Source organism: Dipodomys merriami, unplaced genomic scaffold (genome assembly GCF_024711535.1).
Source record: "Dipodomys merriami isolate MVZ:Mamm:240054 unplaced genomic scaffold, mDipMer1.0.p SCAF_102, whole genome shotgun sequence".
NCBI classification, from domain to species: Eukaryota; Metazoa; Chordata; class Mammalia; order Rodentia; family Heteromyidae; genus Dipodomys; species Dipodomys merriami.
The window spans coordinates 4140687-4212775 of record NW_027202294.1 but is presented as its reverse complement, the minus strand read 5'-3'; the positions used below and the strand labels follow the sequence as shown (position 1 = coordinate 4212775).

At 43.1% G+C, this 72089-nt stretch overlaps 1 protein-coding gene and 1 long non-coding RNA gene across 2 annotated transcripts; one reads left to right on the top strand and one right to left on the bottom strand.

Moving 5' to 3' along the window:
* Window positions 1-21370: 21370 nt before the first annotated feature.
* Window positions 21371-26075, bottom strand: LOC138808970 (uncharacterized). The gene is made up of 3 exons (XR_011366650.1): window positions 25894-26075; window positions 22565-22746; window positions 21371-21944 (listed from the first exon to the last, which is right to left on the bottom strand). It is a non-coding gene; the product is annotated as an uncharacterized lncRNA (long non-coding RNA).
* Window positions 26076-26761: 686 nt separating this feature from the next.
* On the top strand, window positions 26762-47806 carry LOC138807743 (acyl-CoA desaturase 1-like). Its single transcript, XM_069993524.1, has 6 exons — window positions 26762-26776; window positions 27551-27827; window positions 31316-31446; window positions 33145-33350; window positions 35046-35278; window positions 47428-47806. Exons 1-6 carry the CDS (start codon window positions 26762-26764, stop codon window positions 47625-47627), a joined length of 1062 nt encoding a protein of 353 aa, XP_069849625.1. The 3' UTR covers window positions 47628-47806.
* Window positions 47807-72089: the final 24283 nt, after the last annotated feature.

The following is a 72089-nucleotide window of genomic DNA, read 5'->3' as shown; positions in this document are numbered from 1 at the left end:
CCTGGGTCACAGAAGAAATTAAAGAAAGAAATTTAAAAGTTCCTACAATTCAATGAAAATGAACACACATCACAAAGAAACCTGTGGGATAGGGCAAAAGCAGTCCTGAGAGGCAAATTTCTTGCACTCAGTGCCCACATCAAGAAAACAGAGACAGACCAAGTAAACTATCTCATGATGCAACTAACACTGCTAAAGAAACAAGAAAAAGTTGAACTTAAATTTGCTAGATGAAGTGAGATAACTAAATAAGAGCTAAAATTAACGAGATAGAGACTAAACAAAACTATAAATAAAAATAATAAAATAAAAAGCTGGATTAAAAAATCAATAAAATTGATGGACCTCTGGCAAGTTTAACAAAAACAGAAGAGAGGAGACCCAAGACATCCAAACAATTATAAAGAAGTATTTCCAGACTCTATACTCGCTAAGGAAGGAAAACCTAGCAGAAATGGATGAATTTTCTAGAGAAATACAAATTGCCCAAACTGAACCAAGAGGAAATAAATTCACAAATAAGCCAATAACTTACAATGATATACAGGAAGCAATCAGAAATCTTCCAGCAAGGAAAAGCCCAGGATTGGATGGATTCACTATAAGACTTTTAAAAAGGAACTAATACCCATACTCCTCAAGCACTTTGGTAAAATAGAAGCAGAGGAAGCAATCCCAAACTCATTCTATGAAGCCAATAACACACTCATCCCCAAACCAGGCAAAGACCCAACAAAAAAGGAGAACTACAAACCAATCTCCTTGATGAACACAGTTGCAAAGCTCCTCAATAAAATTTTAGACAACAGAATCCAGACACACATCAAAAAATTTATACATTACGGTCATGTAGGCTTCAGTGTTGGTTGAGCATAAATAAATCAATAAATGTAATCCATCATATCAACAGATCCAAGTTCAAGAACCACATGATTATTTCATTGATGTGTAAAAGGCTTTTGATAAAATACAATGCTCATTCATGTTAAAAGCTCTGGAGAAAATAAGAATAGAAGGAACATTCCTTAAAACAATAAAAGCCTTATATGACAGACCAATAGCCAATATTATTCTTCATGGGGAAAGTCTACAACAAATTCCCCTAAAGACAGGAACAAGGCAAGGATGCCCACTCTCTCCACTCCTCTTCAATATAGTTCTGGAATCCTTAGCGAGAGCTATAAGGCAAGAAAAAGACAAAGGGATCCACATAGAGGAGGAAGAAGTTAAATGATTCCTTTTTGCAGGTGACATAATTTTATATCTTAACAATCCAAAAAGCTCCACCTTCAAGCTCTTAGAGCTTATAAACCACTTCTGCAAAGTACCAGGCTACAAAATTAACCCACAAAAATCAGTCACCTTTCTGTACACCAACAAGGTACAAGCAGAAAGGGTAATCAAGGAAACAATCCCATTCACAATAACCTAAAACAAAAACACCTAGGAATTAACCTAACCAAAGATGTAAAGGATCTATTTAATGAAAACTATAAAAGCTTTAAATAAGAAATCACAGAGGAGACCAGGATATGGAAAGACCTCCTATGTTCTTGGATAGGAAGAAATAATATAGTGAAAATGCCCATAGTACCAAAATTGATATATAAATTCAATGCAATTCCCATTAAAATCCCAATGATGTACTTTACTGAAATAGAGAAAACAGTCCAAAAATTCATATGGAACAACAAAAGACCTAGAAGAGCCAAAGCAATTCTAGACAAAAGAAAGAATGAAGAAAGAATCACGATATTGGATTTCAAGCTCCACTATAGAGACATAATAACAAAGATAGCTTGGTATTGACACAAGAACAGACCCAAAGACCAATGGAATAGATTAGAAGACCAGAAAAAAAAACCTGCATATGTACAGTCAGTTGATATTTGACAAAGGAGCCAAAGACATATAGTGAAAGAAGCATAGTCTCTTCAACTATTGGTGCTGAGAAAACTAGGCAGCCACATGCAGAAAACTAAAAGTGGACCCCAGCCTATCACCATGCACTAACATCAACTCAAATTGGATTAAAGACCTTAACATCAAACCTGATATTCTGAAACTACTGCAGGACAGAGTAGGAGAGACACTGGAACTCATAGGCACAGGCAGGAACTTCTTGAACAGAGTCCCAGAGTCACAACAAATTGGAGAGAGACTCAACAAATGGGACTACCTTAAAATAAAAAAGTTTCTGCACAGCTAAAGAAATAGCAACCAAACTAGAAAGATAGCCAACTAATTGGGAAAAAATATTTACCAGCAATATATCAGACAAGGGCCTGATACCCATTATATACAAGGAACTCAAGAAACTAACCCCTCACAAATCTAACAAACCAATCATTAAATGGGCAAGGGAGCTAAGGAGAGACTTCTCAGAAGAAGAGATAAAAATAGCAAAGAAACACATGAGAAAATGTTCATCGTCCCTGGCTGTAAAGGAAATGCAAATAAAAACAACCCTGAGATACCACCTTACCCCAGTCAGAATGGCCCACAACCTAAAGTCATCCAATGACATTGCTGGAGGGGATGTGGAGAATGAGTAATCCTACAGTATTGCTGTTTGGAATGTACACTAATACAACCACTTTGGAAAGCAGTCTGGAGGTACCTCAGAAAGCTATAGACCTGCCCTATGACCCAGCCATACCACTCCTAGGCATCAACCCTGAGCAACAGGAACCAGGATACAAGGACACATGCACCTGCATGTTCATTGCAGCACTGTTCACAATAGCCAAGATATGGAAACAACCCAGATGCCCCACAACAGATGAGTTGATCCAAAAATTGTGGTACCTATATTATGCAAGCCTTAGGAAGGACAAAATAATGGCATTTGCAGGGAAATGGATGGAACTAGAGAAAATCACTTTGAGCGAGGTAAGCCAAGACCAAAGAGACAAATGGATATTAAAGACTTCCCCTTAATTTGTTGTATCATTGCTAAATGACTCCATGTTCTTGACCACATATATGGTATATGTGTGGGTGCATCTGAGGGAAGCTAGGAGGAGGACACAGAATCAGAGGGAAATGGAGAGGAGCCCATCAGCTGCACTGGACATAGATGAAAACTCAAAGGCAGTGATGGGAGGGAGGGAATGAGAGGGAAAGAAGGAGCAGCTCCCACTAAGCAAAAGGAAAGATGTGTAAATATCAACTGATGTGGAAGAAATAGGTATATTGTCAAAGCTCATAGACTCACAAACTTGATAGATGATGATAATGACAATTTGCCTTGTAAAGGTTAAAATGTGATTGTGACTTTAACCAAGTATACTACTCCACAATACAGTGAAATATGTGAAATGTATCTAATCACCTAATCTCAATAGAAATAATCTCAATGGAAAAAAATAAGTAAAGGCAAAAAGTGATGGGAGTGTGGCTCAAGTGATAAAGCACCTGCCCAGCAACACAATAACAAGCACCTAAAGAACTCATATATACAAACAAACGGTGACCCAATATCAATATACAACATTGAATTGTAGCCAGGAGCAGTGGCTCACACTTAGAATCTTGACTAAATGAGAGGTACAGATTGGGAAGATTATATTTGAGATCAAGCCAGGTCAAAGTAAATAAAAAAGAAAAGAAAATAGGGCTGGGAAGGCGGCTCAGTGTTAGAGTGCTTGCCTTGCATGCATGAGGCCCTGGGTTCGATTCCTCAGCACCACATAAGCAGAAAAGGCTGGAAGCGGCACTGTGGCTTAAGTGGTAGAGCACTAGCCTTGAGCTGAAGAGCTGAGGGACAGCGTTCCAGGCCTAGAGTTCAAGCTCCACGACCAATCAAAAAAAAAAAGAAAAAAGAAAAGAAAAGAAAAGAAAAATTTAAGTAGGCCCAATATCAATGAAAAAAATAGCTGCACATACCAGTACATGCCTATTATCTGAGCTACATAGGGGGGCATAAACTAGGAAGGATGCAGTTCAGGCTGGCCTCAGAAAGAAACATGACACCTACCTTGAAAAATAACTAAAATACAGAGGGCTGGGAGTGTGGTTCAAGTGGTAGAACCCCTACATACTAGATGCAAGGCCTTGGGTTCATCACCTACTACTGCCAAAATAAATCAGTTGTATTTCTCTTAACTAACAATGAGTAATATGAAATTTTGAGTGGGAAATGTAAGTTTTCAGTTTTACGGATGGAAGAATCCAGTGAAAATGTCATTTCTTCAGTCAGGCATTGCGTATTGCAGGCTGAGGATGCATCATGTCCCTGTGGCATCAGCAGATGCTGTTACTGTTCAAACCTCATTCATGAAGAGACAGAGGGAGAAGCAGTGAGAGAATGGGTAGTGGAGGTGTGGTCTGGTGATAGAACTGTAGCCCTATCTCCTGATATCCTGGGTGTGGAATAGAGGACAAAGTAGCTGAACCAGAATATCTAAATACCTAAGTACATGTGGTGATATCCAGTTATATTGCTCGTGTGACTCTCTTCTATGCGTGGCAATAGTAGGAAGCTGAACTTGTTTCCAGTTAACCTACACAGTTAACCTTTGTTCTCAAGAACCTAACTTACTTCCCCTGGTTGACTCATCTTAACTTCCAACCACACCTTCTCATGAGGCCCTGCTCAGACCATTGATCATCTGATCTTTCCTCTTTACTTTTCAATCATAGCTACCTTTCTAGAGCTCTGAGCTCCTTAAAGCAGCTTTCCCTGTTGGAAATGTCTCCCTTCACCTAAATTGTCTGTTCTTAGTAAAATGGAAAGATTTCCTGTGTTTAAAGGTTTGTCTCTGGTGAAAAAAACATGATGTCACAGTGAGTGGGAGTACTATTCTGTAACCTAGTTAACTTTCTTTCTTTCTTTCTTTCTTTTTTTTTTTTTGGTCAGTTGTGGGGCCTAAACTCTGGGCCTGGGCTCTGTTCTTCAGCTCTTCAGCGCAGGGCTAGTGCTCTACCATTTGAGCCACAAAGCCACTTCCAGCTTTTTCTGGTTATGTGGTGCTGAGGAATCAAACCCAGGGCCTCATGCATGTGAGGCAAGCACTCTACCACTGAGCCACCTTCCCAGCCAAACTTAGCTTTCTATGTGGTAGATTTTTGTACAACAAATTTGGGGCAAATGACGCAGGCAATAATCATAGAGCACAAGTTGCTGACACTATCCTAGAATTGCTGGGGACAGAAAGAACCCTCCTTCTTGGAGTACTGAGATCTATTCCTCCTCCCTGTCCTCCCCAAGTTTCTATACCTAGGACACAGAAGGTCACAAAAGGGTGGCCTATGCTGTGTTGACTCATGGCTGTTCTGGGTCCAGGAAAGACCCTGCTGAGAAAGGTAGAACAGATTCTCTCACAGAACCATCTCTATGGCAGAAGTGAGTAACCAGGCTATAGCAACATTTGTTTACAATTAGAGGAACTCAGCGAACAATTAGAAGAAATGTGAGGAATGTGAAAGACAGCAGAAGGCTACCCAGGATTGCTCATGGCTCTATTTCTATTTCTGCATTAGAGAATTCTGGATGGCAGCCTCTCCTTTCAGTTAGTTTCATATATATATAAACATACTTGCACACATAGATACATATTTTTCCATACATATATATATATACATATGTACATGTATATAAGGAAAAACAAATTTATTTGCCATTTTAGTCAAAAATAGGGAATGAGATCATCTCAAACCATTTCTACCTTACTCAGTATAGTGTCACGTGTGGGATGGAGAAACAAAAGCCTGGAGATAGTCTTTCTTCCTACATCAGGGCTCCTGCAGGTAACCCTTCTTCACACAACAGTTGATTTCCTGGGGCAGTCTAATGTGGAGCCCCTGTTACATGGTGAGAACCAACTGCTCTCCTGTTCTACAGGTTACACAGAAATAAAATCATACAATGTGCTCCCTCTGTCTCTGATTTCTTTCTCTTATATTGTTTTGGGGCACTCATGAACCCTGCAGCCCAACTCACTATTTTGTTTTGTTATTTGCTCATTTAGATCTCATTGTATGTGTAACTCATCATCAACTTACCCAATCATGAATTGATGTTCACTTGAGTTGTCTCCACCTTTTGGTGAGTGTGAATATTAACCTTGTGCACAAAACAATTAAGTACCAGCTTTGAATTCATTTGGCTGCATAACTGGAGAGATATTGTTTGGTAAAATGTTTCTGCTGTGAATGGACTTATTGTCTTTTAATAAAATAAGAAAAGGGTTTTTTTTGGGGGGGGGCGGGGCAGCCATGGGGCTTGAACTCTGGGCTTGGGCTCTGTCCCTCAGCTATTCAGCTCAAGGCTAGAGCTCTATCTCTTGAGCCACAATGCCACTCGATTTTTTTGGTGGTTTTATTGGTGATAAGAGACTCACAGGTTCCCCTGCTTGGGCTGGCTTTGAACCATGATCCTCCGATCTCAGCCTTCTGAGTAGCTAGGAATACAGGAATGAGCCTTCAGTACCCAGTTTATTTTTGCTTTTGTTTTAACATGTATGATAGTCCTGGAGCTTGAATTCATGGCCTGTGCACTGCCCCTTAGCTTTTTGCTTAAAGTAGCACTCTATCACTTGAACTACAGCTCCATTTGTACCTTTTTGCTGGATAATTGGAGGTAAGTGTTTCACAGACTTTACTGCCCTGGCTGGCTTGGAACCATGATCCTCAGATCTCTGTAGATAGGCATAAGCTACTAGCATCCAGTTATAAGGGGAGTTTTTAAAATTTCACAGAACAAAAAAAAATCTTCAGTTAGAATGTGTTTAAAACTGGTGTGTAGGGCTGGGAAGGTGGCTCAGTGGTAGAGCGCTTGCCTTGCACGCATGAGGCCCTGGGTTTGATTCCTCAGCACCACATAAGCAAAAAGAAAAAAAAGCCGGAAGGGGCTCTGTGGCTCAAGTGGTAGAGCGCTAGCCTTGAGCTGAAGAGCTGAGGGACAGCGCCCAGGCCCAGAGTTCAGGCCCCACACCGGACCCAACAACAAAAAACAAAAAATTGGTGTGTACAGATACTAAGAGTTTTGGAGTGTCCTTGATCCGCTCATCTAACTTTCCACTCTGTCATCTTTATGACAGTGACTGTTCTTGTAGTGAAGAGATGGCCATGGCCCAAGCATCCAAAAGGCCTTTAGAAGGTAGAGTTGGTCAATCTGTGTGTGTGTGTGTGTGTGTGTGTGTGTGTGTGTGTGTAATACAGTCATATTCATGTTTTAATCCTAGGAGTTTGGAGAATAAGGCAAGATCAAGAGTTCCAGGCTAATCTGGGCTACAGGGTGAGTTTGAGGCCAACCTAAGCTACATAGCAAGATCTCATTTTGAAAACTAACTAACAACAAATGCTGACGTTGTGCTACTAGGTCAGCCACATAGCAAAGAATTTACTGTTAGTCTCCTCAGTCTGGTTGAGAACAGAGAGTGTGCTGAATGCCCCCTGTGTTTCCAGAAAGGCCATTCTAGCTGACCAGTACATGTAGCTCACATTGCAAAGCTTTCATGAGAAAGATGAGAAACAGGAGGAGTGTGATGACCCGCTCAATAGAACATAAAATGTAAAATTAGAAGCAGAACAAAATGATTGATTATTAAAAATTATTAAGAATAGGGCCAAACTTGAAAGTCAGGATCTCCCTGTAGAAAAAAAACCTCCAGACTAGTCATTAAAAGAAAGAATTCCAAAGATAAAGGCTTGAAGTAAATTTGTGAGTTAAACACCGTGTTATTGGAATTCAGTAAATGACAGTGAAACACAGAAAGAGCCAGCAAACCTGAACAATGGCTTGATTTGGGCTGTGGTAAATAAGAAATTTGGGGAAGGTGGCTCAGTGGTAGAGTGCTTGCCTTGCATGCATGAGGCCCTGGGTTTGATTCCTCAACACCACATAAGCAGAAAAACCCAGAAGTGGCACTGTGGCTCAGTGGTAGAGCAGTTGCCTTGAGGTGAAGAGCTGAGGGACAGTGCCCAGGCCCAAACTTTAAGCCCCACGTCCAACCAGAAAAAAAAGAATATGAAGAACGCAAAAAAATCATATATATATTGCCGGGCGCTGGTGGCTCACGCCTGTAATCCTAGCTACTCAGGAGGCTGAGATCTGAGGATCGCGGTTCAAAGCCAGCCCGGGCAGGAGAGACCGTGAGACTCCTATCTCCAATAAACCACCAGAAAACCGGAAGTGGCGCTGTAGCTCAAGTGGTAGAGCGCTCGCCTTGAGCTGAAGAGCTGAGGGACAGCGCCCAGGCCCAGAGTTCAAGCCCCACGGTCGACAAAAAAAAAAAAAAAAATTGCTACAGCAATTATAGTCAGGCTCAAGAGGAGCTGCAACTGCTACAGCAACATATTCAAAATTTCCAGTTAAAAAGAGTAAATCCTGAATCTCCAGTATGTAAGAGAATAGCTCTTTCTAGTTATCTGGAACATCTGGGATGTCATTATCAAAAAGGTAAGGTCTTTTAATTTGTAAAACATACACAATGGATTGTGCCAAAAATTGTTAAAAGCTATCCTATTTTAAAAGCACCTCTTTACTGATGGGAACAAAAAGGGAAAGGCTTATTGTTACAGTAATAGTGAACTCCCTTTTTAACAGTCTGCACAGCAGACTGCTTGCAGTCATCCAACTGCTCAAGGATAAGCCTACTTCTTTTTTTATTATTGTTGTTGGTCTTGGTGCTTGAACTCTGGGCTTGGGCTCTGTGCCTCAGTTCTTCAGCTCAAGGGGAGTGCTTTACCACTTGAGGCACAGCACCATTTCCCATTTTCTGGTGGTTAATTGGAGATCAAGAGTCTCAGGTATGCTACTGCCCACGCTGGCTTTGAACCGCCATCCTCAAATCTCAGCCTCCTGAGTCAGCCTCCTAGGATTACAGGGGTAAGCCACTGGCACCCTGTGAGCCTGCTTCATTTGCTCTCATTAGACTTCATTCTCAATTGTCATGTCCTTTGTCCTAGGGAAGAGATTTTGTTGATTGGCTAATTTTTCCTTTACTCATTCAAGCTACAGATTGACACAATTTAACACATGACAATGCTTGTGCTTTGCAGACAAAGTTTTGTGTAACTCACACACAGGCTCAATCCATTATTGCAGCCTGTCTTACTTCTGCTGCCCTTACTCAGCTCTCATTTTCTCCTAGAACCAAGCCCAGAGGTTTAAATCCCAATGATATATGACAAACAATCTATCCTTTGGACCATTAAATTTTATACATGTCACTTTGTGAATAGTGGCCTTCTCTGGCTTTATTTGGGCTATGCCTTTATCTGGAGAAACCTCTAGTATAGTCACCCATCTTCTTTCCTGCTTCGCTGCTATGGGTGTCCCCTTTACTATTAAAACAGACAATGCTCCTGCCTATATTACTATTAAATTGTAAACTGACCTCAATAAGTGGCTTATTAAACTCAGTAACCTTACACTCCAGTCCCAATTAAATAAAAAAAAGGGGGAGATAGATGTAGGTTACTGGACCCCCCAAAGAACTGTTAGCAATGGCATTATATATTCTTAATTTTGAAAATTTGAATTTTCCATCCAATACTTCAGCAGCAGATAAACATTCAAAGGATCTGAAAAAATTACAATCTTCATGTCAGTCTATATGGTGGAAAAATAACACAGATAATAACTGGAAACCCAGAACTGTAAAAGTATGGAGCTGTGCTTGTGCTTGTGTGTCCACAGGTTCTTCAGACATCTGGCCGCCAGTTTGCAAACTGGCAAGAAGGAAGAGAAGATCACCCAACACCTAGAAACCTCTGGAGGAATCCATCAAGATGAAAAATTAAAAATTAGAGTTACATTTTATAATTGCTAACTGCTGGTTTTGCTTCTGTAAACTTGCTTGCGCTAGCACTAACCTGCTCCCTTTCTGGAAATAAGGAATTGAGTAAAGAGTCTTGGAGCCCAGATGCCGGCCTGGGACAAGGTCTGTGGTCATAAATAAAGAACAAACAAGTAAATTCCCCAAGTGGTCAAATGGGACCCAAGAATGGAACCCAAGAATGGGACCCAAGATAAGGACCACCTGGCAAGTCCAGCAAACTAGGCCAAATGTTAATCAATCACAAGCCTGTAACTAGGGGGTGAACGCTCCCCCTAGACTTGCCCTGAGCCAACTGTTTTACAAAGAGTGTTATAAACTTCCCCGAATAGTAAAAATGATTGCTGGAGTGTATAGTGACTTCTAAATGGGCCAATCCCAGGGACACCTGGTGTTATATGCTAATCTTGTGGTTTTTGCCTTTAAGAATGCCTGTAACCGCGGTTTGGGGCTCTCTCCTGTGCCAAGGCAGAGAGAAGCAAACGCTGAATAAACTCCTCTTGCTTGTTGCATCTACTGGTTTGGAGTCTTGGTCTCTGGGGCGCCCTCCCATAGACGAAAGTATCCCAGGAGTCTGGGGTCTTTCAAAGAGAATGAGGATAACTCAAGGCACCCGGAGAACAGCCAGAACCAGAACGGTGACCATTCCTACCTGGCAACAGATGAAACTTTCTCAAGAAGTTGAGAGACACTTAAAGGACAATGGGCAGTCCCATGGTTTCCCTTATTTGCAATATCTAGTATAGGTATGAGTCAAGCGGAAAAGGTCAGATAATATGATGTTAGGAAAATGAACCCTTAAATATGTATTTTAATGTTTTCGTTTCTTTCATGCATGTGTTTCTAACGCATTTATAAGATTATTTCTTTGTTGCTTTGTATGTCCCTCCCCCACAGTGTAACCCCTGCTTTCACTATATTTGATGTCAGTATAACATGTGGAGGAGATGGGGACAAACAAGTCGTTTAAGGATTCAGGTAGACCTGTTGCAACAATGAGAAGTACAAAATGTCATGTCAAAACCAACTTTACAATGTCGGTGTGGGGGGGGAGGGGGGTATAATTGGGTGGGGGGAGGGGGGAGGCTGGGAAGGGAGGTGAAGGGTAAACAAAGGAGGAGGCTGCAATGCTTGGTAAGAAATGTATGCATTATCCTGCCCATGTAATTGTAGCCCCTCTGTACAGTATGTTCTCAAATAAAATAAAATTAAATTTAAAAAAAAAAGGACAATGGGCAGGAAATTAGTGCAATGTCTTTAATGATGGCACTTATTCATACCTCTAGTGCCTCCTACACAGTACAAGCCTATGCTTGGCAGGTGCCAATGCTGGGTAAACTGTTGTACTTAAATTGTACCATGAAATGTAATAACCCATAAATGGGACCTGGGCAATCTCGGCCACATGATGGATGGTAGGGTCTGGCATCTTGTCTTCATGGTGGGAAAAGGTAAAGCCCCCATCTCTCAGGTGATGGGTGTGCCTGAATCCCTGGAGGCAAGAATGGGCACTTTGCTGACAGGTTATGAGACCTGTCAGTCCAGTGCCTGGGAGGTTATGAGACCTGTCATCCAGTGCCTGGGACTGGCAGTTTCCTGTGACCCTGCTCCCTGACCTGGCCCTAATTGGGCCTGGACCAGCTCAGGTGCCTTTGCACCATGCCACAGGTCTTCGTGTTCATGTCCTTTCCCCTGGCTCTTCTCTGGTCAATATGGCATCCCAATTCACCTCCATTGGAGTCCATCAAATAGTCACTAGCTTTTTAATATAAACTCTAAGATTTGATGATGAGGCTAGGCTTCAATTATAAAATGAAGAAACAGGGGAATCAGAAAGAGAGAGAGAGAGAGAGAGAGAGAGAGAGAGAGAGACAGAGACAGAGACAGAGACAGAGACAGAGACAGAGACAGAGACAGAGGCAGACAGACAGACAGACAGACAGACAGACAGACAGACAGACAGAGAGAACTTGTAGTAGAATCTAGTGTTAACACCAGGGCTCTGATGGAACAGTCTCTCCTGCTTCCCTCCCTGCAACAGTCAAGGGGTGGCAGCAAGACTCTGACTGCACCTCCATCCACAGGGGGCCACGGCTATTTCCTGAAAGAAAAGCCCACCAGCTAGTTCGGAGAGCTGGGCACTCTCAGTCTGGTCATCAGCTTTATTCTGTTACTCTTATCCTCTGGGTACCTGGAAAGCCTCCTGACTGGCCCTGCCACCCTAACCCACTAGGATTGGTCATTCAAGAGTCTTGTTCTGACCAATCCTAAGGCCTCCTCTATTGAGAGCTCTTCTCCCTTCCCTAAGCTCCTACTTCATATAATGTAGTATGTCTATATTTGTGCCCAGCAGATACTGGCTAGCATAATTTGCTATTGTGCTTTGTCCCATTTCTCTTAGAAACCTGCGAATTCCCCAGGGTGACAGCAGAACATTCTCTATTCCCCTAATATGAGGGAGTATTGGCCTTCCAGGGGCCACAGAGGAGGCTTAACAACAGTCAATCCCCGGGGGGCACATTGGCACAGAGGGACTGTATGGGAGAAACAGACTCCTGGTTGGGAAACACTCTTAGGCCATGGCCAGCTGTCACTGGATCTTGCAACCAGGTTGTAGTCAGTACAAGTCATGTTCAGTGCAAAGCAAGAATGATAGCAGTGCACATGAGGTAACTGTATGATGGGGGAAGGCTGTAGGTCACAGCAAGGTAGGTTGAGGGGAAACAGATAAAGGGAGAAAGAAGAAAGAATGACCAGAGGAAGCAGGAATGGGTTAGATGTACTTCTTGTATTTGAGGGAGAGACAAAGGCACTGGTTCAGGACTCTGTGAGGCAGCTAGCAGCCCCTCTGGGTATTCTTAGCCAGTAGGACTAGACTACCACAAAGGCAGAGACTGGACACATCCCTCCTATCTCCCACATTGGCCTGGAAGCTGCGTCAGAGCAAGGAATTCCTTTCTGATCATCAATTTATCATTGGAGGCTCAGGTCTGGTGTCAGCCTATTCTCTTCCATGTCTGTGTAAACTCAGGTATGGGGGTGATGCCCACTCTGAAGATGGTTACCTGGAGGACTCCACTTGTGGGTGGGTGGTAAGGGAGGACAGAGAGGCAGAGAGAGAGAGAGAGAGAGAGAGAGAGAGAGAGAGAGAGAGAGAGAGAGAGAGAGAGAGAGAGAGAGAGAGAGAGAGAGAGAGAGAGAGAGAGAGAGAGACTATAATCTAGATAGAGCCATCCTCCAGAGTCAAGCCACCACAGAATGTTCAGGCTGTGTTTGATCCCTAAGACTTTGACTCCATGGCTCAGTTTCCCAGGCTATCACCACTTGTCATACACCCTGCCTGTCACACTCTGCCCTGTTACATGAAGTGTCACAGTCACACTCATGCTCTGATCTTCAGGACTGCACCATATGCTCAAGATAGCCATAGTCAAGGCCTCTCCTCTAGCCACATACCTGTGCCTGTGCACAGGCCTGAGTTCTTTCTCACTCTGCATGTTTCTCTTTCTCTCTGTGTCTCTGTTTGTCTTTCCCTTTTTCTTTCTCTCTGTGTTGGATACAGGATACACAAGAGGGAAGGGTTGGAGTAAAAGGGAGGTCAGGCACATTCTGTGTATAGTATGGACAGATACATGTGGGAAACCTAGAGAACTGGCCTGGCAACTGCATTGGCCTCTTCTCCAACATGGGCCACACAGTGAAGATGGCCAGCGCCTTCCCTCAGGGAGGAACACCATGGAACCAAGGCACCATGGCGGGTGGACCATGGCTTTCCCATTCTTCCTGTGTAACCGTCCCACTGCCCAACCTTCACCATGTTCCCAGGGAATCTCTAGGGTTGGACCTGGCCCTCACTGGGGCTCTAGGTCTTCTCTCTTGTCCACAAAGGAATCTCCCTAGTATTATCTGAGGCCGAGGAGTGCCAGGGAGAGAGCAAGCAGCCTGTGGGAATGAAGCCTAGAAGAAAAGTGTGGGAGAAAGAACATAGAGGTGGTATTAGAGAGAAGAGATTGCACTGAGCCAGAGGAAATGTGTAGAGGTGACACCATTCTTTGGCCAACTATATGCGAGAGATGACAGAATTTTCTCAGGGCAAGAACAGAGGTAGGGTAAGTGTTTGTAACATCCTTAGGCCCTGGTTAATTCCTGCCTGCCTCCACATTCTCTTATCTCCCTTCTATCACTCTCCTTGCTGGTGAGAGATGATTTGACAGCCAGCTGTTCTCACCTTGCCCTTGTTGGCAGTGGATAAAAGGTGTGTGGGCTATGTAGGACATTGGTTACTCCTCAGCTTAGAGAGATACATACATAAAGATCTGGCCTATAGTGCCGAGTGAAGGGCTCTGAGTACAGCACCTAGTTGTGGTACACCAGCAGGCTCTGGAGAAGCCATCTTCTGTCCTGGCAGTACCACGCTCCAGTCTGCAGCCTCAGTCCTGGGAAAGTCTTCTCAGTATCTGAAACCAAAATGCCTGTGCCCTTGCTGCAAGAGAAGGTAAGCTTCCAAAAGTGGCTCTGTAGCCATGTTTGCAGCTCAGTTTGGGCTTGTAGCAAAGTAGTTGTTGGGTAAGAGAGTTGAGAACATCTTGGAAGACTCAGTCATCTCTTTAGTGTTGTATTGCTTTCCAGGATTTGGGGACAGAAACTCTAATTTCAGAATGTATGAGTACATATCTGGTTATTATTGACATAAATTGGGAGTAGAGGATGCTTCATTTTAACAAGTCCATGTATGCAGACAATCCTTCTTCTCATTCTTTTCTTTTCTTTTTTTTTTTTTTTTTTGCAAGCTGGACTTGAACCCAGGGCCTGGGTACTATCCCCGTGCCTTTGTGCTTGATGCCACTTGAGCCACAGCTCTACTTCCAACTTTTTGGTGGTTAATTAGAGATGAGTCTCACAGATTTTCCTATACAGGCTGGCTTCTAAGTGGAATCCTCAGAGCTCAGTATCCTGAGCAATAAGGATCACAAGTGTGAGCCAGCAGCACTTGGCTCAATTTTCAAATATCATAACTACAAAACTATAGGTCGAATTGACTTTGATTGGTCCCTGAATTGGGGTTCTTCCATTCCTTAAAACAGAAATTAAAGCTTCATTTGAGCAACTGCATAATCCTGAGTTTCATAAGGTAGGAATAAGAAACAATTTTTAAGAATAACCTGATTGAATGGAACCACAATAAACGTAGGTATACAGGTAGTACTTTGTACAGTGATTTCATTTCTTTTGTATATATACCCAGAATGGAGATAAGCTGGATCCTATGGTAGTTACTTTTTTCAGATTATGTGGATGAATGTCTCCATACCATTTCCCATAGACACTGTACTAACATACTTTCCTATCAACATCATGATAGAGCTCATTGTTCTCTGTATTCTCCTTAGTATTTTTTTTGGTTGATATGTTGATTGATAATTTTATTATTTTTGGATCATAGCTAATATTACTGGGATGAAAAGGAATCTCGATGTAGTTTTGATTTGCTTCACCCCAATAGGTCAATACATTGAGAACTTTTTCATATATTTATTGGTCATTTGTACTTTTGAAAAAGTGTTCATTTACATCATGTGACCAATTTTATTGGATTATTTATTCTTTTGTTGTTAACGTTTTTGGGCTTCTTATATATACTAGCTATTAATTCTCTGAAAGATGAATAAATGGAAAATATTTCTTATTCTGTGGGATGTTTAATTACTTTGTAAACTCTTTCCTCTGCTGTATAGAATATTTTATTTTATTTATTCATTTATTATTTATTTTTATTGTAAAGGTGATATACAGAGGGGTTACAGTTACATAAATCAGGTTGTGAGTACATTTTTTTTCTTTTTTGTCTGATTATCAGAATTCTTTTTTATTGCCAAGGTGATGGACAGAGGAGTTACAATTACAAAAGTAAGGTAATAAGTACATTTTTCATCAAATTTATTTACCTTCCCGGGTGGATAGAATATAATTCAGGAAACTTTGCCTAGACCAATATCTTGAAGTATGTCCTTATGTTTACTTCTAATGAACCAGCACCGGGCTATTTCTCACTTTCTATAAAAATCAACACAGGACAGCCACAGGTGGCCCACACCTGTAATCCTATCTCAGGAGGCTGAGATTGGAGAATCACAGTTCAAAGCCAACCTGGCCAGGAAAAGTCTGATCTCCAATTAACCACAAGAAAACCAGAAGTGGTACTATGGCTCAAAGTGGTAGAGTGCTAGCTTTGAGTGAAAAAGCTCAGGCACAGATCCCAGGACCTGAGTTCAAGCTTCATGAATGACAGAGAAAACAAATTAAACCAAAAAAATAAAGAGAGAGAGAGAGATTGGAATGTATCTTCAGTCTTACACATGGGGATATTCAGGTCTTTCAAAATGGTTTCTTGAAGAATTTTTCTTTTCTCAAAGCTATGCTTTTGACTGTCGATATGTGAGCTTCTTTCCAGGTCTTCTAGTCTATCCAATTCATCTAATGTTTACATGGCTCTATAGCATATTTTAATTAGCTCTTTCTTGCTCTTGCTATGAGATGCTTATCTCCAACAAACTACCAAAAAGCAGGAAGTGGAGCTGTGGCTCTATGGATAGAACACTTACCTTGAACAAAAAAAAAACTAAGGGATAGCACCCAGGCCCTGAGTTCAAGGCCCAGCACTAACAACAACAACTATAACAAAACAAAAAGAGGTAAATGTAGCTGTTCTCAACCTAAGTTGCACCCTTTCGGGTTTTGAACAGCAGATCTTCTTGTCAAGCTTAATAGAGGGGAGGAATAAGGTAGGCTGAGGAGAAGTAGGGAATTCCCAGAATGGGAGTACATCGTCTCCAAAATACAGCCTATTTCCATTTTCTGTTCCACAGAGTGTGTTTGTTATCATTATATAGAGTTTTCAGGTGTGTTATTGCCTCAGATACGAGATAGAAATGATAATAATGACAATAATAAATATTATGATAATACTACCAATAAGGACAGATAGTGACCATCCTTACTTATGTTGGTTAAAATTAGTTTGGGCAAGTTCTTGATTTTCTGTTTGAGTGGTCACATGATGTCCTGTTGAAAGGCAGCTCTTCTGTTTCAGAAGCTTTTTGTTACCATACAGTTGATTGATCAAGGTCCTTTTGCCTCAGTATTATTGCATAAGTTTAGGGCAAAAGCCCAGGCTCCCAGGGTTCCAACAGAGTATATATACCATGACACCTACCCAAAATACCAGTCAGAGTCAGTACTAGAAAAAGGCAGAGAAAGGCAAGGGCAAAGAAAGGATTTTTAATCAATGTATCAACACTGGGAAGAACAGATAAAGGGCTTCAGTGGTACAAATATACTGACAGTACTTCACAGATTTTATAGGAGAGGAAGACAAAGGCGATGTTTGTGTTGTACACAGCTAACAGAGAGGATAATCATAATTAGATTAGTGGTGGGATGCATCTCTATCTTAATTTTGATTCTGCCCAGGGTTCTGGAGAAGCTAGTGTCACTGGAGAAGAGCAATCTTGATGCCATAAGCTGGTTATCTCAGATTTGGTGTGCAGCCTCACCACCATAGGTAATTGCTCTCAGTTGGGGTGATTTCATTATGAGGTGGTCTGTCCTGTAAGGCTTGTTGATGCTTGGGGGTAGTTTTGGTTCCTTGCTATGTAGATAGTGATCCAGCAATATGTGGTTCGTTGATCCAAAATCACTATGTAAAAGAGTGACTCAAGAGGAAAATAAAGATGCATAATAGAGGTAAAGAAAGAAGAAAAGGAAGTTTGTCTTTCAGTAAATGGTACCCTCTTTTACTACTTCATCCTATTTAGAAGAATCTTTCTTTTGCTTAGAATATTCATGCTATCCTGGATGCAATGTGGCAGTTATCTTTGTTATCAGATTGACTATTACAGTGGCACACTGTTTGTATATAGGGTTTGATACTAGCTGTAGCTTCAGGCATCTTCTGGGGTCTTGGAACACATTTCCTGTGCATGAGGAAGTAGAGTAGTATAATTGCCACTGATGCTACTTTCTGTCTGTCCTAGTCAGATACCTGAGGTCTTCCTAGAGGACCCAGTCCTATTTCTGTCACAATTTCTGCTCTTGATGAGGACTTGTTAGCCACTTGAACACCTAAAAGGTCACATGATCTCATATACCACAAACTAACCCTTGACATGAAGCCAGGAGTTCATAGGTGTATACAAGGTGCTGTGGATCTAACCCAGGGCCTGCTAGGCAAATGCTCTACCTTTGAGCTATATCATAATGTATTTTCATGTCACACTAACTTTGGACTCAAAGCAAAAAGCAAAACTAATATTGTTAGGTTTTTAAAAAGAGGTAACCGAGTAAGAACAGCACCACCACGTGGTATTTAGGTAAGGGGTAGATTTATTTAGTAGACCTGCTGGGACCAGGCAAGGTTGGCACTCCATGCGGCTGGCAAAAGAGAGAGCGTCTGGCCCCGAGTTAGGCCTTATATAGGGTAGGGGCGGGGGGGGGGGGGAGGAAAGGTGTGCCTAGTCTAGGTAAAGGGAAGTGGGACCAGGTAAGAGGTGGGACCAGGTGGGAGAAAGGTGTGGCCACATCAGATTAAGATGTGACCTCAGCGGATGCAGATGTGACCTCTTCCAGGTAACACAGGTACTGGGCGAGGTCTGTTCACCGTCCAGGAATGGACCTTACAAATATGTCATGGGGTAAGTGCAAAAATGAACAGAGTTCAACAGAACTTACAACTCTTGAGGTTCACTGAAAAGAACAGGACATCTCAGTGTGACCAACAGCCTTTTCTGCATCCCTCAGCATTTCCCAAATGAAATCACTTCACTATGTTTTTCTGAAGTTGTTTATCAGTTTATAGGATTTACAACATATACTTTGTCATACTTTTTATTTTTTAAAGGAATTCAAGTGGGAAGTCATTTCTCATTGAAAACATGAATCTGAATTGTGAAGTAAGCTTATTTGGGTACAGCAGAGTCTAACCACTGGTAAATGGAAACCAGAGTAGCCAAAGGAGCAAACTAAGCTTTAGTAGACTTGCAACAAATACAAGTATATAGAAACACATTAAATATTCTATGCTTCTGTTGGGACAATAACTATGACTTTTTGAGGTGTCAGGGGAGTCGTAAGGGGGGAGGAGATGAGGCTAATAACTGGGTTTGTTTTCAGGTCCTTGCTAGGAATGTGTCCTACCACTTCAGGAGCTCCACTATTCCAGCCATGTCTTCAGTTCAGGCTTGTGTTGGATACAAATTATGTGCCAAGTAGAAATAAGACAATATCTGAAAGTTAATTCACACTGTCATTATCAGAAAACTACAGCGAAACATCTAGTATTTAATTCAATAAAACATCCCATTTTTTTCTGCATAAAAGTTTGACAATGCTACTATGACAAACATTCTTAATAGATTTTGTCCTTTACTATTCTGCAATGGCTGTCTTTGCACTTCATGTATATGTAACATTTTGATGAAAAGAAATGGACAATCTTAGGTGCCATTTCAAGTACTTCCAAGTAATGTGCAGGTTTTTAAATAGGTGAATACTATGTTAATAATATTTTCTTAACTGGGAAGCAAATAATTGATGCAGGACTACCTAAATATCTGTTTCACATCCAACACATTTTAGGTAAATAAGAGAGCTAACGTGTTTATTAACATTCATTCCAAGTGAAGTAAGTTACTGCTTTTAGACACTGTAGAAATTAGAAAACAGTGAACATTTTTAATGCCTGTCATGTTTTATGTAAATTGCACATTGTACTTTGGAGCAACTGGTGTGCCTGAGACAAGAAATCCTTGGGCTTCCAGAAATTTGTCAGCCTGAGAAGCACAGACCTTGTCTCAAAAAGAGGGTTGGGGTAGAGCCCTTGCTTAGTGTACTCTACTCAACAAAAAAACATGGTTTGGGTTTGGAAGTGTTTAAGTCTTGTCAATCCAGTCAGTTCTTGCACAGAAAAAATATTTCTAGGAGTTATGGTGTGACATCCTGAACTTACTTTGATAGCACATGTCAGTAAACAACTTGCACTTTCCTGTCTGGTGTTTGTTCACTATGTTGATGCAGTACCATCAATTAATCTTACATTCCTGAACTTTTTTGTGTGTGGGTCTTTCGGTTTGAAATCTGTGCCTGGGCGCTGTTCCTATCCCTCAGCTTTTTAGCTCAAGGTTAGCACTCTTCCACTTGAACCACAGCTCCACTTTCAGTTTTCTAAGTGGTTTATTAGAGAGAAGAGTGTCACAGTCTTTCTGCCAGGGATGGCTTTGAACCCAAATCCTCAGATCTCAGCCTTCTAAGTAGCTAGGATTACAGGCTTGAGCCACCACTGCATGGTTCCATTCCTGAACTTTTAATAGAAGCCTTTGGAACTGGGAAGGTGGCTTAGTGGCAGAGTGCTTGCCTTGAGCTAAGAGCTGAGGGACAGTGCCCAGGCCCAGAGTTCAGGCCCTATGACAAAAAAAAAAAAAAAAAAAAAAGAAGAAGAAGCCTTTGAAATGTAGTTCTCCTAACTGGAGCACAGTTCTCCTAACTGGGACACAGTAGGAATTTTGGTTCAGTGTCCATGAACTCCTATGTTGATTTGCTTTTGTAAGTCTGGAATGGGCTGCCTGTTGGCCACCATTTTTAGGTTAGATGAAGGACATTCATTGAAAGTGGATAAATAGAGTTGTACTCAGGGAACAACTTCTTAAGGTCTTGCTGAGAACAGATCTTACCACTTAAGATTATAGCATTAAGTCAATTTATGATCAGAAGCAGACTAGCCCAATTATGTCAACTTTTTAAAGGCTGTAATGGCTATGTCCTATTAAGACATATATACTAAGCTTGGGGATGGGGGCTCACATCTATACTCCTCCATATTTAGGAGGCTGAGATCTGAGGATCATGGTTCAAAGCAAACTGGAGCTGCAAAGTCTGAGACTTTTATCTATAATTAACCACTCAAAATTCAGAAGTGGCACTGTGGCTCCAACTGGTAGAGTGCTGCTAGCCTTGAGCAAAAAGAGCTCAGGTCAGCCCTCAGGCCCAAGTTCAAGGCCCACATGTGACCAGAAAAAAGAAAAAATAAGATCTTAATCACTGACTTTTTTTTTTTGTCAGTCGTGGGGGCTGAACTCTGGGCATGGGTGTTGTCCCTTAGCTCTTTAGCTCAAGGCTAGAGCTCTACCACTTAAGCCACAGCACCACTTCTGGCTTTTTTCTGCTTATGTGGTGCTGAGTGAGGCATTGAACCTAGAGTATGTGAGGCAAGCACTCTCCCACTAAGCCAACTTCCCAGCCCTTAATTTCTGATTTTTGAGGAAGGTATTAGCCTCACAGAAGTAATGAAAAGACATGTTGGTGCTTAGGATTCGTTAGGGTTTCTTACTGCTAAGATTTATAGACAAAATCATTTGCCTTTTGATACCATTTTAGGATTGACATATTTCCTTAACTTGCCAGTGCTTAATGTTTTCAGAATATTGAAGTAGCTGATCCTTAATCATCCTGTTTTACCAGGATGCGACTGTTTGTTGTGCCCAGGTCACAGGACCCCCACCACGAAGACCACTGAGAGTCAGGCTTTACAGCTGTTTTAAGGTTTTATTTAGACGGGCTGCAGCTCGGGCCTCGTCCTACACTCCGACACAGTGGAGCCCTGGAGAGCCCCGAGCTAAAGATTAGCAGGGCTTATAAAGGCACACAACCAACCAAGTGTTTGGATTACCACCATGTGTTGCTCTGCTAGATTGCTGGTAAACAAGCAACAAGTGGTCACGGCCTCAAAAATAACTCTTCATTTCCACCCCTTGACTTATGGTCCTGAGACACAATCTTGTGGCTCCGGCCCAAAACTAAACTCCAACAGCTCTCCTTCTTGATCGAGTTCTTTTCTAGTCCCTCTCTGACCTTAGCTATACTATTAAACAACAATACCAATAACAATCAGTTCATTTTTCTTTTCTTGAAGCGTACACGGAGTGGTTGGGTAGGGTGCTTGGAGACTTCCCATGTTTCTCCATGGTCGTCCAGGGCAAAGGGGTCAGCGGTCTTGCGTGGGAGCAGTGGATCCAAGCAGCAATGCCGTCCACTTTAAGGGCAGTGGGTGTAGCCAGTAGCACCATGTAAGGTCCTTTCCACTGTGGTTCCAGAGATCTCAAGTTGTGCCTTTGAACAAACACCCAGTCCCCTTGTTTAAACGAATAGGGGGTAGGAATAGAAGAATTATATAATGCTCTAAGCTGGGGCCACACACTTTTGTGGACAAGCTGTAGATAGCCAAGTTTACATAGAAATTCAGTATCACTCAAATCAGCAAGCAATTTTGTCCCAAGTTGACTGCTGTGCCCGCGTACCTTTTTCCATCTCGAATGAAACTGCTGCCATCTGTGAACCAGGTATACTCAGCATGCGATAGCGGCGAGTCCAACAAGTCTGGCCTCTTTTTCCTTGGCCCGGTCTCTCTTTTCATGCTCAATTTCACATTCTCTGTCCTTCCTTTCCTGTCTTTGCTCCTCTGTCTCTTTCTTATTGTAAATCTTTTCCACCACAGCTACTAGATCCCTAATAGACTTTTCACCAAGTCTGTCTAGAGCCTGCAACTTTCGCTTTATGTCTGGTGCAGCTTGATTTATATAGGCAAACCTAATCATCTGAGCTGACTCTTGCCAGACTTTCACTTCCTCCCTGTCTAACATCATAAACTTTGGCCATATTAGTAGGTCGGCCAGCCACCGCTTTGAGATCTGCCAACAGAGCCTGGTGGTTGACGAGGAGTCGCTCCCTACCTTCAACCATATTGTAGTCCCATGTTGGTCGGATCTCAGGAAAATAGGCAGCGATCAGGGCAGGATCCGTGATGGGCACTTCTATGCGGCCAGGGATGTTTCCGGGCTGCCTCTTAGATATGGTCTCTCTCTTTGGTGGTGAAAAGGACCTGTAAAAGCTGACTGCAATCATCCCAAGTAGGCTGATGAGTAAAGAGAATAGTTTCAAGCAAACAAATTAAATCCTGGGGTTTCTCAGAAAAGGGGGCATTTTGGGTGCAACAATTGTATAGATCACTGGTAGAAAATGGCCAATATTGGAGTTGCTGTTGACCATCCCCATCCACAGGACCTACGGCGCGTAAGGGAAAAATAGCTGCATTAGAAGGGGGGCTGATCCCACAGCGTCGTTGAGTGACTGGCCCCTCAGAAACTTTAAGGGCAGGTGCCAAGGGTTTGGCTGCTGGCTCTATAGCTCCCTCCTCCTCTTGATCATTCTCAGGTTCTGCAGAAGGAACCTGGAAGGGGAGTATGGGGGAGGAAACATTTCTTCTTCCAAGTTACCTCCCTGAAAAACAGGGGGGTACAATTTATTTTCCTCTTTCTTAGTTTCTTTTTGTAAGTCTAGGGGGCTAGATGGAGTGTTGCCTGTGGTTTCCAGTCCTGTCAGTCATACAGTCCAAAAAAAGCAATAAACAGTACAAACAAAACACATGCAGGCCTGACAGTTACGAAGTGGAGATCTCCCGAGTTGGTCTGCTGACTTCTGTCACGGCGGAGTTCCACACCAACCCATGCCCCACAGCAGAAGGAGCAGACCCACAGTGGGCAAGTTGGGCCTCGGTTAGGAGGTCCTCTTGGTCAGTTCTGGCCCAACACTGAACGGACCCACACCCCACAATTCTCACAGCGGGGTTCTAAGGACGCCCCCACAATACACACCGCAGGGTTCCAAGGACCCCCGCCCTCACAAGTGGATCTGGGATGTCTCCCAGTTACTCCAGGGTTGTCGTGCAAGCACGACTGCTTCAACAACCCTTTACACAATACGAATTGGAGCAGCCATCCTCACAAAGAAATAGCTTTTAAACATTCTCTTACTGAAACTAATTAAGAGCCAAGGTTACATCTGACAAACTTACAAGAATCCTCACTCCTTTTTGTGGGCCTGTTGGGAACTGTTACAAAAAAAAACAAAAACAAAAACCAAAAACAAAAAACCTATAATAGCAAACTGAAATAGGAATTAATCAATTATTTTGGTAATCTTAATTTTTCCTTTCTGCACTTTGAGGTAAATGTTTAGAACAATTTCATTTTTAAACTTTATATACAGAAAACCATTCCTAAGTTGTAAGCCTCCTATTAATCTGTTTTAAATACTCTATACTTTAATTTTTAGTTGCACTTTGAAAAATCCCTTGAACTCTTGAGGCTAGGTGTTACTCATTCCTCTTGGTTGCTTGTTTTAAAACAGATACACATTAAAACTTTTCAACTCAAATGATAATTTTTCCTTAATTCAAGAATTACAATCAACATCACTGTACCAAGAAGCTAAATTTAACACGTTTATGCCTTAAAAAGAAAACATCCAATTGCAAAATATCATTGAGAGCAAATCACTATACAGATAAACTTTTTCTGACCCTCTTTTTAAGGCCTTCTTAATTTTAATTATAACACATGCAAGGGGCAGTTTTAGTAATGCTAATCAGATCATCACATCACTCATTTTTACCATCATGTTTCCAGTGTCTATCTGTGGGAAAAGAGATGGAATAAAGATGGGCCACATGGCCCCTCCTGTGGAATGGGCACACACCCAATCCAACTCTTTAGGGTTAGATGAACTGCGTTTGTGCCAGCTTGCCCTCTTTTACCATGCGTGGACTCCTCCCAGAGCCTGTCCCACCATGCATGACCAGCTGAACTGCACTTCTGCCTCTTCACCCTTCACTCCTAAAGATAGGTCATCTGTTGGCTTCTAAGTTTCTCCTTTTTGTTAAGCCAGATATCTTGATTACAGTGTAAACAGCTTTATGCACTCTAAAATATCAGATTTTCTAATTTCAAGTTAAAGAATCCTTAAAAAGCTATTTAAAACAATGTAAAAATTCTTTAAAAAAATTTTTGGTAATGTCCAAACCTCATAACCTTTTGAATTTTAAACTTAAACTCACCCAATTGTTACAACATGCTGACAATTTTTATCTTGAACATGTTCACAAATAAATACAAAACACACACACAGATCATAAAGTGAGGAAAATTCAAAACAGTTGTACATACATTTTCTAAAGTTTTCAAACAAAAATTTAAGACAATTTTTCTTTTAAACTAAATACCTTTGTTGAGCTTCATTTTCCCAGGGCTTGCTTTTAGCAAGGCACTTCACCAATTGGTCTTTTGAATCCCTTCTGTTGGAGGTAGGTTGGGGGGGGAAGGGGGGTCACCTGAAACTAAACTGGCTTGATTTTTATCCAATTTTAGACAAGAGCACTTTACATTGTCAGGACTAGCTGAAGAAGTCAAAACCAGGCACACAGCCTTCTCTGTGACTGAGCCCAGCTGGAGGCTGGAACTTTTATTCCCTCAGCGATGTTCAAATAAATAACAAAAACACAAAAACCAAAAATCCACATTTAAAATTGGTACCAATTCTAAAACAGAATTAGACAACAATCAAAGGCTGATTTTATCCCTACCAGAACTCTGTGCCGTTCTCACTCAGCAAGCTAAATCCAGAGTCTGCTGAGTGAGCCTGCCACTCTCATCCAGAACTTCCCTACCTCAGGAAACATAAAACAGAGAACAATCAGGTCTCAGTGAATGGGATGACATCTCACCAATTTGTTGATCCAGAGGCTTTCCAAGGCAGAAGGGAAGTCCCAGTCATTTTGGGGCAAGGGAAATAAGTCCCTAGGGGCCATCCTCTCAGACTGGCATATTCTCCCTCGTACTCAGACCCCCCCCCCCCCCGGTCAAGGCCTAAGGCTAAGATAAACCCCAAATGACAAACAGAGCACTCCATACAAAGACACAACTTACAAAGTCACGCTGCAGCGTTGTATGTTGCCAACCAGAAAGTGCCAGGCGACAGATGGAGAGTTTCCCAAAAGACGGAAAACTTCCCAATACAGTTAGAAAATTTCCAAAAAAATGTGTGCACTAAACATCAATTACCCAGAGGGGTCTGGGGATATCTCCTCACAGACCCGGTTGGCAGTCTTATAGTATGTCCACCAAGACTACTTGTCAACTAGGACACAGACCCGGTGGGAAACCAGAATTACAGGCACAGAACCTGCAGGCAACTAAATATAGAGAATGGCAATGCTTTGACTTACCAGCTGGGTTTTTTGCGACTCTGTGGTGGGGCGTCTGGAGGGTCTTATGAGGGGGATCCTGGACGAGCCCCCAGAAATGTTGCATGGACTCAGGACCCTGAAAGACCACCAGAGACCACGATCAAGGCAAACAGCAAAAGAGTAATTTCTTTGCAAGCTGGAGCTTGGTCCTTAGCGCACTCAGTAACTGGTGACACTAAGAGGCCCGGAGCACAAAATCAGCACAGTTTTTATAGTATCGAACAAACAAGTTTAAGGAATCTCCACACAAGCAGTTACATGATTGGTTTGAGTCCACCCTAACTGCACTGCCCTTTTTCTGAATTATTGGTGCATGTTTGATGGCTCGATGGTTGCAAAACCGTTATGTTGCATTCCTGGAACACTTGGGCAATTGTTCTGTTTCTTAAGGGTGGGCAGGGTTGATGGCAGCTGACAATTGTTTTTTTCTCTCTCTTGGGTTTACTCTGAGGGCAGCCTATCCCAAGATGTTGGGGTTAATCTCAAAGTGGAGTTACTTTAGCTCTTCACAGGGATCCCTACATTCTAAGTTTCCTGATTCAGGGTGACTTGTGGGCAAGAAAAGAGTTAAGGGCTTCAGCATATTTGATGTGCTGCCATCTGTGGGTGAAAATGTGAATTATAACTTGAGCAGTTGATTCATCAACTTTTCTTTCACAAAGTTTAAAGAAAATGCAGTGAGTCAGACACTTGAGTTCTACTCCTTCACCTTGTGGTTTTACCACCATCTACCTGTACAATTTTGAGAGACTTCCTCTTTTAATCTTGTCTCCTAACAAGGTCTGTGCCTCTATTGTAACCTAACCACAGCTGCTGCACAGAACGTAGTGCTAATGAAGCTGGATAGATGAGGGAAAATGAGGTATGGTTAGCTAACAGCAAATATAGAAAATATTCCTTAATGTATTTCCCTTAAGATTAAGGGAACAAAAGTCATTTTGGGGGAAATGAAGCAGGATAACTTATGGAAACTGAGGCCTGGTGTAGGCAACTCAGAAATATGGTATCTAGAAACTTAGATATGCTATCTTTGCTTCAAAGAGAGGCAACTGAATGCATTCTTTCCTAAGGTATGCATTTCTCACCCAAGAATTCACAACTGACTGACAGGATGCCCCAAAATGCAGATAGCAGGATGTTTCCTCCTTTCAAGGATAAGGATCTGTTTTTTGGCAGGATCCATTCTCATCTGGAAACTCAGAGAATAACACCAGGTGTAGTTAAAACAAAAACAAAGCACCTGGCTTTGCATAACTTAAAGCCAGACCCCCTGTCTTTACCCTATTAGTACCCAACAGATCAAGAAGCTGTGTGTCTCTCTGGGTGTCTCCTTGTGTGTGTCTGTGTCTTTGTGTCCCTATGAGAGTATCCACACTCTGCTAGAGTGTGTCCCTGCCTTTCTTTTTTTCTGCTTTTTTGTGTTTCCCTGCTTGTTTACTTAATAAAGCTCTGCCAAGTTTTCTTACCATTGTGCCTTGTCCAGAAATTCTTATTCTGTGATTGAAGTCAAGAACCCTATGTGAAGAGTTCCTATATTTAAAGGGGAGCTTCACTTAACCTCACCTCTTTCCAGTGACACTCCCAGTCACCTACCAGGTATCTGCTCTCTCTTCACCACTATGCTCTCTCCTTGTAGATCTCTGATTTCTCTACAACCACTATCTTAGCACCTCTTTCTATGGACCTGCAGAATGGAAGAGAGAAGCTGAAGGAGATGGCCCTCCACTTAGTAGAAGACATCCGCCCCGAAATGAAAGAGGACATCTATGACCCCACCTACCAGGATGAGGTGGGCCCCCCACCAAAGCTTGAGTATGTGTGGAGAACCATCATCCCCATGGCTCTGCTGCACCTGGGAGCCCTCTATGGGCTCACCCTGGTTCCTGGCTGCAAGGCCTACACCTGGCTCTGGGGTAAGCAGCTCCCATCCTTAGCAGTGCTCAGGTTTTTTCCCTGCTTTTTAATGAGGTGTGGTCCCACAAAGGGCAATGTTTCCTCTCTGGTTTCCCAGTGATTTCTCTGGTTCCTGGGAGGCTGGCTGAGCTGGAATAGAGTCTGATGCAATTGGGATCCACAGAGGACATCATTCCCTCTCAGTCTGGGTTTCCAGCCATTTGTCTTTGTTTCCAGGGAGGCTGACTAGTCTGGGAGTGGAGACTAGTGTCATCTCTCCAGAAGACAGGAGGAGGAACAGTCCGGTGTGAGGGGATTAGTAGGTAGCTGTCTTGGATGGTAGTAACATAGGACTGGTCAGCAAGGAGGTGCCACCACCACCTGAGTCTTTTAGGTATTGTGGGATCTGATTCCTAGTTTTGTCTTGGGAAATCCTTCCAGTTCCCAGGAGAATTTTAACTAAGATCTTCGAAACTCATGAAAATAGTTTTGCTGAGTACCAGGTAGAAGATAACAACACACATTTAGAAGATGTTTCTTTGGTTACACGATTTCATCATGGCCACGGAAGCAAACTTTAAATATGGTCCAGGAAAAATTAGTGTGTGTATTGTTCAAGCATTGTAGAAGGACACTTATGTTCTTTTCCTGGTATGCTATGAGCTCTACTATGTACTATGAGCTGTAGCATAATGGATCCAGAGGAAGAATGGGTTTTCTTGTCCATCCCTTCTTCTCAGAAGATTTGTTATGGGGAAAAGAGTCCACCACTCAGAGACAGCCTCAGGTAAAAAGATGACTTTATTGGGGAAGTGGATAGGTGACCAGCCAGGGACGCAGCACAAACTCGGGAACTGAAACTGTGACCCTGAATGGCCTACAAGCTAGGGTTTTTAAAGACTAAATCCATGCGGTCAAGCCTGGCTTGTAAAACACACATAATGATCGCATATTTATGTCAGTGGCCAATGGAGTTACAGTCTGTCTTATAGTATCTGTTTGAACTAACCTATCATCCTGGTTGGAATTGGTGCATGAATTGGGTTCCCCACACAAAGCAGGCAGATAAGGGGCAGGGATAAGGCTGCTCCTTCCTGGAAGGGCAAAGGTGGTTGGGCTGTTTTACTATTGTTAACCAAACAGGGCTGCAGATCTTATCACAACAATCAGCAAGGCTTCCCACATTTCCTGGGGTCTCAATAAACAGCATATTTCCTGACCCTTGTGAGAAACCAGTATTTTGATTCTCAGGGGCGGGGGTGGGGGTGTGTGTTGGGGGGGGAGTGAGGAACTCCTGATATATTAAAAGTGGAGTTAGTCTTGTTCCCCTTAACACTAGGAGATCCTTCCCCTCTACAGATTCTTCACAAACAGTTCCCTCAGCTGCAAGCCCCTTGCAGCCAGAATACTCCCTGTAGGCCTCATTCAGTTCCTAGTTTGACCAGTCTGTGATTAGCCACCCTAGAAAATGTACAGGGATCATAATGCCACACTGGCATTAAGGCTATGATATCTATCATTTTAGTGTCTTGCTTTTGTGGATCTGCTGTGACATTGGACAGAAATTGGTACACAGTGCTAAAATGCTGACTTGTTCAACTCTTGATCAGGGCTCTTTGACTAGGTTGACAAGAGTTTCTATGAAATGTGGATTGTGAAATGTGGATTTCAAATTTCCTCTATGATTAAAAAAGAAAGAAGGATAGAGGTCTTAGCTTGGGCAGTCTCTCCTCCCTCCTGTAGATTTTGGTGCTTTTCTTGTTTTTTTCCCAAAGGAAATAGAAAAATTTCAGATTTTGAGATGTTTTGTCCCTTTATTTTTGGAGCTGCTCAGAAGAGACCTTGAGGAAGGGCTCAAAAATATTTCTCACATCATTGATGGTCTGAAAAGAAAACCTCTCTAGGCCACTTCTCAGGGAAAATCTACAAGTTGTTGCTTAACCATCAGTGTGGACACTGATGGTCTTTCCTTGGTGACAGAGATTGGGTACATGATGAATGAATAATAAAACAGGCACCTAGTGTCTGGGTTCTGGTTTCAATTCTGCTGCTAATGAGCATTACCTGTTCTTTCAGAACCATTATGTCTGCAGCATGAAACAAATGTACATGATTTCTTGGTTCTGGGCTGAGGGTTTCTACTTTTCCTGTATTCAGGTTCTTCCTTCCTGATGATTATAGAGGCCTGACTTCACCATACTTTTCCTACTTAGCTGCTTAGTATTGTATTTGGGAATATGATCTAAATCACCATATGGCCTGGCCACATATCACCTGGTGTCTCAATCCCAGACCTAAAGAATTGTGGCCAGAATTTTTGTTAGGATAATAATAATCGTGTGGCACTCTTGGGCATCATGAAGGACAGGATAAGATTAAGGAGACAGGGGGAGAGGAGAGAAAGCTGTTTAGACATCTCTTCTTGTTTTAGTAGAGAAGACAACTTATAAAGTGTGTGATGCCTTCCAGGAAGTTCTATAACCACAGATAATCTATCGTTTCAATTTGTTATCCCAGCATAAGTTATAAAATTTTAACCAAGGCTTCATCCTGTCCTCCCAGTGCCACTGAACAAAGGGAATGATATGTATACCAAGGAACTCCTTACCCACCAGAGATCACGTGTGGCACCTCCTGAGCTGCAAGCCATCAGCATGGTAGAGAAGGCATCCCTAAAGTCTTTCAGAGTTCTATTCTTGGATTCCCCATTGTCAAAGACCAATAACCTACTTTGACACATGGCTTCATTTTTACTAGTCCTGTGACCCTAAATAACATAGCTCTAAATAACATAGCTCTCACTTCGTCTGTTTCCTCAACTGTGACATGCAGTACTCATAGTATTTACCCTGTTCAAGCTGTATAGTAAATATAAGCATGTGAACAATTTTGATAAAGCTTGAGCCATTATGCATTATGTATGGAGGATCCCTCGTGGAGCCATATTGCCTGCTATAATACTGAAATGCTGTTGTACTGGCTGGCAAAAGGAAATGCAAGTCTTTGACTACTATATTCAGTACACCTTTGGAAATGATATTCTGCTCTGAACACTTCAGAAAGATCAGCAGAAGGCCAAATGAGATAGAACCATATGCCTATGGTTTGATAATGACACGTTAGTGAGAGCCCTATTCCTTTTGCATGTCCTTATGCTTTCTTAACTCTTGGAACTCCTTATCTCCACTCTTGGAAGGAGAGGGTAAGTGATGAGCACAGATTTTCAAGTGGTAAAACTTAGAAGCCCAAGACTAAGGCATCGCTAGGGTTCAAGGTAAAGCAGATCTTCTCCTAAACTCTACAGAAGCTGCCTCTGGGGCTGGGAAGGTGGCTCAGTGGTAGAGTACTTGCTTTGCATGCCTGAGGCCCTGGGTTCAATTCCTCAGCACCACATAAGCAAAGAAAAAAAATAAAGAAGCTGGCTCTGGCATCACAGGAATGCTTTGACATGCCTCCCCTGGCTGTACCCCCATCAGGTGGTGACTCTCCTACTACTTTATCCTGGCAGTTTTGCTGTGCTATGTATTCAGTGGCCTGGGCATCACAGCAGGGGCTCATCGCCTGTGGAGCCACCGGACCTACAAAGCACGGCTGCCTCTGAGGCTCTTCCTCATCATTGCCAACTCCATGGCATTCCAGGTGAGCAGCTGGCAGGGCTCAGCTCTGTGTCTCCATCCTATCAACGATCCAGGATGGAGTGAAGGGGACTGGCACCTGGAAAGGAGTCCCAGCAGGTCAGACATGGATTTTTCCAGTCTCATCAGTGACTTCAACTGGAGTCACTGAGGAAGGAAAGTCTCACCAGGTATATGGTCATTTTTATCCAAGGTCTATGTTTTATGAAACTGCATGGCCATTGTGGTCCTTCAGAATAGAGGACCATAGTATAAGAGCCAGGCCCTGACCTAGGTTTCTGGGGCAATTGGTGGACACTAAATATAAAGTTGACTATTTTAGGACTCAAGATAATGGGATTAAAGGTGCTGTAGCACACAGTCTAATTGCTGATAACTAGGGTGAACACAGCCAGACACTGGTGGCTTACACCTGTAATCCTAGTTAATCAATAGGCAGACATCTAAGGATCAGTTTGAAGCCAGCTTGGGCAGGTAATCCTGTGAGAGTCTTATCTCCGATTATCTACCAAAACCCCAGAAGTGGAACTGTGGCCCTTGTAGTAGAGCAAAACAGCCTTGAGCAAAACAAAAGCTAAAGGACAGCGCCCCCAGGCCAAAAGTTTATTCTCCATGACCAGTGCATGTATGCACTTATGCAAGCACACACACACACACACACACACACACACACACACACACACACACACACACACACACACACACATGAGTGAATACTTGTGAAGCAATGTCTATTTGCCCAGCATTATGGTAAAGTACAGATTAACAGATTAATGATACAGATTAACTCATTAACTCACTACAGAAGTCTTAGGAGGTAGATGGCACTGTTATGCCTACTTTACAGATGAGGAAACTAAGTTACTGAGAGGTCAAGCAGGCTAGCCTTATAGTGTTAACTAGAGATGCCATGCTGGCTAAATCAAGTACTGAGATTGGTTTAGGCAACACCCCTTTAACAGAAAGATTAGGTAATTAGAGAAGGGGAACTCTCCTAGCTATAGTTGTCATATGAAGCATAATTTAGAGAGGGGAAAGAAATGAACCCAAATCAGTCTCCACTGTCCTGGCAAGATTTGAAGGGCCCACAACATATGCCTAATCATCCCTGCCTGCTCAACTTCTGCTTGACGCTCTCAATGTCCTCATGAGGCAAAGGGAAGGAAGAGACAGATTGACAAATCCTGGAAGGATGGATAGGGTCTCTAACAAACAAAGAGGGCGTTTGTAAATGTGCTCATGGTCATGACTATATAGTTATTGTGTTGGGTACCTATCATGTGGGAAAGCATCAGGAAGAAGCGTCTCAAAGCTTTATCCAAAGAGCATTACCTTAGGGTCCATGCCATCTGGCTTGTACTCTGTGCTCAGGGACTTCACACCCAAGAGTACCCTTCTCTTCATCCTAGCCTGATATAGAACTGCAGAACTAATGAAATAGAACTAATGAAATGCCTTGTGTGCTACCAGATAAACTTCAGGAATTATCAGTGCTATTCCAGTGTTTGGGAACTGGAAGCTGATTTTTCCACACTCATGTCAGGAGCAACTACTGAGAAGAAGGCAGGCCTATATGCCTTCTTTGGAGCTAAGGTCCTGGGAACTGTGATGCTGAGCTGGACCGTTGCAGACATCTGGGCACTCCAATCCTTCCTAGAGGGCATCTCTCCTTAGGCCTAGTTTTCCCTTTTCTCCCATCCAGAATGATGTGTATGAATGGGCCCGAGATCATCGTGTACACCACAAGTTCACAAAGACTCATGCTGATCCTCACAATTCTCGTCGTGGCTTTTTCTTCTCTCATGTGGGTTGGGTGCTTGTGCGTAAACACCCAGCTGTCCAAGAGAAGAGTGATTTGCTTGACCTGTCTGACCTCAAAGCTGAGAAACTGGTGATGTTCCAGAGGAGGTGAGGAAGGGAAGACAGAACTGGGGTATGCCTTGGAAATGTGGAATTTGGGGGTATTCCTCTCTCTTAGGATATGTAATATAATACTTGAATAATTATCTAAGTTTCTGTATTCAAAATTTCAAAATTGTCATTCTGACCATTTTTATGGTCTAAAAGCCCAGAGCCATGTTTTATTCTTCTGTTCCTTTCTCTCTGAGCTATTTTAATGAAACCAATTAAATACCACAAATTTCACTTAAATAGCATATTTAGAAACAGAAAAGTGAATGTGACTGATGTCTTTCTTTTGATTTTTTTTACCCAGTAGAGTAGAAGGACAGGGCAAGAACTCAAATAACTATTTCACAAAACAGAATATTCTATGTACTGGGACAGGCACAAAGGAAAACAAATTGGTCAGTGAGGAAAATGAGGTCAAGGTACAGGAACAAAGTATGACTAAGCCAACTTATATAGAGTGACCGTTATGAATATGGATGAGTAGAGAGTCCAAACAGATGTGTTAGCATGAGCTAACACATTAAGCAGGTACCTGAAACAGTATTTCTGCTTGATATTTATTGTACAACAGGGAAAGGGACTGAAAGGTAGCTATAACTCTGGTAGAGTCTTGATGTAACTTTGGATTAGTTCTGTAATCAAAAGAGAATCATAAAAGTTTTTCCAGCAGCATGTATCATAGTCAGATATGCTTTAAAGAGGCTACTCTGAGGACATGTTAAAGTACCATTCAGGCAGAGAAATGAGAAATGGAAACATAAGATAGATGGTAGGGAGGATTCAAGCCAGGGAAGCAGTGACAGGATAAGGAAAGAACTTGATGTGGACTGTCAGTGACATCAAAACAGAAGATGTGACTGAGGCACACAGGCAACTGATTCTCTTGCGATGTCAATGGCTTTTGTCTGCATGGGACTGAAGAAAACAGGGCCTCCTGAAGGAGAGACTTGCTGTGGTCACAGACACTGAGTGTACCTCCTGAGGAAAAAGCAGAGCAAAGAACGAAGGGGTGGTAGGAGAAAATGAAAGCATGACATTTGCCATGCTTTCTGCCAATGACACTGATGAGCAAGAGAAAGGTGTCCAGAATTTGGTGGATGTGGCTGTGAGGGGACCCTGCCTGTTTGATCAATATAATGTGAGGTCTCATGGAAAGAAAGGATACAATCTGGGTACCAGTGGCTCAGGTCTGTAATCTTAGCTTCTCAGGAGGCTGAGATCAGAGGATACTGGTTCAAAGGCATCCTGGGCAGGAATTTTGTTAAGACTCTTAACTCCACTGGCCCACCTAGAAGCGGTAAGTGGAGCTATGTCTTCTGTGGAAGAGTACTAACTTTGGGCACAAAAGTTCAGGGAAAGTGTCTCCATCCTGAGTTCAAATCCCTAGGATCAGCACACACAAAAGGAAACAAGGCATTTAGAATCAGGATATTATATTCTTATCCTTGTCCTTTGCATTCCTAATGGGATGACCTTAGAATATTTATTGAACACATCCATATAGCACACATCTATATAACAAGAGGACAACTATGTCTTCTCAAAAGGTGTTCCACCCATTCCCTTTGGTTTGTTTACCTCTGTATTTACAGTTAGGAGGGAATGCTTGGCCCAACCCTGAAAGACTGAGTAATCCAGGCTTGTGTGAAAATCCTCTGTCCCTACTCTCACACTGTGTGGTCTCTCATGTAGGTACTACAAGCCCTGTTTCCTGTTAATGTGCTTCATCTTGCCTACATTAGTCCCCTGGTATTGTTGGGGTGAAACTTTTCAACACAGCTTGTATGTTGCTGCTTTCCTGCGATACATCATTTTGCTCAATATGATCTTGCTGTTGAACAGCGTTGCTCACCTCTATGGATATCGCCCTTATGACAAGAACATTGACGCCTGTGAAACTGTCCTGCTCTCGCTGGCAACTCTGGGTAAGTCAGCAGTATACAAACATGACCACATTCAGTATTTGGTTAAGAGCTGGCAATATCAGCTAAGTTTGTTTTTAGGACATTTTGTGCCCCAGATTTTTCACCACAAAACTAGTGGTTCCTAAATGAGGATATATTTACATGTCATGCAGCAAGTTCTATTCAAAAAAGGGGAAAATAACACTTCCACTAGTTGCAGGTTTCCAAATCCATTTCCAAATGGCATGTCTATTGAATCATTCCAAGCTTTCCTTTCTCCAGTCACCTCTGGTCTGGGCTACAGTCTGGTTTTGGGGAGGTGATACATAATTAGAAAAATCGGGTCAAAAGAGAGGCCAATAGATGAGTATTTTATATTGACTGATTCTGTAATATAAACCAGATTGATACACTTCAAGAATGCTGCTGTGAAAATATGTGTAATCTCCTTGCTATGATTTCATATGTGTCTCTCAGCCCCTTCCACCATTGTGCACGTTCTAACTTTAACTCATGCTTGAAATAAACCACCTAGGCCTCACGCTTCTTACATTTCTTTTCTTTTCTTTTTTGATGGTCTTGGGGCTTAATCTTAGGGCCGAAGCACTGTCCCTGAGTTCTTCTGCTTAGAGCTAGAATTCTACCACTTGAATCACAGTGTCATTTTCAGCCTTATCTCAGTAGATTATTGGAGGTGAGAATCTCATGGACTTTTCTGACTGGGCTGTCATTGAACCACAATCCTCAGCTCTCAGCTTCAGACTAGCTAGGATTACAGGCATGAGCCACCAGCACCCAGCTAGTTATTACATTTTTCTGAACAAAATAATTTGTACTGAGATGTGGCCAGCATGATAAATAATTATAATGACAGCACCCCAATTTCAACTGCCTTACGACTGGCCTTTTAAAATGGCCACATTTTAGAGAACACTTGTTCTCTATTGCTACTCTCTTCTGTGAACCTGCTCTTTCCTGCATTTTATTCCACCCTGTCTTTCCTACTGTTGTACAGTGAATCATCCCAGAAGCCACATTTTAAAATATATAATATTGGAGTCTTTATTATGCACTTAACAGGCTACAGGCTGCCTGTTTTACAAAGGCTTGCAGCACGCAAATGCACATAACACAGCTAGGAAACATGCTAAAGAGGAGAAAAATAACAAAAAACAATACCAACAAGCCGATTCAGCTTCAATGGAGAGCTGAACTGGGGTGCCATGATGACTGGAGACAAGACAGGAGACCGGAGACGATCACAGAGACACAGGTGGCATGGCCTCCTGGTGGCTAAGCTGGTCCAGGGGGCAGATCCACAGGAAATTCCCAGTCCCCAGGCACTGGACTGACAGATTCAATAACCTATCAGTCAAGTGCCCTCCCCTGCCTCCAGGGGTCCAGGCACGCCCATTACCTGAGAGGCTGGTGATGGGCAGGGGGTTTTCTTCCCCCAGCATGAAGACAAGATGCCAGATCCTATAATCAACCATGTGGCCAATATGGTGCTGGCCAGACCTGGCTTACTTACTTCACTATAGCTCTGTTTCCTGCCATTCTAATTCTTTTTCGTCTTGAATTGTTGATCTCTCACATTTTCTTCACTCTGACCACACTGACCTTCCTTTAAGCCTACATTGACCTGCCTCTTCCTGTCCAGGTTGCCACCCATGATCCTCCTCCTTTTCAATTTGACACCTATAGTACTAATGAATGACCACTCAGAGCTTGGCTGTGAACACCAGTGTAAAAGTTAGCAGTCCTCTGTCAGTACACTTAGCCTTCGCCTTATTTCCCAACTTCCAGCCTGCTTCTTAGTTCATACTATGGACTACCTATGTACAGAATAATGATATCTTCAGAGTCCTAGCTGGAGGCTTATTTGGCAGCACTTCATCACTAGCTTGCTATTTACATCATTCTCACACTACATGGGGGCACTTTTGTGGTTGTTATGTATGTACATATAAATATATGTATTTATTTACTGTATTTTAAGCATCTCCTTACATATTGTAGACTATCCTAGACTCACAATTCTCTCCAGTGCTGAGATTACAATTGTTGTACAGTAAATGGAGTTGGTAGTGTTAGGTTTTTAAAAAGAGGTAACCGAGTAAGAACAGCAGCAGCACGCACGTGGTATTCAGGTAAGGGGTAGGTTTATTCAGTAGACCTGCTGGGACCAGGCAAGGTTGGCACTCCACGTGGCTGGGAAAGGCCTGGGAATGAGAGAGAGCTGGGAAGAGAGGAAAGAGAGAGAGAAAAGAGCCAGAAAAGAGCAGAGAGAGGGGTAAGAACAGTAGCACTCACGTGGTATTCAGGTAAGGGGTAGACCTGCTGGGACCAGGCAAGGTTGGCACTCCACATGGCTGGGAAAGAGAGAGTGCAAGAAAAGAACAGAGAGAGCTTGAATAGAACAGAGAGAGCAAGAAAAGAGCAGCAAGAGAGCGTCTGGGCCTGGGCTAGGCCTTATGTAGGGTATGGGCGGGGAAAGGTTTGGCCACAACAAATTCAGATGTGACCTCAGCGGATGCAGATGTGACCTCTTCCAGGTGTCCCAGTTGCCTAGGTAACACGGGTACTGGGTGGAGACTTTGCTGCGAGGAGGGTGGAGTCTGCTGGCTATCCAGGAGCGGACCTTACAGGTAGGATACAGAGAAGCCACCTTTGGAGAGATGGAATTGGGAGTCTTTATTAGAAAGCCAGAGTCAACATGATAGACTGTTGTCTCAAAGACCAGTATGGCTACCCCCCCCCCACTTTTCCTGCACAGAACTTACACCAAGCTTGTAAAGATAAAAACCTTGGGGGCAGACAAGGCCCCAACATCAACAAATCACAAGGAGCAGCTTTCCTGGGGCTAACTAACATGATCTCTGCATATCCTCTAAAGCAGAGAGCTCTCTTTGCTCTACCTACTGAGCTAGGCATCTGCAATTCAAAGGATGGCTTGCTTCACCTGGAAGCCTCTGAAGCTGGGTGGACTACCCCATCACCTGGTTAGGCAATAGGATGGCTGTGTGAACAGGGTAACTTACTTAGACTTGGTCTTTTTGTTACTTCACAATCATAAACCACAATGCTTAGAGTATATAGAGATATATTTATCCTCAAAAGACATTTATTAATTTACTTATTTATTTGTTTATCTTTCTTTTTTTGTAGGTCATGGGGCTAGAATTCAGGGCCTGGGAGCTATCCCTGAGCTCTTTTTGCTCAAAGCTAGTGCTCTACCACCTTGAGCCACAGCACCACCTCCTTTTTTCTGGTGGTTAATTGGAGATACATCTTATTTTTCTGCCCAGGAAGGCTTTGAACTTTAATCCTCAGATCTAAGCCTCTTGAGTATCTAGGATTACAGGTATGGGCCACCAGCACCCAGCAAAAGACCTATGATTAGTTTTTCTTTACCCTAACTGAAAGAATCCATCCCAGCTTTCCTAGGGGACCACTCAGAGGCAGCACATACAGGTGGAGAAGGATTATAAAGATGTTTATTAGTGTGGTCAACTTGCCCATGAGATGGAGAGCAATATGGGGTCTGCCCCATCGAGGTGGTAGCTCATAACTGGGGATAGTGGCAGGAGGTACTTACTCTGCATGTGCAGGTAGGTCTGAGTGGAGAGAAAAAGTGGCCAGTATCCTGGAATTCTAGGGCAGGGAGGAGCTCAGGTCTGGTGGAGCTGGGGGCTACAAGCTGCCCTGGGAAAGGTAGTGGGAGTGACTTAGGACCTGAGGTGGGGAGAATGCCAACACTAACCTGAGAGAGTTCAATGCCATTATTGTTCAGATTGATTCTGAAAGAAGCACCCTGCTGTTATAAGGTAAATTATCAGAGAAGCCACATTTTGAATGATCAAATCTTGGTATCTTTCTTACAAATTAGTCTGTGAATGGATCAATGAAAGGATCCATCACATCCATGGCATGCGGAGGCAGACAGGCACAGGAGAAAGATTATTACAAGGTTTAATAGAGGAGCCATATTTCTCTCGGAGAGAGAGCACATGGCACCTCTGCTATGGGTAGCAGCAGGGTCTCGGGTTAGGAAGTGAGATAGATGGAAGTTCAGGTGGGCCTGGGTGGAGCCAGCTGGAGGGAGGGGCCAGCTATAAGGTGGGAACTCCAGGGCAGGGAGGAGCTCAGGTCTGGGTGGAGCTGAGGCCCAAAGGTGGGCATAATGCTTACAGTCTACAGACAGCCAGTTGTAACAAAAACCTGCAGCCCATAAATACACTTAACACTGTTAGGAAATGGGCCAACAAACCAATTCAGCTCTGATAGAAAGCTGAACAAAAAGAGAGGAGACAAGTGACAGTGCAGGAACATGGAGACACATAACATGGCATAATGATACCTATGCAGGTCGGAGTCTAAATAGGGTTAGGGCAAGGGGCAGAGTCACAGGAAATTTCCCATCTCAGGCACAGGACCCACAGGTTCAGTAACCTATCAGCCAAGTGCCCATCCCTGACTCCAGGGATCCAGGCATGCCTATTACCTCGGGGGGGGGGGGGGGGGAGATGTCACCTTCCTCCATCATGAAAACAAGATGCCAGACCTTAAATAGACATACTTAGAAGAACTCAGAACTTTTCCATCTAGGGAATAACCTTCCATATGGGGTATGCTCAGAGGCTACTCAGAGACTGGAGATTAAAGCCATTTAGGAAATTAATTAATGCAGAATCAGAGCATTCTCTATATGCAAAGCTTTCCTAAAGCTATGACATCTGCATTTCTCTGAAACAGCCCTCCTAGCTCACCTTGAGCTAGACATCTGCATTCAATGAATGGCCTCTCTCACCTCTGGGCTTTTCAGCACTGGATGGAGAATTCCCTCCCCAAGCAAGAGGCACCAGGATGGCTGCATGAAGTTACTTAGACTCAGCCTCCTTATTTCACTGTCAAGAGGTAGCAAATTCAGGATTTACCAAATATGTACTCACTACAGAAATTGTCCTCAGTCTAGTATGTTTATTGTCCTTTCAAAATAAAATTGAACCTGGGTTTTTACACCCTACGCCCAAAGTCCAGCAGTTGTTGCCATGTGCCAAATAAAGACACAAGGTGAAGGCAGAAAAAGAGATGTATTACATGACAGCCCTAGGAAGACAGCACGTCAGTACATCTTCAGACATTTTGAGGGATATAGACAGTCTTTGTTCTTGGAGGAGTTCCAGAGAAGTTGTTTTCACTTTACTGCTGGAACAGAACAGGAACAAAGCAGTCTCTTTTCTTTCAGAAGATAAGAAGGCACTGCCTGTTTGAGGGGTAGTTTTCCTTCCATTTAGGATAATTATCAGTGATTCTTTTTTTCCTCCTGGAGCCCAGGGTAATTACAAAGGGGCAGCAGCAGAACATAGTTCAGAGCAATGGCACAGACACAAACTTGGAGGACTTTTCACCGAGCCAAGTAAAACTATAGTTCTTTCTTTCTTTGGGGGGGGGGAGGGGGTGGGTCAGTTATTGGGCTTGAACTCATGGCCGGGGCACTTTCTCTGAGCTCCTTTGCTGAAGGCCACTGCTCTTGAAAGACCCCAGACTTCTGGGATACTTTCGTCAATGGGAGGGCGCCCCAGAAAACTCAGACTCCAGGCCGGGAGATGCAATAAGCAAGAGGAGTTTATTTGATGTTTGCGCAAACAGCCTCTCTGCCCCGGCAAGGGAGGGAGCCCCAAACCGAGGTTACAGGCATTTTTAAAGGCAAAAACCACAAGATTAGCATATTACACCAGGGTCTGGTAATTAGAGGTCACCATACTCTCTAGCAATCATTTTTTACTACACGGGGAAGTTTATAACACTCTTTGTAATGAAACAATTGGCGCGGATGCTCAAACGGAGATAGTCACTCTGGGAGATAAGGGTCAGAGAGTTTACATGCTGGGCTGTAAATTCCTACACAGACTGGTTAAAGATACATTGCATAGGCTAGGCAGGCTTTGATCCTGCTCTTTTTAAGATCTTCAAACAATAGCCCAGGACAATTTACCCAAATCACAACTTTTTACTAACCAGATATTTTTGTAAATAGACACAGAAGGCTCAGAAGGCTTAGTCTTGTAACCATCTCTGACAGATACAGTCTCCACACCTTGCACACCTACAACAGTTAACACTATTTTTTATGCCTTTTTTAAAAAAATTATTTGATCTATTTTGCCTCATTTTTCCAAAACTGACTCTGGACCCTTGATCTTAAAAAAAAAAAGGGGGGAGGTCGGGGGTAGAAGGGCGAAGGTCCATCTTCTGTAACTTCTTTAAGCTGACTTCAGGGGCGTTGATTTTACCTAGCCAGGAACCTATAACTTTAGCCTATTTTACAAAGAGGCCATCAGGGTTAGATGTCATTAAGAACAATATTTAACTTTTGACAACTGCACAGACCTTTTCTCCGGCTACAGCAGTTTAGCTTGTTTAGTACTCTGGTTTGCAAAAGCATCTTCCTAGATGGCTTAGGAATGTGATCTCTAATGATCCCAACAATGCCTAAGACAGATATCAATAGAAACACACTCTCAGGTTTACAAATTTTTTCCTGAGCAGATGAACTTCATGTAACTAGTGTCAGCTCAATTAGAGCTGCCAATTAGAGCTTCTGGCACATAAAGAGGTTGAGATTTAAACTATCCCCCACATTTTATAACATTAGCTTTTTACTATCACAGAGGACTGGCAAGTTCCTGTCCCTTACAAGGTAAATAGTCATGGACATTAGGCATGCTTACAAACTCTTCCCATGACCTCCCGGCTCTGACCAGTTTTGAAGGGCCACGCACAAATGACTCTAGGATCTGACATTTCTGCCATCCAAGCAGTGGCTTACTGCCTCTGGATGCTCCTCCATTGCTTTTGTCCCAGGGGTGTCATCTCCACATTGGATAAGTGCCTCATTGGCATTTCCCTTCAGCTGGTTGCTGGACTTGAACTCGGGGCCTGAGCACTGTCCCTCAGCTCTACAGCTTAAGGCTAGCACTCTGCCACTTTGAGTCCCAGACTCGGGGCTTGAATGCTGTCCCCTGACTCTTCAGTCCAGGGCTAGTACTCTGCCACTGTGAGTCTCGAGCTTAGGGCTTGAGTACTGTCCCCTGACTCTTTAGTCCAGGGCTAGTACTCTGCTGGCTGAATAGAGGTGACAGTCTCACAGGGACCTTTTTTTTTTTTTTTTTTTTTTTGCCCGGACTGGCTTTGAACCAGTTTGCAGATCAGTGAGTCTTATAAAAGGCCATTTTACTCCAATTAAAAGCAACAAGGTGTCAACATAGAAGTAGCTTTTAAGCATGCTCTTACCTGAACTTATTAAGAGTCAAAGTTACATCTGACAACTTGTAAGAATCCTCTGTGCTTTGCTCTGGACTTTGCTGGAAACTCAAAAAACAACCTATAAGAGCAAACTGGAATAGCAATTATTTTGGTAATACTAATTTTTCCTCTGTGTACATTGAGGCCAATGTCAAGAACAATTTTGCATTTAAACTTTATATCCAAAATCCATTTTCTAATTTTTTTAAAGTCTCCCACTAATCTTCTTAATATACTTTAGTTTTTATTTGCATTTAAAAAAAAAACCTCTTAAAATATTGAGGCCAAGTGTCACTCATTGTCTCTTGGCTGCTTGTTTTAAAACAGACACACATTAAAAATTTTAAACTCAAATGACAATTTTTCCTTAATGCGAAAATAACAATCATCATAACTGAACCAAAAAACTAGACTTAGCATCTTTATGACTTTTAAAAACATCCTAATTGTAAAACATTAATAGCAAGTCACATTATACAAATAACTTTTTAACCCTCTTTTTTAAGGCCTTCCTAATTTTAATGTTAACACATCCAAGGGGAAGTTTTAGCAATACTAATCAGATCATCACATCACTCATTTTAACCATCATGTTTTCAGTGTCTATCTGTAGGGAAAAGAGAGAACAAAGATGGGCCACTCAGCCCCTTCTATGGAATGGGCACACACCCAATCCGATTCTAGGGTTAGATGAACTGCATTTGTGCTAGCTTGCCCTCTTTCACCATGCATGGACTCCTCCCAGGACCTGTCCCACCATGCATGACCAGCTGAACTGCACTTCTGTTTGTTCACCCCTTACCCCTAAAGATAGGTCTTCTGTTGGCTTCTAAGTTTTTCCCCCCGTCTCTTCTCTTGGTTCTTGAATGAAATACACAGTTTTAGACATACAGAACAGGTAACATCTTTGACAGTGTTAAACTAACTTTTACATTTAAATTCCTAATTTATCCCCAAATTTTAGCCAAGGGAATTAGATCCCAAACTGCCAATGCATTTTTGTTAAGCCAGATAACTTGATTACAGTATAAACAGCCTTATGCATTTTAAAACATTAGTCTTTTAAAATACCAGATTTTCTAATTTGCAAGTTAAAGAATCTTTACAAAGCCATTTAAAACAATATGAAGATTTTTTAAAATCTTTGGTAATGTCCAAACCTCATAACCTTTTGAATTTTTAAATTTAAACTCACCCAATTGTTACAGCATGCTGACAATTTTTATCTTTGAACATGTTCACAAACACACACAAAACACTCACACAGATCTTAAAGCACGCAAAAATCAAAATCAGTTGTATGTACACCTTTTAAAGTTTTTAAACAAAAATTTAAGACAGTATTTCTTTTAAACTAGGTACCTTTGTTGGGCTTCATTTTCCCAGAGCTTGCTTATCTAGCAAGGCAATTCACTAATTAGTCTTTTGAATCCCGTCTGTTGGAGGAGGGCTGGGGGAGGGGGCCACCTAAAACTAAACTGGCCTGATTTTTACCCAATTTTGACAAGAGCACTTTACAAATTGTTAAGCTGTCTGGAGTAGCTGAAAGTCCAGACCAGGCTCACAACTTTCTACACCCTCGCCTCTCCTCCAACAGCCTCCACTGGGAGAAGTTGCAGCCTGAGGCTTGTCCATGCCCTGCCTCTTGGCTGCTGTAACACAAAAGGTGGGGGGCTTAGCAGGGCTGTGACCAAGCCCAGTGGGGGGCTGGAACTTTTATTCCCCCAGAGATGTTTAAATAAATAACAAAAACACAGATAAACACAAAAACCAAGGATCCACATTTAAAACTGGTACCAATTCTAAAACAGAACTAGACAAGAACTGAAGGCTGAGTTGGGGACTAATGGGCCCCAGTTTATCCCTACCGGAACTCTGTGCTGCTCCCACTCAGCAAGCTGAATCCAGAGTCTGCTGAGTGAGCCTGCCACACTCACCCAGAACTTCCCTACCCCAGAAAACATAAAACAAACACACACACTAAAGTTAACAAGACAAACAAGTGGCCACAAAGACAAAATCAAGTCTCAGTGAATGGGGTGACATCTCACCACCATTCACTTACCAGGGGACTCAACCCCCCCTACTCACCTCCAGAGGATTTTTCTCTTAGATTCCTGCAGACGTTGACCCAGGGGCTTTCCAAGGCGGAGGAGAATTCCCAGTCATCTTGGGGCAAGGGACAAAAGTCCCTAGCGGCCGTCCCCTCAGACTGACAGGTTCTCCCCCACGCTCAGACCCCCTGAGCCAAGGCCCGAGGCTGAGATCTAACTGGGGCCACTTGCTGGTGGTCAGTGGCAGTTTCATAATTGACAAACAAGCAAGTTCCTAAAACCTGACAATCTGGGCTCGAGCTGTAATTTTTTCCAGTGATCTAAAGTCAGACTTAAGGGCGTGGTTAGTTGTTGTCCCATCCCTTTAAGGACAACAAAACAGACAACAGAGACAATTAACACTAAACAGAAACAGGAAACCAGACAGGCGCTGCGCGGCAGTCGAAGGACTGCAAACAGAAAAAGCAACTTCAGATGGGAGTGGCCGACCACGGCTAAACTCCCCGGGAAGGAGAGAGATTCCATGTTCCCTCCTTCTACACGGGAAGGAGAGAGACTCCACGTTCCCTCTTCCCCCCCAAACCTCAAGAGCCCATCAGCCCAAGAAAACCTCAAGAACCCGTCGGCCCGAGAAAACCTCAAGAACCCGTCGGCCCGACAAAACCTCAAGAGCCCGTCGACCCGAGAAAACCTCAAGAGCCCGTTGGCCCGAGACAGACCTGTACAGGCACTTTTCTTTGGATCCCAGAGTGCAGAATACAGAACAGAGATAACAAACATAGAAGACGCGAGACGCAAGAGCTCTATCTTACCTCCTACCGGTCCTGGAATTTGGGGTCTGAGGGCGCCTGTTTCCCGGCCAATGCACCAAATGAAAGACCCCAGACTTCTGGGATACTTTCGTCAACGGGAGGGCGCCCCAGAAAACTCAGACTCCAGGCCGGGAGATGCAATAAGCAAGAGGAGTTTATTTGACGTTTGCGCAAACAGCCTCTCTGCCCCGGCAAGGGAGGGAGCCCCAAACCGAGGTTACAGGCATTTTTAAAGGCAAAAACCACAAGATTAGCATATTACACCAGGGTCTGGTAATTAGAGGTCACCATACTCTCTAGCAATCATTTTTTACTACACGGGGAAGTTTATAACACTCTTTGTAATGAAACAATTGGCACGGATGCTCAAACAGAGATAGTCACTCTGGGAGATAAGGGTCAGGGAGTTTACATAATTACAGGTTTGTGATTGATTAACATTTGGCCTAGTTTGCTGGGCTCACCTGATGGTCCTTATCTTGAGCCCCCCTATACCGAGAATTTTTACACACAGGGATGCAGAGGAACATACTCTTTGTTCTTTATCTCGGGTCCCTATCTTGGGTCCCTATCCTGGGTTCCATTTGGCCACTTAGGGAATTTTCAAACAGGAACCAGAAAAACATACCTGTTTGTTCTTTATCTATGACCACAAACCTTGTCCCAGGGGCCGGCATCTGGGCTCCAAGAGACTTTTTACTCCATTACTAATTTCCAGAAGGGAGAGGGGTTAGTGCTAGGGCGAGCAACTTTACAAAAGCAAAACCAGCAGTTAGCAATTGTAAAATGTAACTCTAATTTTTTAATCTTTCACTCTACCACTTTGAAACACAGTTCTACTTTTGGATTTTAGATTGTTCTTGGAGATTAGAGTCTAATAAACACAGGCTTTGAACCTTGATCGTTGAGTCTCTTCCTCTTGAGTAGCTAGGATTACTGGCATGAGCCACCAGCATGGAACAAAATCATCACTTAAGATGTTTCTTACAAAATGTTCATCCCAAGAGTTTCCAGAACCTCTGAGGATAAAGGAAATCTCTAAGTGTTTTCATGGGGTTCTGATATATCAACACCTCTTATCCCTGAAAGGACCCATCACATCCATCCCAGGGGACCACGCAGAGGCTGGCAGGCACAGGAGAAAGATTATTACAAGGTTTGTTAGAGGAGCCATATTTCCCCCAAGAGGGAGCACATGGCACTTGTCCTTATCCAGGTAGCAGGGGAGTCTGGGGGTAGGACGTGAGGTAGGTATGACTTCAGGTGGAATGAGCTCAGGTGGATCTGTGCCCAGAGAGAGAGAGGCCAGCTGTATGGCGGGAACTCTAGGAATAGGAGGAACTCAGCTCTGGGTGGAGCTGAGGACCAATGGTGGGGATAATACTAACAATTCCAGTCTCAAAGGTCAGAAAAATAGAAGCAAGAACAGCACACTGTGAACCAGCAATGGGTGAGGAATTTCTAATCTTTTTCCGGACCTCCTTTTCTCTGACTTCTGCCTGCTGTTCCCATGCCCCTATTCCCCATGCCCTTACAGAGAGCATGATCTCAGTGGGGTTGGTGTGTTGCTTACTCACCACTGTAAGAAGCACAGTCACTATGCTCCCTAGGTCCCTCCCTTTCCCATCAAATTACATGCACATATGCACACAGCCTGTGAGATCTCAGGCCAGTACTACCAAATTTCTAACATTGTACAGGGTATATTTCTTGTATTTTCTCAGAAGAACTTGCTTCTTTCTTGATCCTTTAAGAGAAAAGTTTTTCCCCAAAACTACTCCCAGTCCTGGGAATTTTTGTAGACTATCTTAGTTCACTGCTAAGGATGCCTCAGAGAGCATCTGTTCACTTTAGAGTAGAAGACACTGGGTTTGCCATTCACTCAATAATAGCAAAATTCTCCAAGGTACAGAGGACCTACTAGGTAAGAAATGATCAAAGATGACCAATCAGCATCTGCTGAGTTCCCTAACTGCTCTCCTTGCTTCTCTTCCAGGTGAAGGCTTCCATAACTACCACCATACCTTCCCCTATGATTACTCTGCCAGTGAGCACCGCTGGAGCTTCAACTTCACCACATTCTTCATTGACTGCATGGCTGCCATTGGGTTGGCTTATGACCTGAAGAAAGTACCCAAGGCCTCCATCTTGGCCAGGATTAAGAGAACTGGAGATGGAAGCTATAAGAGTGGCTGAGGTGGTTGTTCCAGGCTTCTTTTCCAAAAGCCATCTGATGAGATGCTCTGATTATTTTTTTCAAATTCTTTATTGTGATTAAGTGATTACATAATTTCCCAAATTTCACAGTATTGTGGGATAGAGATGCTTAGTTAAAGTTACAAACACATTCTAACTTTCATGGGGCAAATTGTCTATCGTGGTCTATAACATTTATGAGTTCTATGAGCTTTGCAATACAGTTATTTTTCCATATTGGTGATATGTACATTTCTTTTGTTTTGCATAGCATCAGCTGTTCCCTCTTTCCCACTTGTTCCTGAAAGACCTCAGACTCCTGGGATACTTTCGTCAATGGGAGGGCGCCCCAGAATACTCAGACTCCAGGCCCGGAGATGCAATAAGCAAGAGGATTTTATTTGACGTTTGCACAAACGGACTCTCTGCCCCCTTCAGAGAGCCCCGAACAGCGGTTACAGGCATTCTTAAAGGCAAAAACCACAAGATTAGCATATAACACCAGGTGTCCTCAGGATTGGCCCATTTAAAAGTCACTATACACTCCAGCAATCATTTTTACCACGCAGGGAAGTTTATAACACTCTTTGTAAAACAGTTGGCTCAGGGCAAGTCTAGGGGGAGCGTTCACCCCCTAGTTACAGGCTTGTGATTGATTAACATTTGGCCTAGTTTGCTGGACTTGCCAGGTGGTCCTTATCATGGGTCCTTATCTTGGGTCCTTATCTTGGGTCCCATTTTGGCCACTTGGGGAATTTACTTGTTTGCTCTTTATTTACCACTACAGAGCTTGTCCCAGGGCTGACATCTAGACTCCAAAACTTTTTATTTATTTCCAGGGAGGGGAAGGGTCAGTGCTAGCGAAAGCAAGTTTACAGAAGCAAAACCAGCAGTTAGCAATTTGTAAAATGTAACTCTAATTTTTAATCTTTCAGTTCCCTCCCTCCCATTGCTGCCATTGAGTTGCTTAGTTCATTTTGATCAATGTCCAGTGCAGCTGATGGGTCCTGCTGTTGTACGTTTTTCCCTGATTCCCTCTAGTTCTGTGTCGTCTTCCTAGTATCCCTCTGGTCTGAACATATATGCTATATATGTGATCAGCAGCATAGGGTTATTTAGTAGTGATTCAGCCAGATGAGTGGAAGTTCTTTGTTTCTTAAGTCTTATCAATTTTGTTGTATCACCTTACGTTTTGGATTTAACATCCACTTATCAAGGAGACCATGTGCCGTTTGTCTCTTTGCTCTTAGTTTACCTCGCTCAACATGATTTCTTCTAGCTCCATCCATTTCCCTGCAAATGCCATTATTTTGTCCTTTCTAATGGCTGCATAATATTCCACTGTGTATAGATACCACAGTGTTTGGATCCATTCATCTGTGGTGGGACATCTGGGTTGTTTCCATATCCTGGCTATTGTGAACAATGCTGCCATAAACATGGAGGTGCATGTGTCCTTGTATACTGGTTCCTGTTGTTCAGGATAGATGCCTAAAAGTGGTATGACTGGGTCATAAGGGAGGTCAATATTTAGTTTTCTGAGGACCCTCCAGACTGCTTTCCAAAGTGGTTGTATAAGTGTACATTCCCACCAGCAGTGTAATAGGTTTCCTTTTTCTCTGCATCCCTTCCAGCATTTGTTGTTGGCTGACTTTAGGATGTGGGCCATTCTGACTAGTGTAAGGCGGTATCTCAGGGTTGTCTTTATTTGCATTTCCTTTACAACCAGGGATGGTGAACATTTCCCCATGTGTTTCTTTGCCATTTTTATCTCTTCTTCTTAGAGGTCTCTCTTTAGTTGCCTTGTCCATTTAGTAATTGGTTTGTTGGGCTTGGGAGGGATTAGTTTCTGTATATACTGGATATTAACCCCTTGTCTGATATTTTTTAACCAGTTAGTTGGTTGTCTTTCTAGCTTGGTTGCTATAGCTTTAGCTGTGCAGAAAGTGTTTATTTTAAGGTAGTCCCATTTGTTGAGTCTCTCTCCAATTTGTTGTGACCCTGGGACTCTGTTCAGGAAGTTCCTGCTTGTGCCTATAGGTTCAAGTGTCTCTCCTACTCTGTTGTGCAGTAGTTTCAGAGATTCAGGTTTGATGTTAAGGTCTTTAACCCATTTTGAGTTGATGTTGGTGCATGGTGATAGGCTGGGGTCCACTTTTAGTCTTATGCATGTGGCCTCCCAGTTTTCTCAGCACCAGTAGTTGAAGTCTTTGGCTCCTTTGCCAAATATCAGCTGACTGTAGGCATGTGGTTTTATTTCTGGATCTTCTATTCTATTTTATTGGTCTATGGGTCTGTTTTTGTGCCAGTACCATGCTGTCTTTGTTATTATGGATCTATAGTAGAGTTTGAAGGGCATCGAGAGCCCTCCCATGTTGTCTTTTTTGCCTAGAATTGTTTTGGCTATTCTAGGTCTTTTGTTGTTCCATATGAATTTTTGGACTATTTTCTATGTTTCAGAAATGTACATCATTGGGGTTTTAATAGGAATTGCATTGAATTTGTATATTAATTTTTGCAATATTGCCATTTTCACTATATTAAGTCTGCCTATCCAAGAGCATGGAAGGTCTTTCCATTTCCTGGTATCTTCTGTAATTTTTTTCTTTAAGTTTTTATAGTTTTCATTAAATAGTTCCTTTACATCTTTGGTTAGGTTAATTCCCAAATATTTCATTGGGGGGAGGGCTGGTGGGGGTATTGTGAATGGGGCTGCTTCCTTTATTTCCCTCTCTGCTTGTACATTGTTGGTGTACAGGAATGTGACTGACTTTTGTGGGTTGATATTGTATCCTGCTACTTTGCCGAAGTGATTTATAATTTTTAAGAGTTTTGGGATGGAGTTTTTGGAATCCCTTTAATGTCTTTTTCTTGCCTTATTGCCCTGGCTAATGGTTCCAGAACTATATTGAAGAGGAGTGGAGACAGTGGGCATCCTTGCCTTGTTCCTGATTTTAGGAGAATTGGTTGTAGTGTTTCCCCATTATGTATAATATTGACTATTGGTTTATCATATATGGCTTTTATTGTTTTAAGGAATGTTCCTTCTATTCCTAGTTTCTCTATAGCTTTTAACATGAATGCCTTTTCTTCATCAGTGGAGATAATCATGTGGTTCTTGACCTTGGATCTGTTGATGTGTTGGATTACATTTATTGATTTATGTATGTTAAACCATCCCTGCATCTCTGGGATGAAGTCTACCTTGTCGTAGTGTATGATTTTTTGTGTGTGTGTTTCTGGATTCTGTTAGCTAGAATTTTATTAAGGATCTTTGCATCTGTGTTCATCAAGGAGATTGGTCTGTAGTTCTCTTTTTTTTGTTGGGTCTTTGCCTGGTTTGGGGATGAGTGTGATATTGGCATCGTAGAATGAGTTTGGGATAGCTCCCTCCTTTTCTACTTCTCTGAAGAGCTTGAGGAGTATGGGTATTAGTTCTTCTTTAAAGGTCTTATAGAATTCCGTTGTGAATCCATCTGGTCTTGGGCTTTTCCTTTTTGGAAGACTTCTGATTGCTTCCTCTCTCTCGTTGTAAGATACTTGGCTTATTTAATTGATTGATGCTCTGATTATTAACTACTGATTAATGCTTTATTAATAAACTACTGAGCAATGCTAAAGGCAATGACCTTAAGCCATTCTAGTTTTCTTGTAAACTACTCATTTTGAAAAGCAACAGTTCTCCTTTAAGATGCTATACAAATATTTGTTTCTTCTTTTAAGTTCATTTGCCTTCTTATTGCTTGCTCCTTATTTCCTCTCTCTCCTTTCTCTCTACCTGCCTCCCAGCCAAGCAGCTGTGAGCTAGCACAAGTATGCTTGGCTGCCTTTTTAAAGTCTAAATCTCTCTCTTTGAGCTGTACTGGTCCAGAAGGTGGCATATGCTTGAAATATGACAACTTCTGAGATAATGAACTTGGTTCATTATCATTAGCCCGAGTTTTGTCAAATGAGAGCAAAAAGTAACTTCTTGTGGCAAAGAGCTTGCAAAGCAGGTAAAGTCCCAGGGAAGACAGTCAGTATGCAGTTATAATTCTGAAGTCAGGATAATCTTTAGAAGGAAATAAACCAAAAGAGTGTCCTTTCTGAGATCAGACCTGGTAGTCTATGTAACAAAGAAATGGAGCCCCTCTGCACAATTTGTTTTCATTCTTTCCTGACTGAGCAGGCAATGGGTCAAATACAACAGCAAATCTTAATGTCTAAATATAGCTTGAAGTAAGAATATAAAAGGAGCATGTACTTAATATAAAAAATAGTCTAATCCTTAAATATGAAAAATAGTTTCTGCTAGGAAGGATTTTATTCTTTGTTCATAGCAAGCAGATTTCTTATAGCATAATTCAAGAAGTCTTCAGATAGGGCATAGCTAGAATTCATGTGCACAGCCACATGAAGAAGCAACAATATATGAGTTGGTCATTCAACTTCTATCATCAGCCTGTACTACCATCTTCAGCATATCAAGTGATCCTCTTATAGAAATAAGACAGCTATGACACTTCTAAACAGCCAGTCCAACAAAGGTTTCCAAAGGTAGAGTTGGGTCAATCAGAATACAGATAGAAAATATATATATACTATACTTGGATCTTGAAAAGGGTATTTCAGAATATTTAGCTCTGAAGACCTCTACTTGAATAGAGGAGGACCTAGCTGGATTGCTTTTTCACTTCTTGGCAGGAGAGAAAGCGACTGAAAAGCTGTGTCTATAGGCATCTCCAAAGAGATAACTTTACAGGGAAAAAGGCTCTTGAAGATATGCAGGAGATTCAAAGAGTATGTTATTAGGTGTCATCAAGAAACAAGTGTGACCTTGAGTTGTTCTAGTTGTTGCAACTGCTCCTTGGATTATATAATAATTAGGCTTCTCTCCATGGTGGTGTTTCCTTTTCACACTTCCCTCCTCTGTAACCAAACAGCCCAAGTGATGACCCCCACAAAAAAGAATATAAAATCTGAATTCAGAAACCAAACAAAATGATTGATTATTAAGAATAGGGGCAAACTTGAAAGGCAGGATTTCCCTGTAGAAAACAATAAAACTAGCCGGGTGCTGGTGGCTCACGCCTGTAATCCTAGCTACTCAGGAGGCTGAGATCTGAGGATCGCGGTTCAAAGCCAGCCCGTTCAGGAGAGACCGTGAGACTCCTATCTCCAATAAACCACCAGAAAACCGGAAGTGGCGCTGTAGCTCAAGTGGTAGAGCGCTCGCCTTGAGCTGAAGAGCTGAGGGACAGCGCCCAGGCCCAGAGTTCAAGCCCCACGACCGACAAAAAAAAAAAAAAAAAAAAAAAAAAAAGAAAACAATAAAACTCCAGGCTAGTCATTTAAAGGAAAAATTCCAAAGATAAAGGCTTGAAGTAAATGAGTGAGTTAAACACTGGATTACTGGAATTCAGTAATAGTAGTAAAACAATCAGTATCCACCCAGCCTCCTCTTTTCCCTGCCCTAGCCCAAAATGCTTAAAAGCCGATGTGGGCTGGCCCTCAGGGCCGTTTCCTGGGATCCCAACTCCAGGTACAGTCCTGGCACCTCAGTCCTTATCACTCAATAAAATCTTTTACATTTTCACTGGGAACTGAGTGGTCTCACTGCTCCTCCCCACTACATTCGGAGTGGAGGAAAGTGTTATAGTGGCAGTCCTGCAACCTTCCAGGCCTTAAGGGAGGGGGACATAGCAGGTCTGTTACTGAGCCTAGCTGGAGGCTGGAACTTTTATTCCCCCAGAGATGTTCAAATAAATAACAAAAACACAAATAAATACAAAAACCAAGGATCCACATTTAAAATGGTTACCAATTATAAAACAGGACAAGACAAGGACCAAAGGCTGAGTTGGGGAATAATGGGCCCCCAGCTCATCCTTACCATAACTCTGTGCTGCTCCCACTCAGCAAGCTAAATCTAGAGTCTGCTGAGTGAACCTGCCACTCTCACCCAGAACTTCCCTACCTCAGAAAACATAGAACAGAAAACACACCAAAGTAAACAAGACAGACATGTGGCCACAAAGACAAAATCAGGTCTCAGTAAATGGGGCAACATCTCACCACCATTCACTTAGCAGGTGACTCAAACCCCATCTACTCACCTCCGGAGGATTTTTCTTTTAGATTTCTGCAAATGTTGACCGAGGGGCCTTCCAAAGCAGAGGCGAATTCCCAATCATCTTGGGGCAAGTGAAAGAAGTCCTTAGCGGCCGTTCCCTCAGACTGGCAGGTTCACCCCCATGCTCAGACCCCCTGGGGCCACTTGCAGGTGGTCAGTGACAGTTTCATAACTGACAAAGAAGCAAGTTACAAAAGCAGAACCAGCAGGTTTTGTTTTGTTTTGTTTTGAAATCTTTAAAATGAAGTAGGGCAAGGTCTAGAGGTGTCCCAGGAGTGGACTCACTTTGTCCCATATTTTTCCTGTAAAGTAAATATAATTACGAACATGGTAAGCAAAAGCAAAAGCATAATGAGACACTGAGACAGGATTATACACAGAATGAGGAGGGATCCCAAAACCAAAAGTTACTTTTTCTCTCAACCTCTTTTCTCCACAAGCAAGCCCCCATCCAACTAGGACTGCTAGGACTGGTGGAATTGAGGGGTCCAGGCACCCCTGGACCTCCTCGGCTATAGGAGACTCTGCTGTGTCCAGTCTCACCCTACTTTTAGTCTCACTCTGGTGCCTTTTTTACCGAGATCAACCGTGCTTACCTCGAGGCTTTTCTCAGAACTTCTCTCCAACATCCGAGTGCCCACACACTGTCCTCGAGGCCAGGGACTACAATTCCCCCTCAGGTTGGAGGGACTAAGACCTCTATCCCGGATGAGCCCCCATTAAATGTAGTAGGAAGACCCCTACTCAGGCAGGCAAGAGCCCACCACAACGAAGTTTTTTTTTTTTTTTTTGTCGGTCGTGGAGCTTGAACTCTGGGCCTGGGCACTGTCCCTCAGCTCTTCAGCTCAAGGCAAGCGCTCTACCACTTGAGCTACAGCGCCACTTCTGGTTTTCTGGTGGTTTTATTGGAGATAGGAATCTCACGGTCTCTCCTGCCCGGGCTGGCTTTGAACCGCGATCCTCAGATCTCAGCCTCCTGAGTAGCTAGGATTACAGGCGTGAGACACCAGCGCCCGGCTCACAACGAAGTTTTTAACAAAGAAGCAACTTTATGGAGAAGGTTCCTACACTGACCAGTCAGGGCCACAGCACAGGCTCGGGAGCTGATACTGTGACCCGGAGAGGCCCACATACTTTGGTTTTTAAAGGCAAAATTCATGAGGTCAAGCCTGGTCATGCAGGTGACCAATGAGATTGTCACACACACAAAAGATTGCACAGTGGTACCAGACCACACACAGGTGGCAGTTTGTCACATAATGGCTGTTTAAATGAGCCTATCACTTTTGGTTTAAATGACTCACAAATTCAGCAGGTAAGGCGGAGCTTATGATAAGCATGCATAAAAGAGGAAGTTAGTGTTTACATAAGCAAGTGAAAAGGGTGAAGTTTACAGTTTGAGCCAGATTACAACCTATCTGTTTTATCAGTCAATCCTTAACTGAACAACAAGGTTGGTTAGGTTGTTAAGGGGAGGGGGGCCTAGAGGCATTCTTTCCATTCCAGGAACTGGGCTGGTTGGAGCCAAGGTCTAGTTAACCTTGTTTAAAAGTTTTTTCTTCTATAATCCCTAAAACAAAGGCAATGCCTGGAAAGAAGCTGTACCAGCTCAAGTGTCCTCTCAAGGCCTACTTCAAAAGAAAGGTTTATTGCTGGGGAAAGGGGGCTAGCAATACTCCTTCTCACAAGGGAGGAATGAGAAGCAGCACCGGCTATTGTCTGGGGTGATCTATATAACCTAGGAGGTTTAGGAGGGGCTAGAAGGGGCTCGGAGGTGGAGACCCTGGTGTGGACATGAGGACCAGGGGCTTCATCATGTCGGACTAGGATTTATGGCTGCTATCCAAATAGTAGATAAGGGTCCTGCAACTGCCCAGACCTGAAGCTCACTCTAAGGGGCTGTTGCCTTATATGGTGGAAGCTGCCCCAGAGGAGTGCCATTCCAAGGTAATGGGGGTTGGAGGTTGATTATTTACTGCCTTTACTACATGGGCCTAGTGCTGCCTAGGAAGAGAGCATGCTAAGCTGAGGAGAAGGGAAGGAGTAGACTAAGCTATGGGAAGGGATTAATTTTGCTAACAGTGACCTTTTATAATCTACGAGGTTTAGGAGGTAGACCCTGGTGTAGACTTATGGGTCAGGGGCTTCATAAGCCTAAGTGCCTCATGTAAAATAATATATGTACTGAAACAAATGCCAAGATATGAAAACAAAACTTTTTTCTTTCTTTTTTAGTTTTTAGTTTTTGATGGTTCTGTCTTCTTTATCTTATGTATGGTGTATTCATGTGTATCTTTGGGAAGGTTGGGGGAGGGCATAGAACTCAAGGGTAAAAGGGTAAAAAAGTGTAACAGTAGTGCTCACTGGACATTGATGACAATGAACTATACAAGTTGTAGGTAGAGATAGAAGGGAGGGACTGGGAGAAATGGAGGGAACAGAAGACACTGTATGAGGTCTGGGATTGTGGCTTAGTAGCAGACTGCTGTCTAGTATGCATGAAGCCCTGAGTTTGGTTCCTCAGTAGCACATAAACCAAAAAATCCAGAAGTGGTGCTATGGCTGCAGTGGTAGAGTGCTAGCCTTGAGGAAAAGAAACTCAGGGACAGTGCCCAGACCCTGAGTTCAAGCCCCAGGACTAGCAAAAAATAAAGAAGACACTATATGAAAAGAAATGCAATCATTACCTGACTCAAGTAATTGCAATCCTCCTGTAGATCACCTATATAATAACAGTAAAGTAAATTAATTACAAAAATTTTAAACCTGTTCCCACCATGATCTGTAACACAGAAACATTATTATCAGTGTACCACATTCCATAATTTTCAAGGCTTTTTCCTGAAACTATCTCCATTCACCCTGTCAGACATGTCTGCTGATTTGACCTTGCCCAGAGCAAAGTTCTCCGTGAGTCAAGTTCAGTTTCTATGATCTGCTCAGGGCCATTCAGCTGGTGAGAGGCAGAGCCAGTACTCAGATTGGTGCTATATAAAATGAGCTACCTTCTCTTCTCTATCCACTTACACCAGCCAGGCCAGAGCATGATGATTTTTCAGAACTTCTCTTATTTGTATTTTCATGTAGAATGGCAATAGGTACTTACTGAGAGCCACTAAGTATCTTCTGTTTTTCTACTGATCTAACAAATTTCAAGTATCTTCAGGGGACTTAAGTATCTTCACCAAAAATGCCTCACACATAACTGGTGGCCTTCTTCCAGGCATCATGTGCTTTCTGTTCTACCACTGTGCCTTCATTAACATCATGGTTTTATGTGACCAGTCACCTTCATTCATCTTTACAGACACATAGGGGCTCAGTCACCTGGACCTCTAATACACATTCTGTTCCTTCCCTTATAAGATCTAGATCTGTCAGAAAAGACAATTTATTCCTAATCTCCAAGCTCATTCATTCTCTTCTGATGATATAAGATCCTGCCAAACTGTGACCAAACCCTGAAATCCATTAAAAGAAACCAGAGTGAATAGGGGTAGGCATTTTTTGTTTACAGCCAGAGATAGACAAAGATTACCCAATTGCTTTTCATTTATGGGCAAGAGGAGTCATCAAAGGCTGAGGGTCCCTACTGTCCCACCTGACTCCATGGTGACCAGATCCAGCCTGGTCATGGCTCACAGCATCTCCTACACAGGCCCAGTCCCAGGTGCACCTTTGAGATAACAATAATATCTCCTAAAACAAACAGCCATTGTTTCTACACAAAGACCTTCAATGTTTCCTCCAGCAACAAAAGGCCACAACCAGTGTTAGGAAAATGGAGGAGAATGGAAAAGGAATAGGCCGGACTTGATCATCAACAGGCGAGAAACAGTGAGGGGCACAGACCTTCCTGGAGGTTTGAAGGTTGTGCCAGAGAATTGGGACAGGAGCTGGGTTTTTATAGGAGGTCTGAGCAAGGCGGCAGAGATTAATGAAAATGCCACTAGGTCAAGGCAGGTGGGGGCCTTTCAGTTGGACCCACAATGGGATGTTTACAGCTGGGTTTAGGTAGATTGCCCTGCCTGCATTTCAAACAACCCCACACATCCCTGGGATTATGCCTGGTGTCTGTATGGGCCTGGGACAATAGGGTGGGGGTCAATCCTTCATATTCCATCTTTAGCTACATAAAATGATGGGACCAAGAGGGGAGAGCAAGTTCTTTAACAAGTCCTCCAAGAGTACTGGGGCCAGAAGGCTTTCATAAAGATCATGATGGCAGGGGGAAAGGGAGGGGAAGGGGAAGAAGGAAGTAGAGGACATAATTATTCCTGTGTAATCATAATAGTGTAATCATAATAGTGACATTGTCCTAAGATATAAATAATATCTATCTCTTACAGTACTACTGTCAGGAACAAAGGAGATCATAGGCCTCAAGGGCTTTGTAGTCAATATTATTATGGGAAGTTGGACGATTCCTGTACATCATCTGCCTAAAAAAAATGGTAGCTCTATTTTAGCCAAATGAGTCCCAAATAGCCCTGGTTTCTAGGCCTACCAAGTCCCTAGAATAAAGCATGAGTAAGAAACAAGTCAGACAGAATGTATGTCAGTGATAGTTTACTGTTGCCCATCCGAGGCAAAATCCTTAACCATGAGATGTTGAACCTCGTGAGCTATTATTTCTCCTTTCAAAACTCCAGTGGTGGAAATGGAGATAGTAAATATTGTCAGTGGTTGGCAGGTTTGAACAGAGAGAATGATAAACTGGTGATGATCAGAAGATTTTAAGACTTTTCTGTGGGTGTGAGGTATGGGGAGAGGGAGGCTAGTCCTGGGGTACAAACTCAGGGCTTGGGTCCTGTTCCTGAACTTTTTGTTTAAGGGTAGTGCTCTAACATTTAAGTCTCAATTCCACTTCCAGTGTTTTTTTTTGTTTTTGGTAATTTATTGTCTTTCCTAACCAGGTTGCCTTTGAACCACAATAATCAAAACTCAGTTTCCTGAGTAGCTAGGATTACAAGTGTGAGCCACCAGTAACCAGCTAGATTTTAAGAATTGAAAGTACTGTGTATGATACCATTATGACAGAAGTATGTTAATTTATGTTTGTCGAAATCTATAGAATATGAAAAAAACCAAGAGGAAACCCTATTGTGTACTATTGACATTGGGTGATAATGATGTGTCAGTGTAGCTCCATTGTGTAACAAGTAGTATAGGATTTTAATACTGGAGGAAGTATTCCTATATGGAATTACAAACACACAAACACACACACACACACACACACACACACACACACACACACACACACACACACACACACTATCAGGCACATCTTTTTCATTGACATAAAGTCTCAACTTTTTAACTTGGCTGGCCTCCTATCTGTGGATCCCAAGTATCTGGGATTGTAAACATGAGCCATGCCTGGTGCTGGTGGCTCACACCTGAAATCCTAGCAACTCAGGAGGGTAAAATGTGAGAATCATGGTTCAAAGACAGCCCAGGCAGTAATGTCTGTGAGACTCTTATCTCCAATTAACCACCAGAAGAGTGGAAGTGGCTCTTTGGCTCAAAGTGGTACAGCATTAGCCTTGAACTGAAGAGCTCTGAAACAGTGCCCAGGCCCATATTTTAAGTCTCACAATTAACCCCACCCCCAAAAAAGCATGAGCCACTAAGCCAGTGAAAACTTTTTCAAATGTATAATATTGTGTTATCTTATTGGGCTACTTCAAATAGCTCTACAATATTTGTTCTGTTATCACTCCCATTTCACAAATCAAAAGAGTTTTAGGTCTATCAGCTAGTTTGGCTAACCCACAAAGGAAGCAGGTCGATGAATCAACAAGCCAAATTGACAACTTTTGGGCTAACCCCAGTTCTGAGGCTATTAACTACTGTGGTTGGCCAGAGTGCCTGCAAATGTATTGGAAATTACTTTATTTCCACCCTTGACACCAAGCAGAAACAACATAGTTTCTTACCCTAGCAGAAGCAGAATGACAAGAGAATTCGTATGTTGATATTTTTACCTTTTAATACTTCATTTAAAATTTGATGTAATGGCCAAGCATTGGAGGATCTGTCTGCAATTCTAGTTACTCAGAAGGCTGAGATCTGAGGCTCATGGTTCAAAGTGAGCCTAGGCAGGAAAGTCCATGAGACTCTTACCTCCATTTAACTACTAAAAAGCTGGAAGTGGAGCTATGGCTGAAGTCGTAGACTGCTAGTCTTGAGAGGGAAAAAGCTCAGAGACAGTGTCCATCCCCAGGGGGACATGTGGGCACAGATGGACTGGATGGGAGACATGGACTCCTGATTGGGAAACACTCTTAGGCCATGGCCATCTGTCTCCGGACCTTGCAACCATGCTGTGGTCAGTACTGTAAGGAAACACCCACCTCGCAGATCTAATCTTCGTCCTCGATGGTAGCACCTGAGCAGTAGGTGAGGCACCTCCCACTCTGGCCCCCAATATAAAAGGGGCCTCCAAGGAGTCAGATGGGGCCATTTTCTCCCTTTCCACATGAGAACTTGGCTTTGTCAGCTTTGCTGGTAATCTTTCCTTCTACCTGATTTCTGTATGCATGGTCTTTTGGGTTACTTTCTACCTAGGTTTACATTTTCTTCTTTATTTTAGGCTCCCTGGTGGTTTTGCTCCTCCCGACATCTGGGAGAGCCCTGCCAGAGACCTTGGGACCTAACCCACTAGTCTAGGCAGACCCAAAAGTCCACCGAGCTGGTTTCTGTTAGGTTTTTAAAAAGAGGTAACCGAGTAAGAACTGCACAAGCACGCACGTGGTATTCAGATAAGGGGTAGGTTTATTCAGTAGACCTGCTGGGACCAGGCAAGGGTGGCAGAGAGCTAGAAACGAACAGAGAGAGAGCTAGAATAGAACACAGAGAGCAAGAAAAGAGCAGCAAGAGCTAGAAACGAACAGAGAGAGACAAAAAGGGAGCGTCTGGGCCTGGGCTAGGCCTTATGTAGGGTATGGGCGGGGAAAGGTGTGGCCACATCAAATTCAGATGTGACCTCTTCCAGGTGTCCCAGTTGCCTAGGTAACGCAGGTACTGGGTGGAGACTTTGCTGCGAGGAGGGTGGAGTCTGCTGGCCATCCAGGAGCGGGCCTTACATTCCAGCCTTTTAATAATCATGAAATAGGGCTAGGATTCTCTCTGGCTACTTCCTGCTGACAAGGGGCTTGGACAATAGGGATAAAAGGCTGGAATTTGGTCTCCTCCCGGAGAAGGCAGTGAGCAGCAGCCATCCCTTGGTGGCGTGAGTCCTTAGATGAAGTCAGGAGAAGTCTCATGAGCATTGAGGGGCTGGAAAAAAAAAATACTAGAGAGCAAATAAATGGCAAGAGGAAGGACTTGGGGCTGAAAATGTTGGTAGAAATGTCCCTAGCTACTTCTGACATCTGGGGACTAGGTAGAGATGTCAGGTGACAAAGTCAAGAATATAAATTCCAGGGCTGGGAAGGTGGCTCAGTGGTAGAGCGCTTGCCTTGCATGCCAGAGGCCCTGGGTTCAATTCCTCAGCACCACATAAGAAAAAAACCGGAAGTGGTGCTGTGGCTCAAGTGGTAGAGCACTAGCCTTGAGCTGAAGAGCTGAGGGACAGTGCCCAGGCCCAGAGTTCAAGACCCACGTCCAAAAAAAAAAAAAAGAATATAAATTCCTGTTCAGTTAATAGGTAGACAGGTATAGACATTGGATGGGCAGGCTTCTTACTTCTACTGACCTCCCGGCTCAGGTTAATTTTGAAAGGGCAGGCACAAAGTAGCTGATGCAACATCATCTCCTCTTACTCCTTTCCATGTTCCCTTGTTCCCCAGACTGGCTGAGTCTAGGTGCTCGTTGCTGGGATGGCTTGTCCCAGTTGGTATTCAAGATTTGAACTCAAGGCCTGGGCACTGTCCCTGAGCACTTCTGCTCAAGGCTAGCACTGAACCACTTTGAGTTATAGTACCACTAGTATTCAAGGAGGTTTGAACTCAAGGCCTGGGCACTGTCCCTGAGCACTTCTGCTCAAGGCTAGCACTGAACCACTTTGAGTTATAGTACCACTTGCAGAGTTTAGCTGGAGTCTTAGGGATTTTTCAGCCCGAGCTGGCTTTGAACTGAAATCTTTGCCACAAAAGCCCTTTATTATTTCCAATTAAAGCAACAAGGAGATCAAGTAGAATAAGTAGAGCTTACCTGGTTCTTATCAAGAATTGCCAACAAATATTCTGAAATGACAAAACTCATTAGATGTGATGAAAATTTTAGCATAGATATGCCCAGTATTTTAGAACCATGTAGTCAGTAGTAGAATACACAACACAAAACAAAAAAGGCAAAACTCAAAACCTAAAATTTTGACATTTAGACATCTTTGCTAACAAAGCACATCAGATGGTTGGGCCTCAGCTACCAGGCCTGTGAAAAGAGCAACTTGTTAGCAAGGCACCTTAGAATAGATGGAGTAGTAAACTTAGTGGAAGGTTAAGGGTCAGATGGGGCCAAACCCTTAACCCACCACGTGGCCAAGATGGTGAATTCAAGATGGCGAATTTCTGAAAGAATGCAAAGAAAGCCTGAACAAATAGACCAAGCCTACAATGGCTAGCCTTTGAGAGGGAACCTAGAGGGGGGTTCCTGGGACCCAGCCTGCGTACTGACCGAATGCCTCCTACATGTCCTCCAGCGGCTGATCAAAGTAAGTGAAGTGTCTAGAGGCTTAGATTTTACTGTTCAGGCCACAGAGCCTGTACCACTCTCAGGGAGCTTCAGGGCCCCCCACCCCCGCAAAAACAAACTTGGCCAAGTGTCTAAGCCACATTTCTGAGGGCCTCCATGGCCGAGGGATCCCGTGGAGAAACATGACAACATTTCCCACTGGTTGTTTCCCACTATTTGAGCTAAATTGCACTGTGTAAGATGCTTCACAGAAGCTTTTGGTTCCAGATTACTTGCCATGGGCGGGACACAATCTAATATTCCTGACATCCCTCAGGACTCTCCCTTGGGTTTTCTCCTAAATAATCTAGAAATGCTTAACCTTGAATCTGATTCACTGGAGCTCATACATTTCTGTATTGAGATCTGGCCTGAATATCCACTGGAAAATCAGTCCATGTGGCCCATTCATGGGACACTGGATCCTGATATTATACAAAATCTATCTAACTTCTGCAGGCAATTGGGCAAATGAAAGGAGGCTAGTTATGTAGATGCTTTCTCTTTCTTTCTCTCCTTCCTCCAAACTAAATCTCTTCCTGATTCCTTACATTCTCCTGCCCAACTCCTGGCCCCAAGGCCACAGGCTTATAACCCAGACCCTATTCTAGATCCAGTGGATGAGTTGCTGCCATTTCAAACACCTGGGGCAACAGCTCCTCCTGCTGAAGGGGGTGGGACTTCTTCCAGAGGTGGAAGTCCCCTCCCCTGCCATTGATGCAGCAGCTCCCAGCCCACTGGTCACCCGTTCCCACACCCTCCCCTCCTGCACCATCCAAGGCCAAGGCCCCATTCTGTTGGCACCCCTCCTGCCCTACAGGACAAAAGTGTGCCTGGCCACTGTGAACCAGCTGTCTCAGCTGAAAGATGCCCTGGAGGTTGTTGTGCGCCTTACAGAAACATTGAGTACCATCCTTACCCAGGCCCAAGAGCCTGCTACAGATCAGAGTTCTACCTCAGCCCACATTCTCCCATTACGTGAGGTGGCAGGGGCTGGTGGTATAGTCACAGTGTACATGCTGTTCTCATTAAATGATCTAGCACAGATGGAGACGCACCTGGGATCTTTCTCTGCCAGTCCTACTGCCTACATCAAGGAGCTGCAGCATGTATTCCTATAGTATGAGGTAACCTGGCAGTGATGTATATGTAATCTTGAGTAATACCCTTCTACAGGGGTACAGGGGGATGTTTGGGAAAAGGCCGGCCACCATGCAGATGAGACCCACCAGGTGGTCTGGCAGTGCCTGACCAGGAGCCTCACTGGGATTACAATTCCCCGGGTGGTCGCCAAGGGTGAAACCAACTTATTGCCTGTATAATGGAGGGTCTCAAACAGGTGGGCTGCAAAGCCATCAACTGACAAAATGGCCACCATCATACAAGACAAAAATGAAAACCTGTCTGCCTTTTGGGCCAGACTGAGTCAGACGCTCCTTCAATATACTAACCTAGACCCCGACCCCGAGTCTGTGGATGGAAAACGTTGTTTAATGACTCATTTTATTAATCAATCCTCTCCAGACATCTGGGATAAATTAAAAAAACTAGACAGGGAGCTCCTAACACCGGCTATGGAGGCAGCCTTTAAGGTGTATCACAGCAGGGAGGAAAAGGCCAAAAATCTCAAGTACCAGATGCTAGTCAAAATCTACCAGCCTCCGGCCTTGCAACCAACCCCTTCCTGATGGGGTCCACCTGAGCCCTGCTATGTCTATAGTCAAAAGGGGCACTGGATGGAAACCTGCCCCCTGAAGAAGCTGTGCTACTGATATGGCCAGCCAGGCCATAGGGGCCCAGCCTGCCCACAACCACGTAAGCCAACCTGACCATGCCCCAAGTGCAGTTTCAGGGCATTGGGCTGTGAACTGTCCATCATCCTCTCAGGGATGGTGGCCATCCACTAAGGCCCCATCGCCCCCTCCTGGCATTCTGGGACTGGCTGCTGGAGAAGACTGAGGCAGCGCTGGACTCCTGGCCCCACCACTCCCATCACCGAGCAGGAGCCAAGGGTGACAATCATGATTGCAGGTAGGATGACCTCATGGACACAGGTGCTCACAGAGTCATGGCCAGTCCTACCTAGCTGATACCTCCATAGTCAGGATGGAGGGAAAACCTTACAAACCCCCAATCCCCCCCACCCCCTGCCCTGTCATTTTGTCTTTTTTCAGGAGTGACCTTCTATCACTCCTTCCTTGTTATTCCCCAGTGTCCAGTTCCACTGCTGGGCAGAGATCTTTTGGCCAAATTTGGAGCCTCTATTACCCTATGTTCTTCCCAATTGGCACAATGTGATATTGATTCAGCCTCCCCTGAAATCTCCTTGTTATGGCTTCAGTAGCCTCACCTAGAGACCCTCTCAGATTTCCATTTTCCACCCTCTGAGGTGGACCCCAAGGTGTGGGATACACACAACCCCTCTATTGCTAAACACCACTCTCCTATACATATCTCTTTGAGGCACCCCCAATGCTTCCCTTCACAACCCCAGTACCTTCTCCTCGCTGCAGTCTTCTGGGACTGCAACCAGTTATAAGACTTACTAAGAAAAGGGCTGTTATGTCCCGCTAACTCTCCCTTTAATACCCCCATCTTAGCAGTAGCCAAAACTAATGGTTCATTCTACCTGGTACAGGACCTTTGCCTTATAAATGCTGCTGTTATCCCCCTACACCCTGTTGTGCCCAACCTCTATACACTGCTTTCCACAATCCCAGTGATTGGATTTAAAAGATGCCTTTTTTACTATCCCATTAGCTCCCTCCTCCCAGGACCTTTTTGCCTTTACGTGGACTGACCCAGTTACCCAAACCTCAGCTCAGCTCACCTGGACTGTGCTGCCTCAAGGGTTCTGGGATAGTCCCCATCTGCGTGGCCAAGCTTTAGCAAGAGACTTAAGAGACCTAAATATAGAACCATTCTCCCTTATCCAATATGTGGATGATATTCTTCTCTGCAGTCCCACCAAACAATTGTGTTACAATCATTCAGTAACACTTCTTAATGTTCTGGCCTCCCAGGGATATTGAGTCTCACCCAATAAGATACAGGTTGTTCAACAGTCTGTGACTTATCTGGGTGTTCAGCTCACTCCCACACACAAGGCCATCACTGTCCCCAGGAAATACCTGATTACTAACTACCCTACTCCCTCCACTAAGTTGAAGTTTCTCTCCTTCCTGGGTCTAGGTGGCTATCTCAGGTCTTGGATTCCTAACTACTCCCTTCTAACACGCCCCTTATATGAAGCAGATAAAGGACCACCACCCTTTTATCCTCCTCCTCTCTTATTCCTCCCTTCAGGAGACTTCAACGGGCCTTATTACAAGCCCCGGCTCTCAGGCTGCCAGAACTTTCATGCTCATTCTTTCTGCATTGGGAGTTTTAGGTCAACCGATTGGACCTTCATTTGCACCAGTTGCTTACTTGTAAAATGCCTAGACTCCACCACTAGGGGCTGGGCTCCTTGCCTTCACGTTCTAGCCGCCTCTTCTGTCCTGATGGAGTCGAAAAAACTAACCTTTGATGCAAACCTTACCATCCTCTCCCACCATCTCCTCTCTGATTTACTAACCTATAAGGGGCTGCAAACTCTGTCTCCCTCCCGTATTCTCTCCCTTCAGGTGTTGCTGGTAGAGGACCCTACCCTAACCTTCCAGCCCTGCTGATCCACAATTCCTCATGCAGCTGTCATAAACCTGTGAAGTATGCCAAAAGACAAATCCAAATACCAATGTGCAGCCAGCTTCCTTCCCAACCCATTAGGCTCGAGGTAACCTCCCAGAAGTAGATTGGCAAATTGATTTCACCCATATGCCAGGTACAGATACTTGCTGGTGCTTGTGGACACCTTCATGGGATGGATAGAGGCATTTCCCACCACCAACAAGAAAGCCTCCTCTGTGTCTCAGCATCTCTTACAGGAAATAATTCCCCACTTTGGCCTGCCTGCTTCCATCCAGACAGACAATGGATTGGAATTTGCCTCCTCCGTGACCCAGCTACTGGCTAAGTCTCTAAATATCTCCTAATCCTCCGGAAAGGTGAAATGTGCCAACCGCTCCCTTAAGCAAACTCTGACTAAGCTATCCCTTGAACTACATCTAGATTGGCTAAAGCTTTTATTTTTAGCTCTTTTCCACTTAAGGGTCTTGCCAAAAAGACCCCTTAAGATTAAGTCCATTTGAAGTTATATATGGCCACCCACCTTTGCCTCTCCTATTTCAGACCTTGGACTCCCCTTTGTCCTCCCCCTCCCCTCCAATGCTGTCTTCTCCTTCAGTACCTGCACACTTTCCTCTGGAAGTATGTGGACCAATATGAACCTAAGCCCTCCACACTGCTCTCCAAGCCTTCCATCAAGGCTAGGGACCTAGTGTGCATTTCAAAAAATTACATGCCATGGGCATTTCTTCCACCAAGCTCTCTGCTAAGTGGGAGGGACCCTACTCAGTAACTCTCTCTGTACAGCCATGCAGATACAGGGCTGTCCACATTGGATTCACATCTGGCATGTTAAACGTCATGTGCATGATGGACTCTCATATACGTCTGAGCCAACTGGACCCCTATCTCTATGGATAAAAAAGACTGGACCTGGTCTTCCTCCAGTCATTGAGGAACCAGAGGACCCTGCTCTGGACAAGTAACATCTTCATAACCATCATGACCTTGGTCAACTTCATGTACAATACCTGGCACCCCTTCTCCCCTTACAGTCCCCTTTAGCAGCAGGAAAGACCTTTGCCTATATTCCCTGCTCAGTATTGTACATATTAAACCAAAAAGGGGGGAAATGTAAGGAAACGCCCACCTTGCAGACCTAATCTGCGACCTCGATGGCAGTGACTGCGCAGTAGGTGAGGCACCTCCCACTTCCGGCCCCCGATATAAAAGAGGTCTCAAGGAGCCAAACGGGACCATGTTTTCCCTTTTCTCTTGAGAACTTGTCCTTGTCAGCTTTGCTGCCAATAAATCTTTCCTTCTACTTGACTTCTGTCCTCATGGTCTTTTGGGTTACTTTCTCTGGGTTACTCTACCTACGTTTACATTTTCTCCTTCAAGTACAGACTTATGTCAGTGCAAAGCAAGGGTGATATCAGTGCACATGAGGTAACTGTGATGATCCTCCTCCAAAAAAGAATATAAAATGTGAAATTAGAAACAGAACAAAATTATTGCCTATTAAGAACAGTGCCAAACATGATAGGCAGGATTTCCCTGTAGAAAACAACAAACTCAAGGCTGGTAATTAAAAGGAAAAATTCTAAAGATAAAGGCTTGAAGTGAATTAGTGAGCTAAACACCAGGTTGCTGTAATTCAGTTAGTTGTAGTAAAACAATCAGGATCTGCCATAGGGACTCTCCAGGCCAGGGGCTTGTCAGCTTTGCTGCCAATAAATCTTTCCTTCTACTTGACTTCTGTCCTCATGGTCTTTTGGGTTACTTTCTCCTTCAAGTACAGACTTATGTCAGTGCAAAGCAAGGGTGATATCAGTGCACATGAGGTAACTGTAGGACAGGGGGGAGGCCTGTAGGTCGTAGCAAGGTAGATTGAGGGGAAGCAGCTAAGGAGGGAAAAAATAAAGAAGAATGACCAGAGGGAGCAGGAATGGGTTAATCAGTTTCTTGTACCTGAGGGAGAAAGGAAGGCACTGGTTCAGGACTCTGGAGGACAGCAAGCAGCTCATCTTGATACTCTTAGCCAATAGGACTAGCACTACCACAAAGGCAGACATGGGGCAAATCCCTCTTATCTCCCACACTGGCCTAAAAGCAGAGTCAGAGCAAGGACTTCCTTTCTGTTCATTAATTTGTCATTGGAGGCTCAGGGCCGGTGTCAGCCTATTCTTCTCTGTGTCGTTCAGGCTTGATTCTGGTTATTCAGGTCACTGTGCCTTCTGAGTCGCCCCTGGCCTGGAGAGTCCCTATGGCAGATCCTGTTTGTTTTACTACAACTTACTGAATTACAGCAACCTGGTGTTTAGCTCACTAATTCACTTCAAGCCTTTATCTTTAGAATTTTTCCTTTTAATTACCAGCCTTGAGTTTGTTGTTTTCTACAGGGAAATCCTGCCTATCATGTTTGGCACTGTTCTTAATAGGCAATAATTTTGTTCTGTTTCTAATTTCACATTTTATATTCTTTTTTGGAGGAGGATCATCACAGTCTGATATTTTAATACATGAAAACTCATTATGATGTGAAAGAAGTAGTCTTCCCTATCAAACCAAAGGGCTCCTGTTTATGGTAATATTTCTGGTACTGATATTTCCTAAAATTATTGGCCTTTTGACTACAATTGTGACATATTATCTATTAAGGTAGAGCCAATAAGGAAATTAGGAAATGTAAAGAAAGAGAAGAGTTAATTTTAAAAAAGCCTTGGAAAGGGAAATTGAGGAAACAAAAAACAGTTTCCTTTGGATAAGAAAGCAATTGGAAAGTAAGAATTATCCTAAATGTTTATTCCTTCCAAAATGGAAAAAGAGAGAAGTTAAGACAAATTCAGAAGGTCCAAGTAAATTGAGATGGTATGTCTTGAAAGATAGAGCTTATGAGTAAAGTTAGTAAAGTTGGTGTGTAATTAAGTTGGCTGTGATTTAAATAGGGTTAGAATGAATACACTGTAAAACAAACATCCATATACCCATTCTATGAAGGTGCTTTTCTTCCTTTTCCTTACAGACAGACACTAAAAACCTGACAGTAATATGGGTAATGTGATTAGTATTCTTAAACCTGCTTCTTGGGATGTATTAAAAATTGGAAAAGCTCTACAAGGAGGATTGAAAGGGAAAAACGGTTAATCTGTGCAATATAATTTGGTTTCAAGGCTAATCTGCAATTAGATACATATTTGGAAAAAACAAACATATTCTAAGATCCATTAATTTTGTTAAGTCTGGATTCTTGGTGAGGTACCTAACTGCTTGTAATTCTTACATCTAAAATACTATGTCATTTGACTTCAAAGGTTTTCTATTAACCCAGACTAGAGAAAAAAAGTAGCAGCTTTAAATTCCAGGTGGCCAGGAGAGAAAAGGTGTTGCCAAGTGGCTCAGGTTCCTAGAGGGTTAATGCAAATTGAAGCAATGGGAGTGCTACAGAAGGTTAGTATTTTTTTAAGGCTTTGAAAAGAAAAATCAGAAGTGAGTTCCTAGCAAAATGAAAATTAAAAGTAGAAATTGTCTGAAATACTTGTTTGAAAGTGGAAAAAGGGGAAATTAGCACTACTAAGGTTCACTTGAATATGTATGGTAAGGTCCTTCAAATAAGCATTTTTTAACTAACATGATAAGTTTTTATTTTAAAACTAGTTTGATAAGTCCTTTATTAAACATCTTCTGAAGGGCTGCCCTAACCATGGAGCCCCAATCTTCAGCCTCCTGAGCTGGGGTTTAATTAAACCCCTCCACAGCAGGGGTTTAATATGTACTTAATGTCTTTAATATGTGTTTAATATATGCTTCATATGTTTGTTTTCCAAGTATATAAGTTGCCTTAAAAATGGAACTTCCATAGCAATGATAGTCAGACTATAGAGGAGCTGCGACTGCTACAGCAACATATTCAAAATGTCCAGTTAAAAAGAGTAAATCCTGAATCTCCAGTATGTAAGAGAATAGCTCTTTCTAGTTATCTGGAACATCTGGGATGTCATTATCAAAAAGGTAAGGTCTTTTAATTTGTAAAACATACACAATGGATTGTGCCAAAAATTGTTAAAAGCTATCCTATTTCAAAAGCACCTCTTTATTTTACTGGTGGGAACAAAAAGGAAAAGGCCTATTGTTACAGTAATAATGAACTGTAATGGGGGGGGGGTGCAGTGTAGTGGGGAGGGGCAGTGAGACCACTCAGTCTGCAGTGAAAATGTAAAAGATTTTATTGAGCAAAAAGTGCTGATGTGCCAGGACCGCACCTGGAGTCAGGATCCCAGGAAACAACCCCGAGTGCCAGCCCACATCAGCTTTTAAGCATTTGGGGCTAGGGTGAAGAAAGGGGGAGGTTGTGTGTTGGTTTTAGCCATTGATTGTTACAAGAAATTTGCACCTTAAGTTTCAATTTCCCGCCAAGGTTTTGTTGTCGGGAAGCAGGGGAATAGAACAAAGGCTGGTGATGGTTAAGTTGGTTTAGGGCTCACATTGTTCAGAAAACAGCAGAAGTGGAGTTAAAGAGTTACAGGATTATGGAGTTACAGAGTTACAGGGTTACAGAGTTATAACTACAGTTACCAGCTAAAATAGCTGTTTACCAGGGAACTCTGGGCTTGAGCACTATCCCTCAGCTCTTCAGCTTGAGCCACAGTGCCATTTCTGGTTTTCTAGTGGTTTATTGGCGATAAGAGTCTCAAGGACTTTCCTGCCCAAGCTGGCTTTGAACCGTGATCCTCAGATTGAGCCTCCTGAGTAACGAGGATTATAGGTGTGAGCCACCGGCACCCAGCACCAGAGAAGTGTTATCCACCCACACTTACATTTATATCTTAAAATCATTCATTATCCATTTTACACAATCCATCTTATATATATTCCATCTTTACTTCCTCCACCATATCAGCCAGAAAGAATCCACCAAGGAGAGCAAAGTTGGGAGCAGGGAGTTTTATTAGAGTGCAGCAAACTGAGCGGCAGGGATGCAGCACAGACTCGGGGGCTGTAACTGTGACCCCAAGCCAGCGATAGGGTTTAGTTTATAAAGACACAAACCGAGAAGCAAGTGAGACTTGTGTATTTCAGAAACATAATTGAAGCCAGATAGACTAGGAAAAATGAGGTATAGTCAGCTAATCGCAATTACAGGAGATATTCCTTCATGTACTTTCTTTAAGATTAAGGGAACAAAAGTCATTTTGGGGGAAATGAAGCAGGATAACTTATGGAAACTGAGGCCTGGTGTAGACAACTCAGAAATATGGTATCTAGAAATTAGAAATGCTATCTTTGCTTCAAAGAGAGGCAACTGAATGCATTCTTTCCTAAGGAATGCATTTCCTCACCCAAGAATTCACAACTGCTTGACAGGATGCCCCAAAATGCAGATAGCAGGATGTCTCCTCCTTTCATGGATAAGGATCTGTTTATGGCAGGATGCATTCTCATCTGGAAACTCAGAGAATAACAGCAGGTGTAGTTAAAACAAAAACAAAGCACCTAGCTTTACCTAACTTAAAGCCAGACTCCCTGCCTTTACCCTACAAATACCCAACAGCCCAAGGAGCTGGCTGTCTCATTGGGTGTCTCCTTGTGTGTGTCTATGTCTTTGTGTCCCTATGAGAGCACCCACATTCTGCTAGAATGTGCCCTGTGTGCCCCAGCCCTTCTGTTTGTCTGCTTTTTTGTCTGTCTGTTTCCCTGCTTGTTTACTTAATAAAGCTCTGCCAAGTTTTCTTACCATTGTGACTTGTCCAGAAATTCTTATTCTGTGATTGAAGTCAAGAACCCTAAAAGAATTCTAAAATATGATTAGTGTAACCAGTGGTGGGACCGACCAGGTACTGGGGATTGGCTGGTTCATGGGGTTGATGCTCTTCGAAATGATTGGCTGGAGCAGATGGTCTGAACCCTGATTGAATGGTCTTTATCCAGTTATCTGCTGATTAGCTGTGGTTAGCAGAATTTTCTGTAAAGGGGGTTGTTCCTGGAATTTGGGCTCAAGTGGA

What these genes read in the sequence shown, in the direction of transcription:
- LOC138807743 (XM_069993524.1), top strand. An exon ending in CTGGTGATGTTCCAGAGGAG is followed by an intron (nt 33,351 to 35,045) that starts GTGAGGAAGGGA and finishes TCTCTCATGTAG; the next exon opens with GTACTACAAGCCCTGTTTCC. An exon ending in GCTCTCGCTGGCAACTCTGG is followed by an intron (nt 35,279 to 47,427) that starts GTAAGTCAGCAG and finishes CTTCTCTTCCAG; the next exon opens with GTGAAGGCTTCCATAACTAC.